The following is a 72,089-nucleotide window of genomic DNA, read 5'->3' as shown; positions in this document are numbered from 1 at the left end:
TAGCCTCATCTCACTTTGTTGGGGAAATTATCATCCTCTTTATTATCACATCTTTCCCCAACTTCTTGCTGCTGGAAAATTCCACCCTCTAGTGTCACTTTTCATGTCTCACAGCTAGGGCTTGGATAGTCATGCCTAGTGGTTGGAGCAATGACAATCAGAGGCCTGGAATAGTAACAAGGATTGGAGCTGGACTCAGGAACCAGGCATCAGAACCAAGGCTCAGGAGTCCAGGAGCAAGCTGAGAGGCAGGTCCATCATCACAACTGGCTGGGGAGTCCACCTTGTTGCCCAGATACTTCCTGGAATGACTCCTGCACTTACATAGGGTGCCTGGACCAATCAGAGGCTATGAAGGAAGCTCTCAGTCCAGCCTCCTGGTGTGATACTTCCTGTGATGTGTTTCTCCACAAGGTCTATGTGACAATGCACACAACCTTCTTACCATTAGTGGCATGGAGGTCTGAGCCGTGCAAAAACAGCCATTCTGCAGACACAGGTTCTAGTCCCCTCAAAAATTCACATCCTGTGGCTGAGTAAGCTCCTTAATACTTTCATCACTGATTGGTTAGTTGATGATGCTACATGAATGCAGTAACATACCATCAGTCCTGAAACCATGAGCATGAGCCTCCTAACCCTTACACATGTCAGAAGTCTGGTGAGTAGTCTCATTGACTTAAAGTCCTTAGTAATATCTTGATACTATTAAGTCAATAGAAGAACTCCCATAGCTTTCACAAGAAAGATGTTTTCACTCCATTACAAGGGTGTTGTCATCAGTGGGCTTACTCATTTTGAAGTCAGAGTGTTACCTTCGTAACACTGAGGTATAAACAAAAAGTTCATAGTAATGTGGAAAAAATTTCTAACAATTTCATAATGACTTTAATCAAGTGATAGTCATTCAAAACTGAATTAAAGATAAAAATGTAGTTACTGATATATTAGCATAATAAACACCAGATCAAATCAAATTCCTACTGATAAGTGTGGTTAACCTCAGATAATACTAAACAACGGAATCAGGAAATAATAAACTTTCTGAACTAAATGTCTTTATGTTTTTACTAGATTTGTTTGTTTGTTCTAATCAACTTACAATAATTAACTTAATATACTTCCTCTGTAGGCTACAAACCTGTAATGCACTTTACATTTAGCATTTTGTCCCCAAATAATTCTTTTAAAAGGCTTCTGTTTAAAAAACCTCAACAGTTGTATGAAATGTATTCTATGTTGGTACATGGAAAATATATCCTTTTTATAAATCAACTACTTTAAGAGCAGTCTTTATTGTATTTTACATTTTGGTGCAGTGGTGGTTTATTCCTTTTACTAGATACTAATTTAGCTGTAATCCACTTTACTTTAGTGCATAACAAAAACATGCACATTAATAGAAGCATGTAAGGGGCCATGTACATATTTCCCTTAACGTTAACTGTGAGTTTGTAGCAGTTTAAGTTCTTCTTCTGACTTCATCTTGGGTAGTGTTATACAAGAAATGCCTCTGAATGTTTTGTTAGCTTTGTATTTTATTCTATACTGTAGCCCAATTTATATATTGTGTATTAACTGATTACTTAAGAATTCCAAGTTATCACTTTGAGGGTTGACAGGTCTTGTCCCAAGATCAGGCCCAGTATTATTAAAACTCCTATATAGCTGGGAACCTTGACGTGCACAGCTGCAACAGTCTTGCTATAGGAACTCTTCTATATTTACAATAGTTTATTAATACAATTAGCACAGTCACAAGCACTCTAACTCAGTAAGGTAGATAGATATAATACAGAATGTGCAGCTGAACATCTATGCTCATACCATCCCTTGTAACCTGAAATGTTAGCCATTATCTTCTTCATCACCATCAGCTTACTCCCCATCACCAGTGGCCAACATTCTGGCACCTCCCAAGGGCTACATCTCTCTCTCCCCTACCACACATAGGCTGGGATACAGGTTTTATAATATATTATGCTGATGCCAGCATGTCTAATGATTTCAGTAGGGGTTTCTCCCTTCTTCCTTATTTGTATTTCCTCACCCTGCCAATGTTGGGGTGTCCTTCTCCTATCTCAATTTATTATTATATACATCAATTCGTTGCCATGGCATTCTTGTGGCTGGATATTCTTTCCAAAAAATTGATGTTAATTCATGGTTCTGTGGTTGGCTGATGTCATTATGGACAAAATTGCCCTTACACTCTCTTTCCAGTTCTCCAAAACGTAGGGGTTACTATTGGGCCATTTATCTATGCCAATGTTCATAGGCCTCAAGCCTTATGCTAACTGCTGAAGCTAATTCTTACAGGATGCAGGCCTGTAGGTTCCTTTCATTACTACTGAATATAATAAATGCAGACTATAATGAGGGCAAGTCAGTGAATAAAATAAAGGCAAGTTAGCCCTATGGGCTACAGTATGATAGAGTCAGCTGAGGCCAGCTATAATGGTGTGTTAAAAATAAGTGGAATAAATGTCGATAATAATAGCAGACTACAGAATGGAATGATTGTTACAGAAAAATACACTGAGGTAATTGTAGGGATAATACAAATAGTAAGTGTTAGTGTGTGGTTGGGCACAAGATATTGGTTAATACATGTGGCATTGTTTCCATTAATCACTGTGATAATAAAGTTGGTTGCTTGCTATAGGGACACATTATAAAGATGGGTGGCTGATATGCAGTTCATTTTATTTAGGAACAAAAATTCAGTCAAGGATTTCCTGTGTGTAACATTGCAGTCATGAGCTATGCCATTCAACAAGTCATATCCAAGGGTAAGATGGCATGAGTTTGAATTATGTCTGCACCAAGAAAGACAATGGAGAAGTATACTTCAAGTAGGATGAGGAAGCAAGCACAATAAGAAGTCTGAGCTGCCATGGGGCTAAAGTGGAGGCCACTAATAGCAGAAGAGAGAGCCACTCCAATGGTAGTCACAAAAGGAGGAAATAAGAGAAAAAATAGGGAGAGATCAGCTTCCACATCTTTCCCAATATATAATACAGACCCTGGTGTTCAAGAGGTTGAGAGGCTAGGCAGCAAACTTCTTTGGGTGAAACCTTTGCCTCACTGAAGACAGTGGACATTTTGCTATTAACTTTAGTGGGACCAGGATTTTACCCATTCCCTGACTAGCTTGTGGGTCTCAGGTGTTGAGTCTGTGATCTGAGGTGCTTAGAGTAGCCCACACTAAAAATGCCAAGGTTAGGGCAGGCTGCAAAAGAGAGAGAAGATTATCCCAGAATTGGTAGTTAACACTGTAATTAGATTCACCAACCAGTCACAAACTGTGCTCCTGATCCCCCACACTGGCTATAAAGAAGCTAGAAAAAAGAAATAACATAGCCCCCTTTATTGCATTCCAGTCTCTGGTTCCCAATCAGCAAATAGGTCCAGTAAAGTGAGAAGTTACTTAATGTTCTTCTTATCCCTAAAGGACCAGCCACATTACCAGATCAATTTAGTTTGGATCTTACCCAAAATACCACACATTCAGCCAATTCTTTAGTATCTAAAAGTAAAAGTTTTATTATAAACAAAAAGAAAAGAAAGAGAAGAGAGTTGTTCAATGGTCACAGAAATCAGATACATACATATGACTTCAGAGTCCATATATCATTTTCTTAGCAGCACTGGTGAGTTTGCTAGTTTGTGAAGTCCCTCTGGAATACACCCAGAGCTTGGATGGGTCTATCATTCCTTTGTTCAAAGCTTCAGTTTGCAGAGAAGTTACCCCAGAGGTGAGAAGCAGGACTGAGGACAAAATGGAGAATATGCAGCTGCCTTTTTATATTCTTTGTCATGTGGCTTGTACATCCTCTGTTCCAAACACAAGCTCACAGCATATGGGCATGTAAAAGCATCTGGAGTCCCCTGTCCACAGACATATCCCTACAGATCCTGGTGACTCACAGGCGTAGCCCCTGGCTTCTCTCAGTGGGTTCATTATACAGATGATTTCTCTTGATGGGTCATTAAGCAGACTGCAAAGTGCTGATTCCAGTCTGTCTGTGGGGTGTCACTCAGAAACACAGCACAAGTTTGAGATACAAATATATCACACATATTTATAGCTCACAATACAAAGATGATTCCTACATACAAACAGGGTTATCAGACTGAGCAAATCACAACTTTTCTACAAATACCTTGCATGGCATATCTTGTAAGATTCATTGCAATTTTAGAACATAAGACCATAAGAATGGCTGTACAGGGTCAGACCAAAGGTCCATCTAGCCCCGTATCTGTCTACCGACAGTGGCCAATGCCAGGTGCCCCAGAGGAGTGAAGCTAACAGGCAATGATCAAGTGATCTCTCTCCTGCCATCCTTCTCCATCCTCTGATGAACAGAGGCTAGGAACCATTCTTTACCTTCCTGGTAATAGCCATTTATGGACTTTAGCCACTATGAATTTGTCCAATTCGCTTTTAACACACTGTTATAGTCCCACCTTCACAACTCCTCAGGTAAGGGTTCCACAAGTTGACTGTGTGCTGTGTGAAGAATTTTCCTTTTTATTTGTTTTAAACCTGCTGCCTATTAATTTCGTTTCGTGTCCCCTAGTTCTTGTATTAGGGAATAAGTAAATAACTTTCTTCTTATCCACTTTTCTCACATCACTCATGATTTTATATACCTTATCATATCCCCCTTAGTTCTCTTTTCCAAGCTGAAGATGCCTAGCCTCTTATCTTCTTATATGGGACCCTCTCAAACCCCTAATCATTTAGTTGCCCTTTCCTGAACCTTTTCTAGTACTAGAATATCTTTTTTGAGGTGAGGAGACCACATTGTACACGTATTTGAGATGTGGGCATACCATGGATTTATATAAGGGCAATAAGATATTCTCTTTCTTATGCTCTATCCCCTTTTTAATGATTCCTAACTGTTTGCTTTTTTGACCGCCTCTGCGCATGCGTGGACATCTTCAGAGAAAATACAGATGACGCCAAAGATCTTTTTTCCTGACTCGTTTGTAGCTAAATTAGCCCCATCATATTGTATGTATAGTTGGGGTTATTTTTTTGCATGTGCATTTCTTACATCTATCACATTAATTTCATTTGCCATTTTGTTTGCCCAATCACTTAGTTTTTGTGAGATCTTTGAAGTTCTTCACATCTGTTTGATCTTATATTGAAGTAGTTTAGTATCATCTGCAACTTTGCCACCTCACTGTTTACCCTTTCTCCAGATCACTTATTGAATAAATTGAATAGGATTGGTCTAGGACTGTCCCTTGGGGAACATCCTAGTTACCCTCTCCATTCTGAGAATTTACCATTAATTCCTACCCTTTGTTCCTGTTTTTAACAGTTCTCAGTCCATGAAGGCTTCCCTTTTATCCATGACAGCTTAATTTATGTAAGAGCCTTTGGTGAGGGACCTTGTCAAAGGCTTTCTGGAACATTAAGTACAAATTATTTCCACTAGATCCCCTTGTCCAATGTTTGTTGACCCCTTCAAGAACTCTAATAGATTAGTAAGACACAATTTCCTTTACAGAAACCATGTTGACTATTGCTCACAGTTTTATGTTTTTTATGTGGTCTGACAATTTTATTCTTAACTATTGTTTCAACTAATTTGCCCGGTACTGACGTAGACTTACCGGTCTGTAATGCTAGGATCACCTCTAGAGGTTTTAAATATTGCTTTCCATTAGCTAACTTCCAGTCAGTGGGTACTGAAGCAATTTAAAGACAGGTTAAACTTAGTTAATAGTTCCGCAACTTTACATATGAGTTCTTTCAGAATCTTGGGTGAGATGCCATCTGGTCCTGTTGACTGGTTAATGTTGAGTTTATCAATTAATTCCAAAATCTCCTCTCAATGACACTTCAATCTGTGACAGTTATCAGATTTTGTCACCTACAAAGCCAGCTCAGGTTTGGGAATCTCCTACATCCTCAGCCTGAAGATGAAGCAAAGATCCATTTACTTTCTCAGCAATACTTATCGTCTTTAAGCACTCTTGTATTTTGATGTCAAGGGGCCCCACTGGTGTTTAGCAGGCTCTGCTTTGATGTACTTAAAAAACATTTGTTGTTACCTTTGGAGATTTTGGCTTGCCGTTCTTTCAAACTTCTCTTTGGCTTTTCTTATTACACTCTTGCACTTAAGCTGGCAGTATTAGTGCTCTTTCTATTTGCCTCTAGGATTTTGATTCCACTTTTTAAAGAAGTCTTTTTAATCTCTCACTGCTTCTTTTACATGGTTGTTAAGCCACGTGGCTCTTTTTTAGTTTTTTACTGTGTTTCTTAATTTGGGGTATACATTGAAGTGGGCCTCTATTATGGTGTTTTTAAAAGGGTCCATGCAACTGCAGGATTTCACTTAGTCTATGTACCTTTTAACTTTTGTTTAACTACCTTCATTTTGTATAGTTCCCTCTTTTGAAATTAAAATGCCACAGTGCTGGATGTTGAGGTGTTCTTCCCCCAGAGGGTTGTAAATGCTATTGTATTATGGTCACTATTTTCCAAGCGGTTCCTGCTATAGTTACTCTTGGACCAGTTCCTGCACTCCACTCAGGATTTAATTGAGAGTTGCCTCTCCGCTTGTGCGGTTCCCGTGCCAGCTGCTCACAGAAGCAGTCATTTAAAGTATCGAGAAATTTTATCTCTGCATTTTGTCCTGAAGTGAAATGTTCCGAGTCAATATGAGGATAATTGAAATCCCCCACTATATTGGGTACTTAATTTTGATAGCATCTCTAATTTCCCTTAGCATTTCATCATCACTATTACTGTCCTGGTCAGGTGGTCGATAATAGATCCTAATGTAATATTTTTATTATTAGAGCATTGAAATTTCTATCCATCGTGATTCTATGGAAATGTGGATTCCTGTAAATTTTTTACTTCATTTGAATCTACATTTTCTTTACAATAGTGCCACTCCTCCCCTGCATGACCCTGTTCTGTCCTTCCAGATATATTTGTACCCGGAATGATTGTGTCCCATTGATTGCTCTCAGTCGCAGGTTATCTGTGATGCCTATTATATCAATATCCTCCTCTATCACAAGGCACTCTAGTTCACCTATCTTATTATTTAGACTTCTAGCATTTGTGTACAAGCACTTTAAAAACTTGTCCCTGTTTATTTGTCTGCCCTTTTCTGATGTGCCAGATTCTCTTTTATGTGACTGTTTATCATCTGATCCGGCCCTTACCTTATCCTCTTCCATCCTCTGTTCTGTAATATTGATATCCATAAAATTAGAAATGGTCACCAATATTCCATACAGTGTCACTGTGTCCGTGGTACATGGAAATATATTTTATATGTATGATAGTTTGTGCCAAGCAGTTTCACCTGCAGCCTGTAAAAGAGACTAATATGGAATCTGTCTAGAATCTAATACAATCTCAAGTCCTGCAGCAGTAAGTGGCTTTTCCAGATCCTTGGGAAGGATACAGTAATCAGAATCCTTTATTAGGCTAAGAAATGCATTTTACAAATGTATTACAGTGCAGTCACCAAACTCAGTTAATAAAATACAATACTTTAGGAATCCTCCAGCCAGAGAATCCAGCCCTGCCATTTTAATTATTTTCTCTTTAAGAAATATGACATAAACTAAAAAGGTACAAAAATGTCCTGTTTGTGGCTCCCATTATACAACCAGTGCCATGTATAAGCTTAGTATCAAAGATCTATTTTAATGGGTTGTGTTAGGAGGAAGAGGGATGTCTCCAGGGATGGCCACATTCTGTAATGAATGGAACTTACGAGGAACAGTTGTTTTAAATTATGTCATTTCTCCTTATTGATTCAAACTGTAAGGTTGTGCTCCTCAGGGCCACCCAGAGGATTCAGGGGGTCTGGGGTCTTCGGCGGTGGGGGGCCCCCACTTCAGCGGCAAGTTGGCAGCAGGAGGTCCTTCCGCCCCGAAGACCCACGGCAAGGGCCCTCCGCCACCGAATTACCACTGAAGACCGGGAGCGGAAGAAGCTCTGGGGGCCCGGGCCCTGTGAGAGTTTTCCGGGGTCCCTGGAGCAAGTGAAGGACCCCGCTCCAGGGGCCCCGAAATACTCTCGTGGGGGCCCCTGCTGGGCTCAGGCACGGCTGCCTGGGGGGGGCAAGTGGGGCAATTTGCCCCACTTGCCCCCCCCCCCAGGAGGCCCTGGTGCTCCTTATTGTTTGGTATTCTCCTAACTTGAACATTTCTTTTTAATAAGCTTCCTTTTCTTTTCTGTTTTTTCTTGTAAATATAATTTGTTAAATGTAGATCAGAAAATATCAATACAGTGAAAAGTCATCATTATCAGAATTTTATCTGGCATTATGTTATTGATAGTCATTAATCAAAGCTAACATATTACTTTTTTGTTAATTTCCAGTCACAGAGACTTTTTAGGATTATTTGTGCTACCCATTTTTGCATATACATTAAATTAACTAACATTTAATGTACACTCATAATGTACACTCATAATAAAGAAAAACATTTAATGTCACTCATAATAAAGAAAAAAATTAAATTATTCTGGATTTACACCAGGGTAATCAGGAGCAGAACTGGGCCCAGGGACTTTACGTAAATGCTCTTATTCTCAGTGTTTATACATTGATACAAATATAGGGCTCAGTTGTTGGCTTAGCTCTGCAGCCCTGTTAGGAAGAAGGCAAGTGTAAGGAATCCTCCTATTTCCTGATGTCGAGTATGTGCATCACCATCCCCTCCATGGTGGGAGGAGAGTATGCTATTCACCCTTTTGTTTGGGTAGGTGAAGTGTTGGGCAAGTGAGGGAGGCATATGCAGAGTCCTGGCTCTGCCCTTTCCCATGTCCTGCCTGCAGAGCTGAGGCAGTGTAGAGGGGAAATACCCTGTGCCATGAAAAGAGCTAATGTAGTTTGCTTCCCTGCTGAAGCAAGGAGATAACAGGAACCTGTCACTCAGAGTCACAGTCCAATCCATGCTTTGGTCTTGGGGCAGTCCACCTATGCTCTGCCCCTTACTCAGAAACAATTGTAGAATTACAACCTGGACCTAATTTAATGCAGAACATTCTGTGGATTTCCAATGAATGTTCTGTGGCACATTATGTAGTAGGTTTTAAAAAGAGCCAATGCTGCCTTCCTTATTTATAGGTCCAACTTGTCTCTTCAAAGTGGCTTGAATTTGGAACGCTTGCACTTCTGCCTATCTTATTTATGTATAAATTAGGTAATAATTCTGAATAAATGGCCAGCCTATACCATCTCTTGGTTTTAACACCAAAATTTGAAGCTGGAGTCCAGTTGTTTGTGAAAAATCTTAGAGGTGCAAATGACTCCTGCAAAAGGATAGCTGCTCTTTTAAAAATATAAACCTATATAAAAAAATATGAATCTACAGGCATTAAACTATAGCAACAGAAAGAGAGAGTATACGTTTGGGTTGTTATGATATTATAGTCAGTTTTAGACTGAAGGTAATTTAAAAATATAAAACCCAAACATTGTGGCCAGTTTCCATTAATGTTTCACAGTTCAGTTCTCATATTAATAATGTTCATCAAATTATTAGAACTGAAACATAAATTCTGTTTCATGAAGGATATTGAGACTTTGAATTTTGAAATTTGAAATTTGTTATCCTTTTCCTTTCCAATTCGAACGAAACCTGAAAACATTGAAATTCTCCATGAAAGAAAATTCTTCCCCAAATTCATTTTGGATCGATCAAAACCTTTCATTTTTTTTTAAAAAAATTGACTTCAATCTAACATAAAGGGCAGAAAAATTAGTTACAAAATTAAAAATTGAAACATTTTATTCTGTCAGGTTAAAACAAGACATTTCAGCATTGTCAGAACATTTTTTTTTTTGGTTTGGTTTGGTTTTTTCACAAAAAAAAGACTGTGGTAACATCAAAACAATTTCACAAAGCATTTTGCTTTCAACAGAATTCCATTTTTCCAATGGAAATGGTTCTGTTGAAACTTTTCTAAACAGCTCTAAAACTTTTTCTCTCAGGAAATGTCAGCTTGCTGCTTAAACATTCCTGTCTTGTCAAATCTGATCATTAGAGCTTGATGGGGTTTTCCATGTTAGAACTCTTTTTAATAATATAAGCTTTTAATTTAGTAAGCCTTGATATCATTAATCAATTTCTATGTGTAATACTCTTAACTATTCTCCAAAATAATGTTTAGTTGAAGAAAACCTGGTGGTCTCATGGATTGTATGCATAATTTGTTCTTCGTAACAAAGTAGAACAATTAAGTCCAGGTTAAGATTCTATTAAATATCAGAAGGAAGTCAACAAGCTCTATTTTAATTATTTTTTTTTATAAATAGATCATGATATCAAATCATATTATTTAGGAAATATGTTTGTCAAAGGGTTATATCAGATGTTCTAGCTATAATCTAAAGTCTTTGAACCTTTTGTGAGAACAAGGATAAATACTCTATTTCTTATGGAGGAAACAGCTTAGTTATATCATTATGCAGGGCATCCAGACAATGAACATTTCATCTGAAACTTAAAGCAAAACATTGTAAATTATAAAAGCAGATTTTACTTCCCTTGCTAGCTTTCACCACAATCTGAAACAAAGACATGATTCATTTTCATCAGAATGATGTCAGCATTCTAATTCTTGCTGTTTAAGGGCAAAAAACATCCCAGCACTAAATGTTATGCAGAAATATAGTACAATAATGGAAACGCTTTGTAATGCAAAAGCAGCAGAGAATCCTGTGGCACCTTATAGACTAACAGACGTTTTGGAGCATGAGCTTTCGTGGGTGAATACCTACTTCGTCAGATGCACGACATGGCATGCATCTGACGAAGTGGGTATTCACCCACGAAAGCTCACGCTCCAAAACGTCTGTTAGTCTATAAGGTGCCACAGGATTCTCTGCTGCTTTTACAGATCCAGACTAACACGGCTACCCCTCTGATACTTGACACTTTGTAATGTGTGTGCCATCACAGGAAGAAAGAAATAACTTTTATGTTAACAGTGTTTATGCATGTCCACTTTTCATCTGGTCACCAGCTATATGCTTCTCCAAAATGTGGGTTTATGTGATTTACCTTTCCATCTAGTAACCAGGTGTGCGTGTACCCAAAATTCTATCTATTTACTGGCAATTTGAAAACCTTATAGGCCTCTATATTGCTTACCTAAAAAATAATCTTTCTTTTGGGGAAAAAAATATTTTCTCATTCCCACCGTACCTTAATTGATTTCCCAGCTTGTTTTTCACATATACTTTCACTGAGGAGAGAGATTATTGAGATACAACAGGCTGGGTGAAGTCAGCAGCTGTGTTCTTACACTTGAATAGCAAAAAACATACCAATTTAGATATTTTTCCTGACCTTTAGTATGCTGTGGCATTTCTCCCAATATCTGGTGCTGTATATGTTTTTTTCAAGTCTATCATATGCAACTGATGAAAGTTTGAGAGAAATGTGAGACATGAGAAAAAAGTAGAAATGTGTAATGTTTAGAAAAATGGTCTTAAAAATGAAATCTTGATGATTGCCTGTAGTATAGCATTTGAGCAATGGAGCATTTTGATCTGTTAATACATCTTGGAATATATGGAAAAATATTCTGAATGCTACTTTTTTTTTGTCAAATGATCTACACTGCCTACTAAAAGAGAAATGTAAATTAAAAAAAATAGAGTATGAGCAAATTAATAGCTGACAGGGGAACTGGATCAAATGCAATACATTAGAATTTAACTGTTTGTTTGTGTTTTTACTATATTCCCAGGGCCAGCTGGTATAAATCAGCATTGACTGATTTCAGTGAAGATGTGCCATTTTATACTGCTAAGGTCAGGACTTATTGTTCAAGTTGTTCTAAACAAAAGGTTACAACAGAAAGATTATTAGACTAAACATACACAATCTGAAGACTGTATTAAACTAAAGCTAGTGGCTTGATTTAAACCCATCCAAAAAACTAATGCTATTCAAGTTAAAAGCTCAAAGCCCATCCTTTACTCATCTTGTTGTGCCTATCAAAAGGGGGAAAAAAACATATGGAAAGAGAACCCGGGGAGGTCCATGAGGTTCCTCCTTAATATGTTTTCCAGAGACTTTTTCATTAGGGGTGGGATGAGGTGAACATCTCATGCCTAACTTTATAAGACCCAGGTCTGAAAACTTTTCAGTGTTAACAAACTTGAAACCACGAGAAGTCCTATCATGCTAGGGGTTGCGTGAATTACTAGCATGATGTTATCTATTCCTGCTCCAGTGTTTTGTGCTATAACTATGAGTTAAGATGTGAAAAAATTATCTAAGTTAATCTGGTTTGTGCTGAATGAGGACTCAGAGGGGAAAAAAAAATCTTTATTCCCCTGAGGAATCAGGACATCTTCCCATCTAGCACAGCCATGACTTGGGCATGCCACAGGTTCTATTATCTTCTTGTTTAACAGGAAACCTCCATCCATTTTACCTTAAATCTTTCCACAAACATACAGACTTCCTCTGTACCTATGACACATCCCTAAACATTTACTCTCATAAAAGTAAACTACTCCAGTGAGCAGAATACAGCAAATGGAGGGGGAAAGTTGTGCAGTGAATCTTGGGGCCAAATGTGTCTGTAAAGTCAAACAGCAGAGTCCCAGGGGCTCCAGTTTTGGTTGAAATAGTTCTGAAACTCACATACTTTGGGGCCTTCTGGAGGTCCCAACAGTCCAAACAGAAGTGCTGTGCTTCTGTTCCAACTGAGGGACTCCTTTCCCAACCCTCCATCCCTTGTTTCCTCAACTTCCTGCCTATTGGCAAGGCAACTTCAAGGGTGCCAAAATGACAAATATTCACCTATCAGCAAATGCTCTTGGAGCCAGTTTTACAGGGAATTTCCTAATCCAGAGGAGGCTAAAACAAACAAACAAACAAAAAACAAACAACAACAAAAAACACTGTTAATGTAGACTACAGCCATATTTACTGCTGTTGCATAAGGAAACAATGTCGTTTCCCCATCCCCATCCTCACAGCAGGAAGGTAGTGTCCCTCCGAGGACATTTGCTAGTTCTTTTCCTTCTGCCTTCTCCATCTCTCTCTTTTACCTCAGTTGCCTCATTTACCTGCATGCCACTTCCCTTTACTGATCTTTCAACACTATTGCTAACTAACAGTTTTAACTTCTACCAAAGGTATTTATATGCTCCCATTGCTATAGTACTTGAATACTTCACAATCATATATATATTCTCGCAACACTCCTGTGAATCAGGGAGGTACTTGTATTCCTATTTTACCCACAGAAACTAAGTGATTTGTCCAGAGACACACAGGGAGCCTGTGTTGGAGAATTGACTTGAATTTCACCTTTCTTACTCTCTTTTCTGCCACTCTAGTTGAAAGCAATTTTGTTGCTTGTCTCAACTTCCAGGAGCAAAGCTAAAGTATCTTGAAGACAAAATAGCTTCACTTGGACAAGAGGAACAACCATAATCAACCCTCTTTTCACTTATCTCCATCAGTTCAAGCCTCCTATTACCACTGCTTTCTGTACTCCTGCACTCATCCTTCACTGAATTCTTCTTCTCTTCCCTTATATTTGCAGTGTATTCTGAGATTTTTCAAAATAGGGGGAGCATCATAGACTTCAGACTCTCATTACTGTTATATTTTACTTGGTATTTTGTTATAATATCATTTCTTTATAACAGGGCAAGATGTTTCAGCAGTAAAGCAGTTAAAAAGACTCTCTTATGAGCTCATGAAGTAGCGGTCTAGTGATCAATTGGTAAGCTCTTGATTTGCAGCTATTGAAGATTTTAAAAGTCTATCATTTCCCAGAAGTCTGACTGGTCTTCCAGGTCCTTGAAGATAAATACGAATCTCAAATTAATCAAAAGCAATAAATCATTGGCCTTTCTGCTGATTGGGAATCATGTCCTCCAATTTTCAGACTGGTTGTCACCTAATATTCTAATGAAACATCTAATGTCTCTCAAGGGGCTTTCTACACAAAGTGTTGAGCAAAAAGTGGTCTGCAGAAAAGAAAAGAAAAGAAACTGGACTTATAGCAAGACAGCAGTAGGATGCTTTAAATTTGATATCTTTCACTGAAGAGAGTTCAAAAATTCATTTAATTCCTAATGTAAAATAAAATTATGTTGTTTGCTAATGTGAATTAATTTAAGTTGTAGCAATTAATAAAATTGATGGGGAAAGCTAATGAAAATGTAATTTGTATTGCATTAAAATAAATTGCAGAATTTGATATTGACAGATAATATGTAGTCCTGTGGATCCATTGAAGGGAGTGAAAGTCTCAGACATAACAATATGGTAGCATTTAAATATATATGAAAGATAAGGTATAGCTTTCAAAGATTTCCTGGTAGATATTTAACTTCCAGACAATGTCTGGCTGCTGAGTTTTCCACATTCTATCAGCATATCATGTTAGTGAGAAGAAAACACATAAGTGAATATAAATAACTAAGTATTGAACCACTAAATAGGCCAAACTATGGGTGTTAATGCATTGTGCATAGAAATGAGATGAGACATAACTTTTTCCATTAATGAATAATTAACCATTAAAACATGTATTTTAAATGCATACTATTTGTATTCTATAAAATAGCAACAGAGAAGCTTTGGAAACTAAAGCTAATCCATTAATACTTCAGATATGCATTAAAATAATTAAAATGAAAGAATACATTAATCAATCAATTATTTCAACATATACAAAAGAGAAAATGAGGATTCATTTTATTTGTTTACTTCTGTATTGCTCAGGTACTGCAGTACTTTGAGTCCACACTATGTCTGATCCCCAATTAGAAGTGAAAGAGGCATGACTGATTTGAGAAATCTAAGGTCTTGCCTACACTTACTGGGGGATTGACGAGTGGAGATCGATGAAGTGAAGACCCGCTAAATTGACCGCAGATTGCTCTCCTGTCAACTCTTGTACTCCATCAGATCGAAAAGAGTAGGAAGAGTCAATGGGAGAGTGTCTCCCAGTGACATTGCATAGGGTGGACCCCACAGTAAGTTGATCTAAGCTAGTCTATTTGAGTTATGCTATTTGGGTAACTCAAATTGCGTAGCTTAGATTGAATTTCCCCTGTAGGGTAGACAAGGCCTAAGGCATTTTTAATACAAAGAAATCTGGGCATAATTATGTTTAAATTTTAAAATTCTGATTGAACTTAGGGGGAAAAATCAGTGCAGTATATTTTAAATATTTTATATACCTATTATTCAACTAAAATCTCAGAATAATATATGCAGGTGGATGGCTGCCATAACATTCTTGACTTGGCATTTTTTTCTTGGAATATTTTAGCTTACTTTACATGGGGGAAAATCCATAACAATAAAAATGATATAAAAGCTAATTGTTGAATAAATATATTATAAAGACAATATCTCACAAAGATACAGGTGAAATTGAAGTGTCCCAGGAAAGAAAATAATAAAATCTATTTTAAATTACCCTCAATTTTTCTTTCCTCTAGTGGGAAAGTCTGCAAGATCCATTGCAATGGGTCTTACTCCTTGCAGCTACCTGGAGACAGATACCAGATTCTTAAGATGTTTGTCAGTTCAAGGTACTTCCAAAGCTGTTTCACAGTGCTAACTACTCTAAACTTGATTTCATAGTTAATGAGGTAGAACAAGAAATGTCTATAAAAAATTCCTACTACGAAGCAACTTCAAATTTCATACTAGCTACCAGGACATTATGTATACATGCATACGTACAGAGAGAGAGAGATCATGCCTGAGAAGAACATGGAGGAGTGTTTACGTTTAAGTCTTCCTATCATGGGATAGGTATACCCCATCACGGAGTGTTAGGTCACTTGTGGTCAAAAGAAAGAGCAGACACCATACCGCACCCAGTTAGGTCCTATGCTGATGGCCCCTTACTGTAAAATGTGGTATTATTGCCTAGTGACGGGAATTAATAAAGTCATCCTTCCCCACAGGGCAGTGTGGCCTAATGGCCAGAGTCAATAAAGCAATCCTCCTGGTCAGGGCAGAATGGCCTACCAGCCAAAGTCAATAAAGATGGTCCTTCAACTCAGGGCAGAGTGGCCTAAAGGCTGAAGTCCATGAAGGTGCCCACTTCTGGGGTGGTGTGTGGCCTATTGGCTCGTTCGGGAGGTAGGGTGCCACCTAGGGGTGTGTGGGTTCTAGGGTAGGGGAACTCGGGCCCTCCCTGCCCAAGTCCCAGTCCAGTTCCCTGGCAGCAGTGGGGGTGCCCACCACTGAGTCAGCAGGGATCCTCCCAAAACACACTGACTGGTTCCCCAGTTCACACACCGAGAAAAGTCTAAGTCCCCTGCGCTGCTTCCTATCCTTTCTTCTTTGGCGATGCTCCATGGTTATCCCTGGGTCTCTAGGGTCCTCAAATGGTGTGGTCTCTTTTCCGGGCTCATCAGGCAGCCTGGAGTGGGTCTGGAATTCTGTGTGCCATGGCTCTGTAGGTGGGGCCAGGACCAGCTCCCTGGAGAGAGCCTGCAGTCTGCATCTTCCCCCTCCAGCAACCTGCCCAGACTGAGCTGGGCTGCTTCCTTTTATACTCTGCCTCCAGGCTGAGCATGCCCAGCAGAGTCAGAGAGGCAGGGCTTCCTCAGCCTGCAAAGCACAATTAACCCTTTTGGAGCTGGTGTAGGGTAGGTCACACTTCCTCAGAACTATAATCCTTGGATCGAATTTGCAGACTTTCCTGCTAGAAGTAAAGAAATTTTAGGATAAGTTAAGATATATTTGCCTTCTCTTCTTCATAGGGAAATTCCACAGATCCATTACAAAGAGATGTCCAATAGCAGTGTGTCATCAGCAGGGAAAACAAATGATGAAAAAAGAAAGAGCTTTGTATATCTCTATATCTATAGATATTTATAGATGATATACAGAGATAGCTTTATATATGTATGTATATACATACACACACATGCATGGACATACATATATATGCATATTTACATATCTATGTATAGATATATAAACACATTTTCCAGTAGTTTTCTGAGCTAGAAGTCATATTGACCCTCAAATGTTTGTTCTAATTTATTCAGAGCCATGGAGGCCTGCTGACCTGAAGGATCCTGCGCGACAAACAAAGAGAGAGGTTAGGTGGCCACCTGGCCACTACTTTTTACAATTTAAACATGCAGGTCTCATTAGTCCTTGCCATTGGAGTGACATTTCTGTGTACTATCCCCCAGCTAGTATGAAGAACCCTCTCTCCAATGGCAAGGGCTGATGAAGTCTGCACATTTAAATTGTAAAATGTAGTGAAGGTGTGAAAACATTAGCAGGTGGTTACCCTATATTTCTTTTTTCAATGTTGCATAGGAGGCTAGGAGGCTTCCATGGCTCTGAATAAATTAGCACAAACATCAGATGTCAGTGTGGTTTCTACCTTGGAAAACTACTGAAATGGACCAATTTGGACATCTAATATCTGAATGCTTAGCATATTTTTTTAAATTATTATTATTAATGATGGGTGTTGTAGATCAACAAAATCAGAGATTTTCTGAAGTAGACTCTGCATTCCATGTTGATTTTTAAAGCTCTTCTGTAATAGGGGGTATTCCACTTGGAGTGTTTTATTATTGTTTTAATTGTTTTACATATGCGCAAAATATGTGAAAAAAATAATTTCTGGCAAGCAGGAGAAAGAATCATGAATCTGCAGATTTTCCCTGGGAAGATGAATGAAAATAGTGATATAGCAGCACTTACATACATGGAAAAACTGAAAATCTAGCTTTTAGTCAACACGTGAAAAAGAAAAGTAAATGGGAATTTGACTGAAATGTTTAAAACTCTTTCTGTTACCCCAAGAACTGAATCAGGAATCCCAAAGTAACCCTCCTATTGCTTAATTCTGGGTTCCCAATATGTTAACTTATTAATCTATTCCTACAAGATGAAAGGAGGGGGCCACCATATAAGAATTGCCAGGGGTTATCAAGAATCTCATTATGCACTTCAGAAAACTCCCCAGAATTACCCCAGGAGGACACAGATACAGCCCTCCACTAACAGGCTTGACACACAGGCAGTACTTTTCCAGAATAAAGTATTTTCTTTATTTAGCGTAACCAACCTTTCCTAATACAATTAATGTAAACCTAAATTAAAAAATAAACATAAATTCCCTAGCACAAGTATACAAATTAAAGTACCCAAGATCTTAATTGCATAAAGTTGGAATGGCTTAAGTGATTATGAGGAGGACATTGACAACAATCTTAATAAACCCTAAACCTTATACACATAGAACAATGTAACATTCATAACACAAACACACATCTTTGTTATCCCAAGCGTACACATTCATTAACCCTATTGCTGTTCTATATCCTGCACTATGGCTGAAATGCTTCCTCTTCATAGTTTTCTTTCCCTGTGCTTTGTCTTAAGGATCCTTCTGCTCTGTCTCAGGATCCCTTTTTTGCTCCATCTTAGCAGCTTACTGCTGCTGTCACCCTGTGATTGCTTCTTCCTTGCTGTTTGTTGCTCTTTTAGGTTTCTCAGAACTTCTCCTTCTTCTCCTGCTCCTACCCTGACTGATCTTTTGTCTGCCTTATATATAGTTTTTGGCCTGTTGTGGTTGGCTTATTTTTCAATCATAATATTAGCATACCTATCCTCCAATCACCTTCACACGCTCTCTGATTGGTCCATACTTATAGACCAATCATAATGGCTAAATCTGGCTGTCAATCAAAGCTATTACACAACAAGTTTTAAGTATTTTGGGGATGTTACTATAATGAGATGGTGACCCTTACCTAGTTTTTGAGGAAGCATGCCTGACTGTCCCCTTTCTGCCATTTTGAAGTGACCTTTACTTGACCAAACACTGCCTACCAACACATTAATCATAGGCTGAAATGCTTGGAACTGCCAAGTCACTGTCCCTGGCTCTGTGCAATGTTATACACACTTAAAATCATAAGCTTTTAAACTATAAACAATTATCTTATTTCTCTAATATATGCTTATTTGTTAACTTATGCATCTTAATGTTTTGGTCTACCTCTGCCACCCCATTTCTTATCACTTTAATTAATTTTATTTCAGTTTTCTCTCTCTTTTCAGTTAATGGGAACAGAGCAATGTTTTCCAGTTCTGTGCTTGGAAGCAAAATTGAGGAGCTCCAAATCCTTTCATATAACTTCCTCTGAGTCAAAATACAAGCAAAAGGGGACCCTTGGTGAAATTATAGGGCAGAACATTTAAAAAAAAAATACTCCTTTAAACAGTATAACTCAACCTTTGGACTTAATTAATATAGGAATCTATCAAGACAAATAGCACAGCTCAATTTATCAAATTTCTGAATAACATTATGAAATATTATCAACATTTGTAATGATGCAAGGCAGAGACAATATCATAATCCTAGTGATATTGATAGGAACATAAGAACATAAGAATGGCCATACTGGGTCAGATCTAAGGTCCATCTAGCCCAACATTCTGTCTTCTGACAGTGACCAGTGCTAGGTGCCCCAGAGGGATTGAACAGAACAGATAATCATCAAGTGATCCATCCCCTGTCACCCATTCCCAGCTTCTGGCAAACAGAGGCTAGTGACACTATCCCTGGCCATCTGGCTAATAGCCATTGATGGACATATTCTCCATGAACTTACCTATTTCTTTTTTGAAACCTGTTATAGTCTTGACCTTCACAACATCCTCTGGTAAGGAGTTCAATAGGTTCACTGTGCATTGTGTGAAAAAAAAAACTTCCTTTTGTTTGTTTTAAACCTGCTTCCTATTAATTTCATTTGGTGACCCCTAGTTCTTGTGTTATGAGAAAGAGTAAATAACAGTTCTTTATTTACTTTCTTCACACCAGTCATGATTTTATAGACCTCTGTCATATCTCGCCTTAGTTGACTCTATTCCAAGCTGAAAAGTCCTTGTTTTATTAATCTCTCCTCATATAGAAGCCTTTCCATACCCCTAAACATTTTTGTAGCCCTTTTCTGAACCTGTTCCAATTCCAATATATCTTTTTTGGGATGGGACAACCACATCTGCATACAGTATTCAAGATGTGGGCGTGCCATGGATTTATATGGAGGAAATATGATATTTTCTGTTTTATTATCTATCCCTTTATTAATGATTCCCCACATTCTGTTTGCTTTTTGAACCGCCACTGCACATTGAGTGGATGTTTTTAGAGAACTATTCAAAATGACTCCAAGAACTTTTTCCTGAGTTGTAACAGATAATTTAGACACTCATCATTTTAAATATATAGTTGGGATTATGTTTTCCAATGTGCATTACTTTGCATTTATCAACATTGAATTTCATATGCAATTTTGTTGCCCAATTTTGCGAGATCTTTCTGTGGCACTTTGCAGTCTACCTGGGACTTAAATATCTTAAATAGTTTTATATCATTTGTAAATTTTGTCACCTCATTGTTTACCCATTTTCCCAGATCATTTATGAATATGTTCAATAGGACTGCTCCCAGTACAGACCCCTGGCAGACACCACTATTTTCCTCTCTCCATTCTGAAAACCCACCATTTATTCCTACCCTTTGTTTCTTATCTTTTAATCAGTTACTAATCCATGAGAGGACCTTCCCTCTTTTCCCATGACAGATTACTCTGCTTAAGAGCCTTTGGTGAGTGACCTTGTCAAAGGCTTTCTGAAAATCTAAGTGCACTATATCCACTGGATCCCCCTTGTCCACATGTTTGTTGACCCCCTCAAAGAATTCTGGTAGGTTGGCGACACATTATTTCCCTTTCAAAAACCATGTTGACTCTTCCCAAATAAATTATATTCACCTATGTGTCTGACAATTTTTTTCTTTACTATCAACCGGTTTGCCCATTACTGAAGTCAGGCTTACTGGCCTGCAATTGCCCGGATCACCTCTGAGTCCTTTTTTAAAAATCAGTGTCATATTAGTTATCCTCCAATCATTTGGTACAGAAGCTGATTTAAATGATAGGTTACGAACTACAGTTCCTTTCACAATTTCACATTCGAGTTCCTTTAGAACTCTTGGGTGAATACCATTTGGTCCTGGCGACTTATTACTGTTTAATTTATTTGTTCCAAACCTCCTCTAAGGACACCTCAATCTGGGACACTTCCTCAGATTTGTCACCTAAAAAGAATGGCTCAGGTTTGGAGATCTCCCTCACATCCTTAGCCATGAAGACCAAAGCAAAGAATTCATTTAGTTTTTCTGCAATGGCCTTCTCGTCCTTGAGTGCTCCTTTAGCATCTCGATTATCCAGTGGCCCTTCTGGTTGTTTAGCAGGCTTCCTGCTTCTGATGTACTTAAAACAAATTTTGCTATTACATTTTAAGTCTTTTGCTAGCTGTTCTTCGTGCTCTTTTTTGGCCTCCCTAATTATATTTTTACACTTCATTTGCCAGAGTTTATGCTCCTGTCTATTTTCGTCACTAGGATTTAACTTCCATCTCTTAAAGGATGCCTTTTTGTCTCTCACTGATTCTTTTATTTTGTTGTTTAGTCATGGTAACACCTTTCTGGTTCTCTTACAATGTTTTTAATTTGGGATATACATTTAAGCTGAATCTCTATCATGGTGTCTTTAAAAAGTTTTCATGCATCTTGCAGGGATTTCACTTTTGGCCCTTTTCACCTTTTAATTTCTGTTTAACTAACATCCTAATTTTTGAGTAGTCCCCCTTTCTGAAGTACACTTTTGGGCTGATGTCGTGTTTTCCCTGCCATAGAAATGTTAAATTTAATTATATTATGGTCACTATTACCTAGTGGTCCAGCTATATTCACCTTTTGAACCAGATCCTGTTCTCCACTTAGGATTAAATCAAGAATTGACTCTCCTCTTGTGAGTTTCAGGAGTAGGTGCTCCAAAAAGCAGTTATTTAAGGTGTCATCCTCTGGAATGTCAGATGAATAGATATGGGAGTTGGGAAGGAATTTTCCTTCTCATCCTATAGTTGTATGATTTGATCAAGTATTACAGGGTTCATCTTCTTTTTAAGCTTCAGATATTCACCACTTTCAGAGAGACAATATTGAATTCACGTACTTACTCTTTGATCCAGTGATACAACACTAATTTCTGATTTATAGTCCCTACTTCTCCCAGACATGGTAAATAAAAAGTTTATATACTTAAAAAAACAATCTTCTGTCACCTTAGATTGTTACCCCAAGTCACCCTATTAATTTCTGTCATTTTAAAACCAAGGTTGGGAAGTAAATTGTTTTCAAGAGGGAAAAATCATATTTATTTTGTCTGTGTGTATATATATTTTTAAAGAAATTCTGTCTTATACAAACCCATCATTCAGTTGTAGAGAACATCCTCTTACAAAGGTTTTATATAATCAGGAGTAAACCTCAGAATCTTTCCTCTTTAGAAAAAAATAACACACTTTCACTCTACTTCTATGTAGCTGTCTGGGAGACAGAAAGTCTAAAGTACTGATCTCCTGCTGAGGCAGAAAGAATTTCAAATGTCAGTATGGCATAGTACAAGCTGATGAACTATTTTTTATGAAATGCCCCTGATGCTCAAATGTTCTAATAAAAGTAGCAAATGTTTTCAAATTAACCCATTTTTATTATAGCTGGGAACACTGGGGAAAAGCTGTCTGGAAGCAATCAATCAATTTTCTTTCTTAAATTTACCAGACATGCCCTCTGTCTTCAGTCAGCTACAATTCCACATAGAGTTTGGGTTAAGGACAGTTATGCAGGGCTGCCCAGAGAGGGGGGCAAGTGGGGCAATTTGCCCGAGGCCCTGGGTCCTGCAGGGGCCCCCACGAGAATATGGTATTCTACAATATTGCAACTTTTTCTTGTAGAAGGGGCCCCCAAAATTGCTTTGCCCCAGGCTCCCTGAATCCTCTGGGTGGCCCTGCAGTTACACTCTTTAACTATTTCTTCTGTCCAAAATAGCAGTACATGTAATAGAGAAAACTGAAAATATAAGGCCCAGTCCTGCTCACACTGAAGTTATTGGCAATATTTCTAAAGTCACATGTATACTGATATTTCTGATAAATTTAGATTAACTGGATTGGTCAACTTAAGTAAGAATTCAAACTTCTGAATGCTTACAAAACCAAACTTTTCTGGCATAGAAGTAGAAGTAAAGAGAGGGACAGTCCAATCGTCTGAGCGTAGAAGGTGAAATCTAATCCTGTGCACAGAGTCAGTATGTTGTTTATTCAGGACATCATGAAAATAGGGCAAATGTGGAACGTAGGTTTTCAGAGGCTCTGCTCATATGTGAATTTCACCCAGAACAAGGAGCCAGGCCTTCCCAAATGCTGATCTTCTCTTTTGATATTAACATATTCTGTACCTTTGGACAATTTACCTAACCCTCCTGTGCCTCATTTATAATGACTTCCTTAGAGAACCTTATAAGGATGTTGAGGAGTAACTACTTGATATATGCAGAGTACTTTAAACATGATAAGTGTTAAATGCAAAAACATCACCTCTTTTAATATTTCCAGTTAGATATCTAGACCAAAGTACTTCATACAAACTTAGACTAAGCATCTTAACTTTTGTAAGCTTATCCAAAACCTCAAAGCTTTTTGAGCTTCATTCCTCATTAATTACTGTATGAAGATTCTACTTCATCTGCTATTGGCAGTTTCAGTAGAAATCTTCATTTCAGTAATATAGTAAAATACAAGGAAGTGCAGCAGTTCTTTTATATCAGAAACTATTTTTTAAGCAATCAGGCAAAGCAAGATGAACAAAAACTGAAAATCATTTAGATCACTGAGTCTTCTCACTTTGGAATGGTCTTCAGTCTTGTCTCCTGAGCTGAATCCTGTATTTCTAAAGGACGAACATTAGGTGCTTTGCAAGGGCTTTGCACAGTCACTCGAGGGCACTTGAGAAATGGGGAATTGTCAAAGAATACCTTTCTTTAGGCACCCAATTATCTGGTTTCTCAGGCCTTGATGCCATTGTTTTTTTTCCAAACCTTACTCCTTTATGGTGCTGTCTCTATCCAGCTCAGTTTGGTTCTTCTACATCTAATTTTTATAATGTCTCTTTCTTCAAAACTACTAGGCCACATTAGTACTTAAACTGTATATATTTAAAAAAAACATAAAAAGAGTAGGAAATATTATAGTTGGTTTTGAAAGTCTTTGCTAGAATGTTGAAAATGTGAAATGTGAAGCTATGAAGAAGCATTTCCTCTTCAGTATGATCCCCCAAAGAACACATACTGAAAGACACTTCCCTCTCCATGCATGTCATGACTTATCCTTTGCCATCTACATATCTGAGACTTTCACTGCAGCATGCCAGGACCATTAGGGTTAGTGATGTGCATTTTATACTTTATGGGTCTTGGTAAGAATATCGAAAGAGGAACTTGCCTAAAAATAACATATATCCTGAGTGCTTCATTCTTTTGTGCTAGGCAGAGAGTTAGGAAACCTAACAAACATTAGACACACTGGAACACACAAATACAGGATGGAATGAAAATGACCTAGTAAAGATAGTATGGCAGGGGATGGTGATAGGAAAAATACCCTAAAGAAAGGCAAGGAAGTGATGGATGGATTGCATCAAAGAAGATAACGTTAGTGCTGCCTCAGACAGATAAAGCTGGTGGATCCTTGTATGACAACCTGCCTCCAGAGGATGGAATAAGGGGAAGAAGATGATCCCAACACAAACATACTGAATGTTTCAATGGCCACTTGTACTTCATATGGGAAGTTTCACCTGTTAAGTTTGTCCTGGAGCTGTTCAAGATTGTTTGGCACAGCCAACATGATCCAATGTAAAGCCATAGCAGTGGGAGGGTTCATATGGCTTTACCAGATAAGCTGCTTGATTTTATGTAGTTTGGGGTATGGAAAGATTTGCCTATCTCAGCAAACAGTTAAACGTAAAATCAAGAATGAACCAACATTTGAGAACCTGAACTCTATTCTTCCTCCAGTGCCAATATGCTCCTGCCTTCTCTTGAAATAGGAAGCTGCCAAAGAACGCTGACTTGCCTGATACGAAGCAGGCACCAGTACAGAAAATGCAGTATTTTGCGTTCTGAAAAAACTATCTATTCTTTATTTCATTTAGTTATTCAGCTGGAAAAAGCCTGACTGACCACAATGGGGGAAAGGGACAAAGAAGGGTGTGCTTATGTGGAGTGAATCTCATAGTGCTATACAAAGTATCCAAAATGGAACTGCAGAGTGAATACTATATTCTCATTCAACATATTCCCTAAATAATTTTCAAAAGTACGAGAATGAGACACGCCTCCTCTACTGACCCTCTCCAGCATGAACAACCACAGTACCTGCAAGAGATTCTGCCTCTGTTATCCTGTCTTTGAGATGGGGTATACAAACCCCACACTGGGCAACCAACAGTTAAGGAACTGCTCTGGTATCAGGTAGCCGCACCCCGCCACATCTGTAGGAAATGCTCCAACTGATGGAGTTAAAAGGCAGAGGGGAGCTCATTTGGGAGCAGACCAAGGAAGAGAGCAGACCTACAACCTGCAGTTCCAGCAAATGAGAGCCGAGGGTAAGGCAGAATCTTTCCCCACAAAAACTTCCAAAAGATTCCCCTTCCTCTCCTCCCCCCTCCCCCTGCTGCCCCCCCAAAGGAAGGGAGGATCTGCTACAGAAACAGCCTGAGACGGAAGCAGTCCCCTCTTCCTCTTATATGGATTCTGAGTTTTGTTAATTCCGCTTTACTTTGTTTGGACTATCCCAGCAGGGGAAAGCCCTAGGATTGATCTGGCCCAAGAGGGTGGACCATACCACTGAAGGATGCAGTTGCCTCCCGAGAGAAGAAAAGAGCTACTATGCTATACACAGCCATTAGAAGGTGCTTTGTGATGAGCAGACACCCTTGACGCTGCCTAAATCCAGATGGTTACTTTGGGACAATTGCAGGAGGAAGGGTGATAGGAAGGGTGATAGGGAGGGCAGTCTTAAGCAGCCCCTGTCTGTCAGATCATTGATAGCCCTCAAAGGACCCTGGGTCAGAGCCTGGTGGAATTGGATGATTCCAGTTCCCCTATCAACAATCTTCCTGCAAGTCACAGGCCTGCGCCCTGACCTTTAAGTAATGCTGCCCTAAAAACTAACCCTTGAACCAGTACCATCACAGTCTTGCAACCTGATTAACAAGAGATATAAAAAAAACCCGGATTCTCCTAATAATTTTATTTTCTGATTCACACAGACACAGTAAAAGATTTTGTATATTTCCCAAAACACTAACATTAAAGGATCAATGATTGCAAAAAGACCAGCCTTTGCTGAAATACCAAATAGCAGAGAAAGCATACTGTGCATCTAGGAATCATGCTCTGATTTAAACTGTGATTTGTTATGGCTAAATACAAAGCTGGTCTTTTTTCCAGGAGATAAGAACCAGTAGCAACAGAATCAGATGTACTGGCAAAGCCCAAATCCAAGAATGCCTAAGGAACATTGCTAAAACCTAAGAAAAACTATAGCCTAAGGTTAAATAGGGTTTTGTAAAGTTTTGTACACCTTAAGTCTATAACTAAGGAAGGCAAATAAAAAACCAAAGAAAAAGCATAGGTACAAGAACACAAACAAACAATCCCAAACACATCCTTCTTTTGAGCCAGACATGCCTCTTTAGTTAAAAAGGGTGTTCATATCAGGGCTGTCAATAAACTCTCTCTTCCCACCAACATTTTCAAAGAAAGCTTCAGGGACCGCTTTGAATTCTATTTAAAAAAAAGTTAAGCCAAATTTTCAAAAAACTCTTGTGATGTTGGGTTACTGTTAAGGATGAGGTTTGAGACACTGGGGGTATAATTTTTAGAGGCACGGGCACCCTCTGCAAGGGTTAGTTGAAAAATGTCCATCAAAACTTCAGTTATTTAATGGAAACCTGTTGAGTTTGTTTTACTAAATGTAAATTTTTCTCAGAAAGTATCTGCTTTCCTTTGGAAAACTGAAAATTCAAACTGAAAGTTCAGCCAAAAAACTATTTCCCTCCCAGTTTTCAGATTTCAATTTTTTTTTATTTGGGGGCTTTTTGGACGATGGGGATTCCTTTTTTTTGCTTTTGTCAGATTTGGGCCCAAATTTTTTGGATTTTGGCTTTTTGAAAAAGTAAACGTTTTCTACTGAAAATGTAAACAAAACATTTGTTTTCATTTTTGCTGAAATTTTCTGTTAATTTTTTTTTTGACCAGCTGTACCCTCAGCTCCCATTGTTTTCCTTTGGCATGGTGCTTGCTCAGCACTTCTGAGACTAAGGCCCCCAAAGCCCCCAAGACCATCAGTCACTTATAAAAATATTAGCCTTCATGTCAAAATTAAAGTTAGTTTCCAAGTGGAAATGAGTAAGACAAAGTTTGTTATCAGATCATAATTCTATCTATGGTCTGATTCTACATGAAGTATTGAAGTCCTCAAAATCTATGTATTTGTCTATCAAAAATAATAAAAAATAATATATGTAGATGTATAAATAAAATAGCAATAGTTTTAGATATACTATTACTTGTACAACAGGAGCTGGGACTTGATGACAGAGATCACTCAGAATTGCTCTGTCCTGTTTATTCCCTCTTAAGCATCTGGCATTGGTCGCTGTCAAAAGACAGGACACTGAACTAAATGGACCATTGGTATCACACAGTGTGGCCGTGCTTATTTTTTATGTAAATAATTAAATTAATACTAAAAGTAACCAATCATTATGAATTCTAAAGAGGACTCTAAGGAGGCGACTGTCCATTTGGTTATAAATATCATTTAAGAATTTTACCAAAGTCAGTCAAACCTTTAACTTAAAGCCGCTTAAATATTTTAATACTAATTTAAAATGAATTATTATCTAATGACTAAACCACAATCCCAGTGTGAAATATAAAGCTTCCTCTTTATATTTCAATTTATATGTGGTGGCTAACCCTTTTCCACCACCCCCTCTTCATCTTTTCCCCCCACCAAAAAAAAAAATCTTATAATACAGACTTTGACAGAACTCCCTCGATAAATATAAAATTAGATAGTTCTTATTTACCAGAAGTTACAGGTGACAAATCTCAAGTCTCTCAGGAGTTCTAAACATAGAACACAGGATCACAAGCTACTGAATAATTTTATGAGAGAATTTTTAGGACTGTTTATCTGAGGAACTTTTCTTTCAGGTGTCTTCCTTATATGGACTTTATTTGTTCACACACACATATATGCAGACAGCCATATTTTTACTTCCACACTCTAAAAATAAAAAAGGCTAAACTGGCTGGTATGGCTTAATAATTATAATAATAATAAATAATTAATAATAGTACAGATATTTAAAATAACAGGGAGTTTACAAACTCTTCAGCTCTCAGTGTCTTCTGGACTCTCAGAGCAGGAGCTGAAGCTTCAGTGAAGGAGCCAGTCGATGATGTTCTTCTGGCACATCACTTCTCATGAAGGGAGATGGATGCAGTGGCCTGGTTCTTGATTTTGTGATTTCCTCTCTCCAAATTGATGAGTCTTAGGGAGTCTGGAAATCAGTCTTCCCAAAGGTGGCTTGTGGATGAGAATGATGAGCCTTCTCAGCCTTAACTTGATTCTTATGGTATGTGAACTTTACTTACTCTGCTTTGCAGCTCCAACCTCCACAGTCTTCAGAAAATCAGGTGCAAGGCCCAACATGGAGACATGAAGCCAGAAACTTGGTCCAATCACATTAAGATTAGGTCATCAGAAGTCAGGAATTAAGAAAAAAATGTCCGTTTTACACATTAGAGTCTGTAAATCTCCCCAAAAATATAAAAAATCTGCACACATAAGACTACTTTTGAGTTAAGTTGTCATGGTCTTATCCTGGTGAAAATGTCTTCAGATGACATTTTGTCACCAAATTACAAATTTGACACAAAAATCCTTCAATAACAGCTAACTATTATGGTTCATTTTTAATAGCTCACTACTCCATCATCAAAACTGAAAATTAATTGGGAGAACTTATGTCTAATGGCATCATTCTTCTCGCAAACAAGATAATTTCCAGTAATATTTCTGTTTTGAAACTGGACTATATATCTCACATTTTATCTTCGTCTTGATACAGAAGTTATTCTAAAACCTATGAAGATGAAACCCACTTAAAAATGTATATATTTAAAAGTTTTATATAAGGTCTGTATTCCCATGAACTCTTGTCCTCACAAGTGCACAGAATTTTTCCCAAATGCCTCTTATTTACAGTACTGTATCATTCCACACCTTCACAATGGTCAATATTAAAACTAATGTAACCCTTTTGCCAGGTATTGCTAGCAGCAACAAAGGCCAAATTCAATATCTAGAAATCTCTCTTAAAATTAACAACCACCATCAGGTTGAATCTCCACCCAAAAACCTGGGAAAAAACTAAAGACTTTCCCTGGTGCCCTTACCAAGTAATACTTCCCTTTTGCAAGCACTGAGTCTGTGCATAAAATAAATAAATCTTTATTAAGTGGAAAACGAACAGAGCATCAATCAAATGAACAAGGCAGCTAACACTCTTAGTTAAAATATGTTTAGTAACTTATTTAAAATACAAGTCTTGGCTAGGAAAATAACAGGATCTTCATGACTTACAAGCAGTAAATAATACTCCCACAGTGTCTTGGGAAGTAGTCTTTTGCCTCAGTTTTACCACACCCTGTTCTGAATACCCAGTGTACTGATATACCTCACACCTCACTCATAGTTTGTTGTGAGTTGTTAGTGAAGTCTCAGAGCCTCGGAAGTGTACTCATGCAGGTCTGTCTTCAGCTCTTTGTGGGAAGTGCTGCCTATCTTACATAAAGAAACTCTCTTTCACTGCCTCTGCATTGTCTGTCACTGTGCAATGGAATCTCTATGCTAGATTTTCTCTCCATGCCACCTCCTCTAGTCACAATACCATCTCTGCACTGATCCATTTCAATCCTAAGCCACCACCACCCAACCTAGCAATTTCAGCTTTGTGGATGCTGGGTAAAGGGGTCCTTTGCCTGAGTTCCCTCAGTTCTGTTGCTTACCTTTGCAGATTCAGTGAAGAGTCATTACCATCATTATCTCTTCCCATGATTCCAGGTACTTTCATGAGGCTCCCCCAGCTATAATGATTTCAGCTTTTTGGGTTGTGGAGTTCAGTCCTCCCTGTTGTGAAGCTTCAGTGGAGAGCTACTATCATCTCTTGCTATGATACTAGATCCAGGATTTCATCTCTTTCATTACACTGTACAGGGGGTTAAAGTGCTATATGCAACATTGGACCAGATACTGCGGCACTAGGGCTTCACTTCTTCCTACAAGGTAGGAGCCCTTCTCTCCCTCCCTCTCTAAGTATGTGTCCAACTCTACAGCTCAACCATTTTTCAAATAAAATCTTTCCTAAATTTTTTTTTACCACCTTTACTGTTACTTTTGTTATTAACACCTTGTATGGTGGAACTTCCTCCTAATATCACCTGCTTGTTTCCTGTGTTGAACACTTGGTTACTGATAACATTGTTGAAGAGATCTGTGTGTTGATTGTTAATCTAGTCTGCATACATTTTTGCCTACTCAGTGGGCTCAGAAAGGAACTGAGTGGCTTGAGCTTGCTAGGGAGATGAATAAGGGTCAACCTAGCTATCTTGGAAGCTTCCACCACTGAAGTATTTCAGCTTATGCATCTCCAAAAGTTTTGGGGAAATCTAATAGAAATATTTTGTTGACCCTTCCAAGGAATACTAAAGGCACCCCTGAATTCAAACCTCAACTGAAAAGTTCAGGTAAATATAAATAGGCTGTTTATAAATACAAATTGTCAGAGCCTTTGTGTGCTTATCCAAAACAGAGTTCACCTCCAGGCCTTTTAAGTTTTGTCCATGACTAGTTTTTTCTGGCCCTGAGATCACTTGGATGGTCCAATGTTGATGCAGTAATTTCAGGGTTTATTTTTGTTTGTTTGTTTAATGATCTTCTAAATAGCAGCTAATGTGCTGATCAAGGCTTCCTAGCATTCTAATCTGTGTCCATACATGATGTGGTCTCTTTCCTCCTTTATTTTCACTGTCTTTCATTTGAACCATGAAAGCATGGTAAACCAAGAGGAAAATAATCCCTAAAATAGTAGTATTACTCTTCTCCCACATGACAACCTCAAGATGAGGCTTCTTCATGTCACCTGTATACCTCTTTGCCAATCTAAACAACGAAAAATTATGGTGTGTGAGCAGCCTCAAATCATACTTAATATTTGTAAGTTTATGGTGGCTTACCCTGTTGGTGAGGTGAGTATATTTTATCCTTTTAAAAGTGGCATCATCTCTCACAATTATCAACATTTTGTATGCCTCTTATCAGTGTTCCCGTCTCAAACTTTTGGTTATTCAAACATATGTCTGTAGGCATTTTAAAGTATCCCCCAAAACCTGGGTATATACTGCATTTCATTACGCAGGAGGACAAGGTCAATCTTAATGAAAGAATATGTTCATTTTATGGTGATATACCTCTACCCCTATATAACACTGTCCTCAGGAGCCAAAAAATCTTACCGCATTATAGCTGAAACCGTGTTATATCGAACTTGCTTTGATCCACCGGAGTGCGCAGCCCTACCCCCCCTGGAGCACTGCTTTACTGCGTTATATTCAAATTCGTGTTATATCGGGTCGCATTATATCAGGGTAAAGGTGTACTAGATCGAAAACACATTTGTTTCAGTTTCAGACAGGTTAATCATCAGATTTATATTGTGTCATTTTTGCTGTAACACCTCAAAGCCAGCAATAAGAATAAAAGTTTGATTTTATCATCAAAAAAGTAGACTTTAACAAACTAAGAGAACTGGTCCCAGGGGAAGAATATCTAAGAAAAACATGAGTTCAGGAGAACTGGTGTAACCTTTGAGTGGGCTAGAGTTTACTTTGCCACCCCTCTTCTAGTGCACCAACACAATTCCTACAGAAAAGCACATGGGGACTGAGAATTCAGTCATCTGATGATTTTCACCAAGGATTGCACAGGGCCTACCTTCTCACCATCAAGGCCGAAAAGAACAAGAGAAATAAACTTAATTCTTAAGTACCAACTTTATAACAATAATGAAACATAGTAGTTTAATGTCTACTAAATAATAAGACTACTTCATAATCCACACACTTTACTTTCAGTTATACATACATATAAACAAAAGAAATAAATTAAATCCAAACTGATTAGTCCCCACAAACACAGTGAGAGGTAACTCAGAGTTCCAGAAGCCTATGCTGAGTTTACTTGAATCTCAGTTAGAGTCTTTGTTCATCAGCTCTATACTATCTGCTGAGTCAAAAGCATTGCAATAATATCTTCCTTCTTTTTGCTTACAGAAATCTGCAGTTGGAATCCACAAATACTCTTTTGCCTCCTCTGCTGAACTGCTGGAATCACTCAATTAGCTGGTCAACTAATTAACCAATCAGTACTAAGTATAAAAATTAATAACCCTGTTACAAGAAAAATACAAAACTGAAAATAGCAAAATACAAGTGACTCTTTCCATATCATTGCATTTTAAAAAGTCAGTGAACCACACTGGTTAAGACAATTTGGCTAAAACAATTTAGCTGAAAGCAAATAACAGTCAAAGTATTCAATTAAAATGAAAAGGAATTAATTTACCTTCTCAATCTCCCCTTTCTATAACTGACAGGGCTGGGACTTCCCTTTAGGAAAATTAACAATAGCACTACTCTGCTACAAAATGCTTCAGAGTTAGAGGAAAACAGCCTGCTCCTTTTACTGCACTTCTCCCATCCAAAACTACAAGTCATGTGTCCTTTTTTCAAGCAGCTGCCAAGACTAATTGCCCTCAGTGGAGCCTATTAGTTCAGCTACAGAGAACCTGCTGAGCATGCCCAAAGCTACCACACCCAATTTCAGAAATTTCTGGGGGTGGAATGCTAATTATGCATCTGTCTATCAACAATGACCCAGACACAACTCATTCCTCCCCTCTTTCTCCTTTCTAGATCTCTTAAAGTGATACCTTTCTCTTAGGTATGTAGGTCACTCTGGCAGTTTCTCAAGGAAACAATATTAAAGACACAACTGCAAACTCTCCCAATGTGAAGGAAAGATAAGAAGAATAAGAAGACGCCAATATGCCTCTATCAGGAGCACTTTAATAAACTGCAAATCTAAAAGGAATTCTACAACAAGTGATAATGTGGACAAATTGCTAAGTAGGAGTGCAAAAGAATTGCACAAGCATATAGGAACAAAATCAGTAAGGCTAAGACACAAAATGAGTTATACCTCACAAGGCACCTAAAAGGCAAAGAGATGAGGTTCTTTAAGTACATAAGGAGCAAGAGAAAGGCAAAGGAAAGTGTAGATCCTCTCCTTAGCAGGGAAGGATTGATAATCACTGTTGACATTAAGAAAGCTATGGTTTCTATTGCCTATTTTGTTCATTCTTCACGAAAGAGGTTAATGGTGACCGGATACTCAATGCAATTAATATTAACAAGGAAGAAGGAATGCTAGCAAAAATAGGGAAAGATCTGGTGAAAGAAAATTTAAGTAAATTAGGTATATACAACTTGACGCAACCCGAAGAAATTCATACCAGGGTACTTAAGGAACTAGCTGAAGCAATCTGAGAACCATTAGCAATTATTTTGAGAATTCCTGAAGGACATGTGAGGGCATATAAAACTGGAGAACAGCAAACATAGTATATATGTTTAAAAGGGGAAACAAAGAGGACTCGGGAAATTATAGACCAGTCAGCCTAACTCTGATACCTGGAAAGATAAATTATTAAACAGTCAGGATAATAAGGTTAAAACAGCATGGACTTATCAAAAAGAAATCATGCCAAACCCACCTGGTTTCCATCTTTTACAGGGATCCTGGCCTAGTAGATTGGGATGCAAGCTGTAGATGTGAAATATCTTGATTTTAGTAAGGCTTTTGACACAGTGCCACATGACATTCTTATAAGCAAACTAGAGAAATGTGATCTAGAGAAAAACACTATAAGGTAGTTGTGGAGTTGGTTGAAAGACTGTACTCAAAGAGTAGCCATCAATGATTCACCGTCAAAGTGGAAATGCATATCTAGTGGGTTCCTGCAGGGGTCAGTCCTAGATCTAGTACTAGTGAATATTTTCATACATGACTTGGCTAATGGAGTGAAAAGTATGCTTATTAAATTCGCAGATAACATCAATCTGGGAAGGACTGCAAACACTTTGGAGGACAGGTATCGAATTCAAAACAACCTTGAAAAAATGTCGAATTAATTCAACAAGATGAAATTCAGTATAGATAAGTGGAAAGTACTTCAGTTGGAAGTAGGAAGGAAAATATCAAATACAAAAATACAAAATGAGGAATAACTGGCTGAGTGGTAATGCTTAAAAGGAAGTGGTTATTTTAGCGGATCACAAATTGAACACAAGTCAACAATATGATACAGTTGCAAAACATGCAAATATAATTCTGAGGTATATGAACAGGAAAGTTGTATATTAGACAGGGGAGATAATTGTCCCACTCTACCCAGTACTGGTGAGGCCTCAGGTGGAGCAATGTATCCAGTTGTGGCCACCACACTTTAGGAAAGATGTGGACAAATTAGAGTCCAGAGGTGAGCAACAAAAATGATAAAAAGTTTAGAGAAATCTGATTTATGAGGAAAGGTTTAAAAAGAAATGGGCCTAGTTAGTCTTAAAAAGAGAAGAATAAGGAGGTGGGAGGGGACCTGATAATCTTCAGGTATTCTAAGGACAGTTTTAAGGAATGGTGGCCAATTGTTTTCATGTTCACTGAATCTAGCATAATAAATAATGGGCTTAATCTGAAACAAGGGAGATTTGGGTTAGACATTAGGATAAGTTTTCTAACTCTACCTATAGTTAATCTCTGGAATAGAGCTTCAAGGGAGAATGTGGAATTCCCATCATTGGAGATTTTTAAGAATAGGTTGGACAAACATTAGGGATGATCTAGGTTTACTTGATCCTGCCTCAGCAGAGAGAGTCCCTTCCAGCACAGTTGCTAACATTCATGTGGTAAATAAGCACCCCGACTTTCACAATAAACCAAAAATCAAGCTATTCTCATTTCAAAACAAGGCCAAATCAAGCCAATCCCTAAGAACCCCAACACTCTATGTGACTAGATCCCACTGTGCACCCCTGACTCTCTTCCCCCTTGCCTCTGCTTATCCCTTACCCCTGCTTGCCCCCCCCTTACTCCTTCTTGCCATGAGCCGATCAAAAAAAGAGGCAACAAGCTACATGCAAAAAACTAGCCAACAAGCAACTAACAAGCCAGTTAAGCCAAAACCAAGCCCAATGTGTGCTTTTTTTTCTCAGGTTTGGCATGTCTACCTTCCAGCCCTTTCCTCTCTATGATTCTAAGAGGTTTCGCACTGAAACTTATTTCTTTATTATAGATCAGAACCAGTGTACTAGGTGATGTATAAAACACAAAGGAAGATGTATTTGATTCATAGCCATAAATTATCACAAGTTCACTTCAAAGGTTTGTCACCCTCAGGTAATATTTTGGCAAACTTGGATTGTATATTGCATCTGTAACAACTCTCTCACCGCAGTCTTCATGCTTCTATGCTGAGTTGGCCTTAGCATTTTTTGGCAAACCTGTTAAACACTGAAACATACAATCACTCCCCTGATCACTGTGGTCACATTGCTGTACACAAGACCACTCTGAAATTTTGGGGAGAGTTCTCAAGACATTTCTTTAGGCTACACTTTAAACTAAATTGACTACTTTACATAAAAAGTATATGCAAGGTATATGCAAAAGGAGAGATCTTTAATACCTTCCTCAGCTCCGTAAATATTCTTACTGCCCCACAGTTTGGATGCTGTCTCATTAGCAGTGTGCACCAAAGTGCTGTGCTGTAACTCCCCTGTGTGGATGCTGTGGGTGTGAACTAAAAGGTTCCTACTGTGTAGTAATAATGTAATGTTTCTATTGACCTGCACCTCTTTGTGGTCAGTGAGTACACTCTCTGTTTATCAGAAGCTGCTGCAGTCAACTGGCTAGGTGGGAGCATAAAATTATCTTAGTGTCATCTGGGACAAGCTTTCAATCTCAGTGATTTGTTTATTTTTATTACTAAATAATAAAATCTCAGATCTCATTTAAAAGACAGACAGATAGATAGATAGCACTTGTCTTTGATAAGTGCCTCGATATAACACCACCCGATATAACATGACTTTGGATATAATATGGTAAAGCAGTGCTCCGGGGCTGCGCACTCCCGTGGATCAAAGCAAGTTCAATATAACATGATTTCACCTATAACACGGTAAGATTTTTTGGTTCCCAAGGACAGTGTTATATCAAGATAGAGGTGTATTGGTTTATATTTTCAAGGCTTCCTTATCAAAGACAAGTGCTATCTATCTATCTGTCTGTCTTTTAAATGAGATCTGAGATTTTATATAATGAGCCAAATTCACCCTATGGAGTGCCTTCACTGAAGTCAATCAAGTTAACTGTGATGATGAATTTGGTTGTGCTTTGCAAAAGGAATTTAAATTTCTTTACAAAGGCTATATTCTTCTGAGGTAGGCATTTGTATTATATAACATAAAAGAAGCAATGCCTAAACTATGATTGGCTGACCATGAAAACTATCAGGTGATGAATCTAAGTTTCTATTGTTTATCTCCTCCTAATTCAAGAGGATTTTGGTCTGGAGGAAGGTCAACCAATCCATTCATATGTACATGTAAGCACAATAGTGAACCTCTCATTGCCTGATTCTCCTTTCAATTACAATATTTTTAAACTAGTGGTATTCCCATTATCTACAGTGGAGTTGCTCCTCATTTACCCCAGTGTGTGAGCAGAATCAAGCTGCCTGTCTTTCTCCCTGGGTCCCTCCAACCCCTTCTTTGCTCCTAGATTGGAGGTTACTGGACACATCTGAGCTAATCTCAGAGTGTTCCAGCAAATATTTCTTCATCTCTATGCAGGGTTCAGGTGCCTGACATCATGGTGACTCTGCATTCAGGATCCTGGAATTTGTTACTTTGTTATGATGCAAATTAGTTCATCATGATTGGCCTCAGACTGGTTCAGCAAAAATTACTATTTAGTATTACAAGCTAAGTAACTGCGTTTTTTTGAGATCTAATACCATCTCCCCTTTAGAATGCTATTTTTAAAAGAAGAAAAAAAAGAACAGTATCACTTAATAGAAATTCAAGTTCATGATGGAAAACATTGCATATAGTTCTGATGCAGACATTCAGTATGTATGTAGCAATACATGTGGTATTTACTTCCAGTTGTGGTGAATATAGCCTCAGTCAGTAGCTACCTTTTTACTCAATAAATAGTAATGCTGTCCTCCAAAGAAATAAAGATCTGCTTATTTTATAATTTGATAAACCAAGGTGTTCAGAGGATAAGTGGCATGATAGGGACACACGAGTCCTCGGTGGCAGATCTAGCAACAGAACTCATAAGTCCTGGGTGTTATGTCAATGATATATCACAGTAGGATCATACATTTCCACAATGACATTGCTTATGGCATCTTACAAAGGTTGCAAAGTCTGAGAACTATTTTATATCCTTGCTTTGCTCAGAAGTTGGTTCAGCACCAGTGCTTTCATCTGTGTTTGTGCCCTAAGGTACTGTGTGTGTGTGAATTGATGCTGCTTGGCTAGCCTTTTCACCATATGACACAATGAGCTCTATCCCATCATGGCTGCCTGTTTTAATTTGTACATGAGTAGATACTTTCTCATACACTTCTCTAAAATGTATCAGTTTTTACTGGATGAATAAAATAGATGCGGAATGTGCAAGCCTTTTGCCAGAAGATGATTGATATTTCTGTTATTCATGTGTACAGAAGATTCACACAGTGTCATAAACATTGGACATGTGTGATTTGGCCATCTTGCACTTCATTCACAACATCAGCGCTGTGGTCAGTATAAAACAAAACCAGGGCAGAGACCTTGTATACATGTATTAGTTTTTAAACCTGTGATATGTTGACTGTTGAGCAACCTTTATTAAATACAGATTTTCCCTTTATTTTATTTCAAGTTGCTGCTAGGTAATGAGATGATTTTAGAATAACAGTGAATATTACCTTATAATTCAGATTCAATGGCATTTATCTTAGGGAAAGAAGAGATTTGGGGTCAAAGTCATGGCCTAGGAGTGTGAAGCTGTGGGTTCTCCTCCTGATTTTATCACAGACTTCCTCTGTGAATTTATGTAAATCAGTTTTAGTTTCCTGCTTGTAAAAATGGATATAATAGAGTATGTGAGGTGCTGGGATACTAATGTGACCTGCAACATAACAAGTGTGTATATATAATTGTAGTGTGTGCCTCCCCATCAAAATAAATCTTAACGTGTGTGGGATGTCTTTGACTTATTTTTTCCCTTCATTTCTTGCCTCCCTCATTCTTGTAATAAAGAGTGATTCAGTTGGGCAAATGAGAATGAGCACATGAACTGTGCAGAACTCATTACTCAGCAGGGCAAAATATTAGAACTATGGGTTTTGTTTTGTCTTTTCATAGGATCTACAGATCCTGTATTCACTGCAAGACACAAAACTTTACAGCAGAACTAAAGCAAGTAAAGCAAATACGCATTCATTACAGCCTAGTTTCACACAGTGGTTAGAAGTTATCCCAGTTAAACCCATCAAAACACAGTACCAGTGAAGTCTCTCTTTAAGGGCCGTTCCTTAAAACTGCAGGCCTATCAGATTCTTTTATACCATATGGTAAGTCAATATTGCATCTCAAGGGGAAGTAGTTCTCTGTTAGCTTCAATTTCCCACCTCATTCACCTTATTTCAACTTTAACTCAGATTTCAACAACTGTTCTGGTAGGTTCATTCAGATTGTGCTAGGTGGAAGTTTCAAGTCCTCTATGAGAAGTCTTCTTAAAAAAAAAAAGTAACAGGGCTGCATGAAATCAACCTGTATTTATTGTTTCTGAAAGTCTACATCTAGGTTCATTTTAATCCTTTGCAAGTGGAGTTTTCTTTTTGGTATCTGCTATTCTTACATTACAAAATGAAGTTGCCTGAAGTTGCAAGAAATACATACAAAGAAAGCAAAGCCCTTTTGGTAGCACCCCACATAATAAATAAATGCACTATAAATTATTTTAGGTTATTTTGTTTGTTTGTTTGTTTGTTGAAGTCATACAGAAATTTTCAAGAGAAACTGTATATGAAAGATAGGGTAATTTACTGCAATGTCCTTGAAAAACCTTACTGAATTAGGTTTAAGTATCTCCGGATACTTTAAGTATCTTTGGATGTGTCTTCTCTAGGGGGAGATGTGACCAGTATAAACATTGGGAAGTGTTATGAGCTTTAACAGAATATTTTAAACAATTTGCCAGACAAGAGGGAACTTTTTTGAGTTGAACAAAATTAAGTGGGTTCCCTAGGAAATACCTGGGGGAAGGTGACTGCAAACTCCCACCTTGGGACCCAAGCTTTTGACCCTATCCTGAGGAGAGAATCATTGTCTGCTGATTATTCATTCCCAGAATCTGCAGACCAAAAACCTAAGATGTATAAGGAGAGATTACTTTATTCATGGGGGCGTGGTGTGTTCTGAGCTAAAGCGGTTAAGAGCCTGTAAAGACAGAAAAACGTCTGTATGGACTTTGAAATACTAATCACCCACCAGAGGCTTAGTTGAAAATGAGGGTGATCTCTGGTAACCTTATTAACATGCATGTAGGTCCTTTTATTATTTTTAGTATGTTTTCTATGTAATGCTTTCACATTAAGAATGGATGTGCTTTTTTAGAAATGGATGGGTGATAGCTTTTAACTGTAGGCAAGTATGCTGTGTATGGTCTCTAGAGAGAAAAAATTGTGCAGACATTGGTCATTCAAGCTATTTTGTTTACTGGGGATATCACAGTAGTGGCAAGGAACTGTGCAGCCTGGGAAAAAACATGGTCAGGAAGGAGAGATACCTAGGTCTTACCCCTAAAGAGGTGACAACTGGGGAGCTAGAAACCTAAAAATGGGTGCCTTGCTGGATCATGGAGGGGCAATAGAGGTGCCATTGCCCTGAACTGTTGGAGTCTGGTTTTCTGAATGTTCATAGAGTAAATCAGGTTGACTGAATTTTATACACTATTGTAGTTGCAGTGTGACTGGGTAGTCTTCCCCTAAGGGTAGTGCTACCTACTGATAAGTCCAGCCTGCTACCTGGCATGGCTCTTCATGAATTGAAAGGCTGATTATAGATAACAAGGACCTGGGAGATATTAGCAGAGAGGAAGCATTCTCAGGTGTAAGTAGGGTTTGTGAGGAAACCCTGTTACTGTTTAAGGGCCTAGGGCCAGGAGCCTTGCAGACAGGGCAGAGTAAGTTGCCCCTCTCTCCTAACCAATTGGGGATGAGCTGAGAGAAATACTGCCTCCTCTCATAATAGGCAGATGCTGAAGGGAGTAAGAAGGTTCCATCGGGGTCCTGAGTTAACAGGGAGCAGACACAAGCATTAAGAGGCTGCCAAACTGTGTCAGCCAGGGAGCTAAGTGGGGCCAACTGCAGGAGATAAATTGCATCCCAGTTCCAGGAAGACAGCTGGAGACTCCGGCCCTAAGGAGAAGACACACAGGTTGAGAGGTATTTCTAAAACAACAATTGCTTGACTTTTCCAGCTCGGGGGAGAGCTAGGACTCCTGGTTAGGAGAGGAACCATATTTGCTTGAACTGGTCAAGCTCCAGGAGAAGGGCTTGGGCTCCTGCCATAAGGAGAGAAATAATGAGTGAGAAAACAACTCTGAGGAGACTAAACAGAGTTTAGAGGGCAGGCTTCAGAGGAAGCCTGAACACCAGAATTATCTTTTATTTTTTGGTACTTGTTTTATGACCCCCTTTCAGAGGAGGTTTTTTAACAAACAAGCCCTGAGGAGGGTATTATTGAGTCAGGCACCAACGGTGCCTGAAGTGAAGTGATTAGCTTCTTGAGAAGGCATAATAAGTCAGGGCGATGTCACATTTACTTAGCAGGGGGTACTCCAAGGCTGGCACACCCTAGGACATGTTGTAATTTGCTTCCTTTCTCAGGGCATGGCTACACTTGCAGATGTAGAGCACTTTGAGTTAAACCAGCCTTTGTAGAGTGCAGTAAGGAAAGCATTGTAGTCTGTCCACACTGACAGCTCCCAGTGCACAGGCATGGCCACATTAGCTGCTCTTGCAACGGCCACAGAGAGCAGTACATTGTGGTAGCTATCGCAGCATGCAAATAGCTGCAACGTGCTTTTCAAATATGGGGATGTGGTGGAGTGTGACAGGGAGTGTGTTGTGTGTATGTGGGGGGAGAGAGAGTGGGTTTTTGGGGGGACGAGAGCATGGCAGCATGCTGTCTTGTAAGTTTAGACTGCAGCAGACCTCCCTTTCCACCCACCCCCCACAGCATTCCATAGTTATAGTAGCTTTGTCCCAGAGCAGATAAGCAGCCGGCTGTCAAAAGGAGTTTTCAAAGGGCATCCAAAACAATGACAAGAGTGGCTACTTGACTTAAGGGGATTATGGGACATTTTGCATAGTCTGATCCGAGCACAGTAATGCTGGGATGCTCCAGCGGGGGCGCATCAAACTTTATTCTACTCGCCGAGGTGGAGTATCAGGAGCGCAGTAGCCGTGGAGTCAGAGCACTCTACGTACCTTGCCAACGTGAATGGGTAGTGAGCTAGTGCGCCTCGGGCTCCTTTAATGTGCAGTAACTCACAAGTGTAGTCAAGCCCTGAGCTAACCCAACTTTTTTCTACTTAGGTAAATTATTTATTAACAACAACCATGGTACTTTAATGAAAGCTCTGTAATGATGATTTTTATCATAGGAATGTTCTTGTAATAAGTATTTATACAAATTATCTTGATTCCATAAAAGAGATCAGAAAAACACCTTCCTATTTCAGTAAATATATCTTGCAGTTTAAAATACTGCAACTCCTCCCAGTTAACAATGAACTTGGCATCTGCAAAGCTAGCTGTTCTTATTACTTGGATAGCACAATAATGAGTATACAACGGTTTAAAGTCTCTGTCTCTAACTTCTTGCAGCCTAATTTAAATGGACAACATACTAAAGTAAAACAAAAATGTGTGTACAGCACGGGGAAATTTGGGGGATAAGGGGAGAGGAGAAGGTAAATGGAGGAAAAATGTTTGGGAATCACATATTTATAATTAATATGTATTTATAGTGCGGAGTTTGAGGTTTTGTTTGCATATATTCTGGGTTGCACTCATTAGAGTTTTTAGTTTTCAGTCCCCGGGGTTCAGCAACTTGCATTTCAAGCAGGGAGTGTGATTGGGTGGGAAGGTTTAGCTGCCCTGGAAACATAGCCATCCAAGACCCTAACCATGCACTCAGGGGATCTGGCCCATCCCACCACTTGCACTGCAACAGCTGCATTCTATTTTTAGCATGTTAGCTTTCGTCAAGCTAGCACAAATGTGTCTTCTTGACCTGAGACACACACTCCCAGCTTGAAGAGTAGATGTGCTTGATCATCACACTAACTGGTGGGGATTTTTAAATGTAAGCTTTATTTATGTTGTTGCAGGGCTATTTGATGCAGAGGCAATAGCTGTGTCTTTGTTTATTAGCACATTTTTAAAAGGTTGTCAAAGGCTTCTAGAGCTCTTATACTGTAGAGCAGTAAAAACGTAAATAAATGAATAATGGTATGATTTTTAATATCACCGTAGGTAGTTAGGCACCCAACTCCCATCAAGATTTAACTCCCTTAGGCACTTTTGAAAGGCTCACTCAAAATAATAAATCAATAAATATCTAGACAGTGATATTTTGATATATATAAGCTAATGTGTTCAAAAGCATCAAAGCCTTGTTTGTTGTATCCCTTTGCCAAAGCCTTTTTGAAATGTGCATGCCAAAAAGGTTGGCTTTTTCTTTCTTCGCAAAGAAGGGAAAGCCAAAGTTCACCAATTTTAACTTTCTATGTGAAATTTTGCACAAGAATTCCACTCTCTCATGTGTCTTTCAAAGTACAGCATGGTGGTACTTCACGTGCCATCACATTTTGATGAATTGAGGGATAAAGGAAGGTTTGTTTTTATCTGCTTGTGAAGAACTGCTGCAGTTTGCTACACTATCTGGATGTCTGAAGCATTACTTTCTTCAACAGTAAAAATCTCCTCCCTTCAGCTGGCACAAAACATGCCACGTTTCAAAATACATTTATAGAATGGGCTTAAACATATGTAGTGTAATAGTTATTTACCATCAATAACTTGTCAAATATGTGCATGCTATTTTGCCATATGAACGTCTATTATAAACACACCCATATTATCCAGTTCATAGGGGGAGGGATTGTCATAAATAGATAGCTAAGGGTTAATGTTTCTTTTACCTGTAAAGGGTTAACAAAGGGAACCACACACCTGACCAGAGGACCAATCAGGAAACTGGATTTTTCAAAGTCAGGGAGGGAATTTTTGGACTCTGAGTCTTTTGTTTGTCTCTCAGCTATGAGAGGTTTTCTTTCCTATCTTCAAGCTCCTAATCTTCAGTTTCCAAGTTGTAAGTACAGAGGTAGAAAAATAATAAGCTGTTATTGGTTTTTTTGTATTACATGTGTGTAGTTGCTGGAATGGTTAAATTGTATCTCTTTTGAATAAGTCTGTTATTCATATTTTTCTTTTAAGTAATAGCCCTGTGGTATTGTCAACTTAATGCAGAGATCATATGTTCACGTGTTTTTTTTCTTTCTTTTTATATAAAGTTTTCTTTAAGACTTGTTTGAGTTTTCTCTCTGGGTAGACTAAGGAACGAAGGGAAGGGGAATTCTCTTTGTGTTAGATCTATAGAGGGTAAGCTCTGCAGCACCAGGGAATTTGTGGAGGGGGAAGAGAGATAGAATCATTTCTGTTTCCTTGTATTTGGTGTTTGTCTCTTTGTGAATAGAGGAGACATGCTTCTTGGTATTGTGATGTAAAGAGATTGCATCAGTACTCTCAGGTTAGCCCAGAGAGGAAAGTCTGGGTGGGAGAGAGAGGGGGAAGGGAAGTGGGTTATTTTCCTTTGTTGTGAGACTCAAGAGTCTCTGAGTCGTGGGGTCCCTCCAGGGAAGATTTTGGGGAGATCAGAGGGAGCCAAAACCCTGGAATTTTTGGATGGTGGCAGCGAGATAAAATCTAAGCTGGTAATTAAGCTTAGAGGGGTTCATGCTAGCTTCTCCGGTTATGAATGCTAAGGTTCAAATCAGAGTAGCAAAGCTATGACAGGGATAGCTCAGTGGTTTGAGCATTAGCCTGCTAAATTCAGGGTTGTAAAGTCAATCCCGGAAGGAGCCACTTAGGGATCTGTGGCAAAATCAGTACTTGGTCCTGCTAGTGAAGGTGGGGGCTGGACTTGATAACCTTTCAAGGTCCCTTCCAGTTCTGTAAGCTAGGTACCTGAACAGCTCAGGTATCCTCTGCATATACCTAGGTAAATTATTTCCATTGTACTAAAGTAAACATAAGAGAAATACTCTTATGTTTACTCCATGACCTAGACAAATTTGTTCTATCAAATCTACAAATTCTCCCATGACACTTTGGTTTATGTTTCTCTGTAAATGAAAAGGTAAAGCATGAGGAAGGCAGTTGCAAAGGTAACTATTATTTTTCTGTGAACCTTAAATATTGATAATTTTCATCAATGCAATTTTCAAATTTTCAAATGTAAGATTTTGTTGCCCAGGGACTAGTAATTTATACTGATGTATTGTCTGCCCTATTCACCCAGGTTTCCTTATCTCATGAATAAACCTTTCATATGTAAGGAGCTGGGGTGCCCCTATACTTATTACCATTGTGGTACCTTCATGAAGCCTGGCCAGCTATATGATAGGAAAAACTATCTCTTGAAATTTTGGAATATCTACTGAAATAGATGATACAGAAAACTAATTATATATGCTGTAGTGCTGAAGACTTTTTTTTTTCCACATGCATGTAATGAGAAATTGTTGTAATATATTCTTTCAGGAATAAGACCACTAATAGATGTCAAACAATGCTAAAACCTTGTCTTTTGTTTGGTTTTTTGTGTGTTTACTTCACTACAACTGCTTATTATTATAATGTGGAGTTAGTAATCAACAGTTAATGGCTTCTTGTCTATTGTCTACCAAGTACAACTTGAAATTCTCCCTTGCTGTTTGAAGTTAATGTGTTTTTCATATAAACAAATAGTTTATTTTTTAGATTATTTTTGATATTCTCTCCATAAACTGGAAAAAGTATTAATAAAACTGAATGGTTAAGCCTGCTGATTGCTTCACTATATTAAAACTAGCTTGTTGGCATTAATCAGAAAGCACTGTATAATCCATTAGCTGTGAAAAGCTTTAAATAATTGATTTGCAGCATGGGGGATTAACATGGAATCTCATTAACTAAGAAAGTTTGCTATAGTTTTCATTTAAGTAGAACTTATGCTTTGGAATTTGCTTGATGGGGAAAAAACCTCAAGCTGTCTCAACAGAAACTCATTACTGGAGGTATTACAGAACTGCCATAATATTATAAATCCATAATATTTTTTTTTAAATTAAACATGAGTCGGACATGATAACAAGCCCGTGCTATATCCTAGCTCTATTTCATCCAAAAAAATTAAATAAATAAAAAAGAGAGATTTGACTGATATTTGCAATATTTTTTCTATAAATTATCCAAGTTTTATCCATGTCTTATTGCAGACATATACCGTGTTTCTTAATAATCTTTTGACATGAGTAGTAAGGTCTTTTTATATTTGACCATGAACAAATTGGATAGAAAAAATGAATACTTGTGGTCCTACTCCTTTTAATTTGATTGCTGTGGGTTCCAATCCATTTAACCTCTCCTGGGATACTCAGTATGTTGTGCTCACCTTGGGAAATGTTGCTGTCCCTAATGACACCAGTCTCACCTTTCTGCCAAGCAGTAGCAGGTTTCTAGGGCCTTTCAAGGTGGCTTCCCAGTGGAAAACAGTGTGAAAGTCTTGATATATTTTAATGTGTAAACTATTCTATTTACATATATACACCAGTTCTGGAACAGAATTAGTGAAACAACATATAGAGCAGTCATTCCTCCTTACAATAATTTTCTCAGTTGCCACCAATGCCTAGTTCCTGGAAAGCAACTCTGCATCAAGAATTGACTCAAATCAAAAACCAAATCAGAGAGCAAAGTGTCCTGCTGTCCACACAAGCTCTGCTCCGGGAAACACTGCCTCTACATAAAACCTTGCATAACAAAAGCAACAACACAGCATGTCTACCCAAAACTAAAAGTTTGCTTGGAGATTAAGGAAAAACATGGACTATTACGTGTAACAGCACTACCTACTGATGATTGCCATTAGGGTGACCAGACACCAAGTGTGAAAAATCGGGACAGGGGAAACGGGCGGGGAATAGCAGCCTATATAAGACAAAGCCCTAAATATCAGGACTGTCCTTATAAAATGGGGACATCTGGTCACCCTAATTGCCATGACTATACTATTATGCATGTCACAAACCCACTCTAATACAAAGGGGGAGATGGCAACCTATATAAAGGTCTTTATTTTCAAGAAGTATCTTTTTTTCCCTTATAACTTGGGAAATTATCAAACCATGTATTCAATGTTATTAATATCTTCAATAGGAAGTTTATATGATAGGTCAGAAGAAAAACCAGGCCAATGGTCCATCTGGACTTGGGTCTTGTCTCTGAAATTTTTCAAAATCAGGTGCTTCATAAAAAAAGGTACAAAAAATCCTATAATGGATAATTATAAAATAATATGCCGTGGAGGAAGTTTCTTCCTAACTACAAGCATTTAGTGTTTGGTTTATGCCCTGAAGCATGAGCATTTATATCCTTCAAGTTTATTTTTTTACCCTGCATAATATAATTGTGGATTTTTCTTATCGATGTACTTCTAATCCTTTTTTACTTATTGTTATTACTTTATTAGATATAATTGCCTGTTTGCTCTCCATGAAAGCATTATCTTCCTATCCTTTTCTGGGTAAGGAGGCGAGTAATATTATATAATATTGGATTTATACCCATGCAGATTCAACTGTATGACCTTCTCTACTCAGAAGTTTTACCTCATGAAATATATACCAGGACTCCCAACATCTATATTTTAATCTTTTCTTTGTGTACAATTTAAACTGAGGTAATGTAGTATCCCATTGTTTTGTAAATTCAGCTACCTTTCAGAAAAGATTATTACATGATCCCGTTTTATATAGTTAATCTATTTTTGCTTTTTTGCCTTAGATCAGTGGTTCCCAAACTTCTTCCACCACTTGTGCAGGGAAAGCCCCTGGTGGGACGGGCTGGTTTTTGTACCTGCCACATCCACAGGTTTGGCCGATCACAGCTCCCAGCTTCTAGCACCTCCCATTGACCTGGAGCAGCGAACTGCAGCCACTGGGAGCCGTGATCGGCCAAACCTGAGAATGCGGCAGGTACACAAACCGGCCCGGTCTGCCAGGAACTTTCCCTGCACAAATGGCAGAACAAGTTTGGGAACCACTGCCTTAGATATTGGTAGTTTGGAGTGGTGGTTGTTGTGGTTTTGTTTTTGTTTTTTTTAATTCCTAAATCTGACATCTCGTTGTTTTTCTGGAACATACCTCTGGACCTTAACCTGTCTCTTTTCTACATCAGCTTTCATTTCTGTCCTACCCCTCACACCAGTTTCAGATATTTTTGAATTGCTGGCATCCCTAGCCAATGTCTTAATCTGACCCAAGTTTTCTTCAGTGTGTGTTGGCTTTTTCCAGCTCCTTGCTTAAATAATCCCCCCAAACTTTGCCTGCTTGGTGTGAGACTCTCTCCCCCTCTAGTGGTGGTTAGGCCAGCTAGAGATTCATAAGCCTGCTACTACTTTGGCTAACAGACATGTCTTTTCGCTCACGCAGTAGAGGCTCATGCATTAAGATGAATAAGTCCCAGGTGTGTTGACCCCTGACTTTATGACCTATGATCCTGTATCATGTCTTACATGTCTTTTATGCTTGCTAGAGGTAAAATGACGTTATCAGCCTATACAACTGAAACGTGTGTATTGATTATTAGCTTGGAAAATGCACAAAGGCAAGTAGATGATGGGTTATTAAACTTGCTACAGTTAAGATCCTATTATATTAGACTGTGTGGGAATAGTTAAGCCTAAAGAGATAAGCATAAGTCAGATATTTTGAACTCTCATTTTGAGATACAAATGAGTTACCACAAATGGGCATGGTACACTCCAGGATTACCATATGTACTTAGTATATTTTGTGGATAGTTAGATTTAACTGCTCTGGGCTTAATCCAAAGCCCACTGAAGTTAAAGGAAAAAATACTATTGTCTTCAATGAACCACATCATCACATAGCATTACAACAGCATTTCTATTAAAAGTCTGTGCAGTAGCATCTAAGTTTTGTCAGTTTCATTGGACTATAATAAAAAATACACAATATGTACATCCTCGGTTAGGTTCAGTTTATGCTTTGTTACAAATCATTCTTTTGAGTTTATTACCATTGACGTTATAACATGGTTTGTATGCTCCATTTCTGTGGAGAGACAAGGTGGCTGAGGTAATATCTTTTTATTGGACCAACTTCTGTTGGTGAGAGAGCCAAGTTTTCATGCTTACGCAGAGCTCTTCTTTGGGTCTAAGAAATGGACTCAGAGGGTATATCTACACTGCAATTAGACATATGTGGCTGCTCATGCCAACTGACACAGGCTCATGGGGCTTGAGCTAAGCATCTGTTTAATTGCAGTGTTGATGTTCAGGCTTGAGCTGCAGCCCAAGCTCAGAAACCCTCCCACCTTGCAAGGTCTTAGAGCCAGAGCTTCATCCCAAACATCTACCATACAGTTAAACAGCCCCTTAGCCTGAGACCCATGAGCCTGAGTCAGGTGCCATGGGCCAGCTGCATGTTTTTAATTGCAGTGTTGACATACCCAGAGTAAATAAAGGGTGGAACAGATTGTTCAGCATAGTTAACACATTTCAAGGGACCACTGAAGGTGAAGTGGCCTATTAACATCTATCCAGTCATTGGGGAAATGGAGATAGTGGATTATAGATTGTTGCAATAAACCATAAATCCAGTGTCTAGCAAAATTATGAATGTAAGCTCCCAGGCCTGTCTTTTGATGGTGTTGTGCAGGTTTCCTTTAAGGATGAGGACTGAGCAGTCAACTACAGAATGATCACTTTGTAAAAGCGTTCACCCAGAGGTGATATGTTTTTGTCTTTTTATCTTTTTTTTTTGGTGTGAGTTCATTCAAGAACATAGTGATTGTCTTGTTTCACCCACATCATTGTTATTGGGGCATTTAATGCACTGGATGAGGCACACCAAATGTTGTGATGAGCATGTAGAGCAGTGGTCTCCAAACTTTTTTGATCATGTACCCCATCAGTAAAAATATTTTGAGCATGCACCCACAATATAGTATATTCATTTATGTATAAATTATATACATGCACTACTATCCTAATATAGTATGTACATTATAAAACATACAAAAACTGAAATTAAAAAAGGATGAGATAAAGATGAAATAAACAATATTTTAAAAACATTTTTTATTTTATTTTATTTATTAACAGTACAAAAAACCTTTTTGCTCTCACAAAAAAAATATTTTTCGTGAGAGCGATGTGATTGAATATGCTTCATTATTTCTGAAAAACTTGGTTTAGCACTTTGTGATACAACAATTCGAAGGTCTGGATTAGGGTTAGGGTGTGGGAGGGGGTTCAGGGTAGGATGCAGGGTATGGAAAGGAGTTGGGGTGCGGGAGGGCACTCAGGGTAGGGGTGCAGGAGGAGGCTCAGGGCTGGAGCAGGCACTTACCTGGGTCAGCTCCTGTTTGGTGCAGGGGGTGTGCAGGTGGCTCTGTGCAGTGCGGCACCGCCCCCATGGCTAAGGGGGCTAAGGGGCCCTGGCCTGCAACTCTAAAGCCCCTTTCAGAAAGCGGCCCTGCAAGCATGGGCCGGAGGACTCAGGAGGAGAAGGGGCAGCTGCATAGCCAGCAGTGGGAGAGAAGTGGCTGCTTCTCTCCAGTCGACTTTGAAGGGGAAAGTGCTGCTTCTTTCCAGCTGCTTCTCCACGGGCCGGAGGACTCAGGGCCGCATTCCAAAAAGGGCTTAAGAGCTGCAGGCCGGGGCCTCCTTAGCCCAGGGCCTTGCAGCCCCGAAATCCCCTGCGTTCCAGGTGGCCCTGCCTGCGAGGGGCACAGCTTCCCCTACTCACTTGTTCCCTCCCTCTTCCGGCCGCTCATTTTTTTCCCCCTCCGGCGGCGCTCCTCCTGCTGCACCCCCCCAGTGGATCGTCTTGTGCACCCCACTTTGGAGACCACTGATGTAGAGGACTCACGGATCTTGAAAGGTGTGTTGTGGGCGGCGTTGAGCATCATAGCAGTGGAGATATGTTTACAGATTTTGCATCTCTTGCTCTGGGAAGGGTCTGGTGCCATTCTGAGTTGGCGTATCCTGGTCTGTGTGGAGCTTGCTTCTGATGATGAATTTGGAGACCACATCCTGAAAGAAATCTATCCTGAATCCCCTCTTCTGGCCTTCAGACAACACCCCCCCACAAACTCTTCAAGCTCATCACCAGACCAAAGCTGGCGAACTTTTGCTGTATAGGTTTACTTTGAAACTGGAAGTACTAGTCCATTCACTCACACCGATTATGTTAACAGTGTAATAGGGTTGGAAAACTCTTGACTAATGTTCTTCTTAATTTGTAAGCATGTTAACAATGAAAACGTGGTTTCTATGTTTGCTTATTTATGTTTAATTTCCTCAGATTTTAATATATCATCTGATTAGATTTACATTGAGAGCACTAGAATATTTTGCATTTAAAAGGATGAGAAATACACATTTCAGTTATGAAATGTATCTTGCTTTTGATCCGTCTTTAATGTAATGATAATCTCAGGGTATATATTTCATTTGAAAACAAAAGATGCTTAGTTCATTTTAGTGGCTCATTAATGGGACTGTAAAGTTCAATTTTTTTTAGTGAGCAGGTAATTTGGGTGTAAATACCTAAGGGGAAAAATTTCCTAAAATGTGTTCATATTTAATTTCTTTTTGATTACGAAAAAAGTGCTTTTATCTATAGACACCAGTTACAGTAGACCAAATCACATACAGATTACAAACTGTGCCAAACTTCAAGCTGATTTCATAAGAAGATATTAATCTCTCCTCCCCAAATTTGGGTTTCAAATGGAAAACAAACACACCTCTAACTTTATCAGCAATATCAGTAATAACAACACTATCCCACTCTGATCTCTGTTCCCTCTGTGTTAACTCTGCTCTTTTTTGCAGACACTAAGAGGTATACCGTACCTTTACAACTATTTATCTGTTATGGAATGTTTGTATTTTCTTTAAAAAAAATTCCAAGAGCAAGAAACAGAAGAGGTAGATACTGAAGAATTTGGGAAGAAAGATATATAGATTAAAAGACAGAAAAAATGGACAAATCCTCAGAAAGTGCCAAACTGTGGTAATCTTTGCATTCCCAGAAACATGAGGACATCAGCTATATAAGGAAGCTAGCAGTACCTCTTTGATACATTTTATTAAACTATCCAAAGAGCATGACCGTAGAAAGGATTTTTCATAAGGCAAAAAGCAGTTCCTTCTGCCCTAGGATGACAGAATCTGACAATATAATCCTGTAACCTCACTCTCCTAGTTTAAACCATTCCCCAAATCCGCCCATAACAAAATAACAATTTTTAAGCAAGGGATCGGAGAGGAGAAATGACAAGATGAATACAACAAGTCCCAGCTAACCCCTCCACCTTACATCACCTCCTCTTTCATCAGGACATGTTTATCTTAGATTGGAAATACGTTAGGAAAGTGTTATGTTTTCATAGAGTCATAGAATATCAGGGTTGGAAGGGACCTCAGGAGGTCATCTAGTCCAACCACCTGCTCAAAAAAGGACCAATTCCCAACTAAATCATCCCAGCCAGGGCTTTGTCAAGCCTAACCTTAAACACCTCTAAGGATGGAGATTCCACTACCTCCCTAGGTCACCCATTTCAGTGCTTCACCACCCTCCTAGTGAAAAATTTTTTCCTAATATCCAACCTAAACCTACCCCACTGCAACTTGAGACCGTTACTCCTTGTTCTGCATCTGGTACCACTGAGAACAGTCTAGATTCATCCTCTTTGATGCCCCCTTTCAGGTAGTTGAAAGTAGCTATCCAATCCCCTGTCATTCTTCTCTTCTGAAGACTAAACAATCCCAGTTCCCTAAGCCTCTCCTCAAAAGTCATGTGCTCCAGCTCCCTAGTCATTTTTGTTGCCCTTTGCTGGACTCTTTCCAATTTCTCCACATCCTTCTTGTAGTGTGGAGCCCAAAACTGGACACAGTACTCGAGATGAGGCCTCTCCAATGTTGAATAGAGGGAAATGATCACGTCCCTCGATCTGCTGGCAATGTCCCTACTTATATAGCCCAAAATGCTATTAGCCTTCTTGGCAAGAAGGGCCACTGTTGACTCATATCCATATATGTTTATATAGCACTTAGTACAGAAGGACCTTCTGGGACTTCTAGACACTACAGTAATATAAACAGTAAATAATAATAATAACCTAATTTAAATTACAGATATGTAGGCCTGGAAGGGACCTCAAGAGGTCATTTAGTCCATCCCTCATGCTGAGGCAGGACCAAGTATATCTAGAGCGCTGCTGATGGATGTTAGTCTAATCTGTTCTTTAAAACATCCAAGGATGGGGATTCCATAACCTTTCTTGGCAACCTATACTGTGCTTAACTGTTCTTAGAAGGGGTTTTTTCCCCCCATCTGTCTAAACTGAACCTCCATTGCTGCAAACTAAGCTTATTATATCTCCTCAGATCCTTGGTGGACACAGAGGACAAATGAACATAGTCCCCTTTATTACAACCTCTTACAAATTTGAAGACTGTTATATCCCCCTTCCGTGTTCTCTTCACTAGATTAAACATGACCAGTTTTTTCAACTTTGCCTAGCAGGTCATGTTTTCTAAACCACTTATAATTTGTCTTGATCTCCTCTAGACTTCCTCCAATTTGTGTGCATCTTAAAGCATGGTACCTAAAACTGGACACAGCACTGCAGCTCAGGCCTCATTACAGCCAGTAAGAGCAGAACAATTACACCTATGTCTTATGTACAACACTCCTGTTAATACACCCTAGAAAGATATTTACGTCGGGGGTTTTTGTTGTTGTTTTTTGCCGCAGCATTACATTGTTTGATCCACTATAAACTTAAGGTCATTTTCTGCAGTAACATCACTTAGTGATTTCTCCTCAACACCTGACCCATGATACTGGCAGTGATATCCATTACACTCATGTAGATCAGGAGTAAATTCACTGAAATCAGCAAAACTACAACAATATAGATCTATTGTAAGCAGGAGCAAAGTTTCAGCACTATCAAGTTTTGGAGGTTAATTTATAATGTTCAAAGTCCACAGTTCAAACCCTAAAACTCACCTCAGGAGGACAGATTAAATGTACACCACATCACAGTAAATATTCAGAAGGAGTAATAAAAGATGTGATGGAGAGAAATTTAAGGGAAAATAAAAGGGGGAATTATATGCATAATGAAAACATTGTTAAACCTGATTATGAATCTAATAATATAAAAGTTTTAATAATATAAAATGTTCTATTTTGTGCTTAAAAGTAGGAACGTACATTATTTCAAGCTGAGTATTTTTTTCCTTTTCACTTAACTTTTTCCAGAATTAAATAATGCCCTTTTAAACAAGGAGTTTATTCATTTCTGTTATGGCCTTAATGATGGTTAATCATGGTAATGAAAGTTGCTGATGTAAGAGCTCAGGATGAGTATATTTTTGGTTATGTTTGTGTATTTAAAGTGTGAGATATATTTCTCTCTGTTTCTCAACTGTTTTCCTGTGTCTTTTACCCAGTAAATATACTGTGAAGTTCACTGCAAAATTGTTTTATATCAACCAGAGTGCTGAGGACCAGAGTTTCAGTTAGGCAAAGCTATTCAAGTTTCAGCATTTGTGTCTAACAAGTTTCTCGTATGTGCTTCTTATTAGTAATAATTAGCCAAATTTGACATGTTACTCAACTGGTTCACCAGTAAATTCCAGATGGTGATACAAAGAAAACACATTTTTCTACAGTTCCCTAAATGTACGCCAAATGGCTGAGACTAGATGAACGCCAACTCGTTTTGGCCCTCTTCTCTGCTTCTGAATTCCTAGATATCACTATGAAGATGAAAGCCCATCTGCTTTCATACTGGCCCTTAAACACTGTAAAGGGCAGAATTTTTGGATGACAACTTCTGTACAAGAAAAACAGGTGCATATTTTATAAAAACTACATCTGTGAACATTTGGAAAATGTTTTGGAAACCTACCTGTTTTTCCATACTTACATAAAAAATACTTCATTATATCCCTATAACTTGTTTATTTCTAACCCAAATGTTCTGACATAATTAACTGCATATGAAGTCCATGACTTACTTGAATAAAAAATAAAATAAAATAAAATAAAATAAAATAAAGGACTGATTATTGAATACTTCTCCAACAGTAAACAAGGCTACATTCAACCACTTTTTTATTTCAAATCGTTTTGACACCCTCCCCAAAGGGGAAGGGGAGAAATCTGTTAACTTCAAATGATAGAGAACTTTTAAATATATTTTGAATAGTTCAAAAAATCATTTCTTATTTAAAAAATGCAAAGATTTTTTTTTCATTTAACCCTAGCAGGAACATCTATAATCATAGAATCATAGAACTGGAAGGGACCTCAAGAGGATATCTAATCCGGTCCCCTACACTCATGGCAGGACTAAGTATTATCTAGAACATCTCTGAGAGGTGTTTGTCCAACCTGCTCTTAAAAATCTCCAGCAATGGAGGTTCCACAACATCCATAGGCAATTTATTCCAGTGCTTAACCACTCTGACAGTTAGGAAGTTTTTCCTAATGTCCAACCTAAACCTCCATTGTGGCAATTTAAACCCATTGCTTCTTGTCTTATCCTAAGAGATTAGGAAGAACAATTCTTCTCCCTCCTCTTTGTAACAACCTTTTATGTGTTTGAAAAATTTTATCATGGCCCCTCTCAATTTTCTCTTTTCTAGACTAAACAACCCCAATTTTTTCAATCTTCCCTCATAGGTCATGCTTTCTAGACCTTTAATCATTTTTGTTGCTCTTCTCTGGACTGTCTCCAGTTTGTCCACATCTTCTCTGAAATGTGGCACCTAAAACTGGACACAATACTCCAGTTGAGGCCTACACAGTGCTGAGTAGAGCGGAAGAATTACTTCTCATATCTTGCTTATAACATTCCTATTTATAGATCGCAGAATGCTGTTCACTTTTCCCTGAGTTTGCTAAACTCTGCCTTCTTAAAACCCATTGTCTTTATTTTGCTGTTCTCCTGCCTACCATTCCTTAGAATCATGAACTCTATCATTTCATGATCACTTTCACCCAAACTGCCTTCCACTTTCAAATTCTCAACGGTTTCTCCCTATTTGACAAAATCAAATCTAGAACAGCTTCTTCCCTGGCAGCTTTCTTCACCTTCTGAAATAAAAAAAAAAAGTCTCCAATATATTCCAAATGCTTGTTGGATTATCTGTGCCCTGCTGTATCATATTCCTAACAGATGTCTGACTAGTCGAAGTGCCCCATCACCACCAAGTCCTGTGCTTTGGATGATTTTGTTACTTGTTTAAAAAAAGCCTCATCCACCTCTTCTTCCTGGTTAGGTGGTCTGTAGTAGATCCTTACCATAACATCATCCTGTTTTTTTTAAACCTCTTTAATCCTGATCCAGAGACTTTCAGGAAGTCTGTCGCCTATTTCCATCTCAATCTCAGTCCAGATGTATGCATTTTTAATATATAAGGCAGCAACTCTTTCCTTTTTTCCCTGCCTGTCCTTCCTGAGCAAGCTGTATCATTTTATACAGATATTCTAGTCATGCATATTATCCCATCAAGTCTCCGTGATGCAATTCTGTCATAGTTGTGCTTATTTACTAGCATTTTGAGTTCTTCTTGCTTATTCCCCATACTTTTCATGTTAGTATAAAGACATCTAAGATACTGATTTGATTCCTCCTCCCCCAGTTCTGTCTTTTCTATCCTTTATTCCTGCTATAACAGCCCATGGTCCCCCCAAATTCTGACCTTTCTTCCATATCTCCATGTTTTTGACTTACCTGTGGGATTTGGTCACCTTCCCCCTTCGAACCTAGTTTAAATACCTCCTCACTAGGTTAGCCAGTCTGTATCCAAATATAGTCTTCACCTTCCTCGATAGGTGGACCCCATCTCTGTTTAGCAGTCTTTCTTCCTGGAACAACATCCGGTGGTCAAGGAAGCTGAAGCCATCCTGGCAACACCATCTTCGTAGCCAGACACTAAACTCCAGGATGTATCCATCTCTGCCTGGGCCCCTACCCTTGGCCAGAAGTATTGAAGAGAACACCACCTGTGCTCCCAACTCCTTCACCCTGACTCCCAGAGCCCTGTTGTCACTTCTCATCTGCTGAGGGTCATACCTTGCAGTATCATTAGTGACCATATGGATTAGTAGGATGAGGTAGTAGTAAGAGGGCCAGATGAGCCTCAACAATCCCTCTGTAACATCCCTGAGCCCCTGGTAGGCAGTATACCTCCTGGGATGCCATGTCAGAGTGACAGATGGGTGCCTCCATCCCCCTGAGAAGAGACATACCAACTACCTCTACTTTATGTTTCCTCCTGGGAGTGGTAGCTGAGATCCTCTCAGCCTTGGGGGTACATGGCATCTCCTCCTCTACCTTTGGGGGTGATTTCACATTGCTCGTTGCCAGGGTAGCCTATTGATTTTTCATCACAATGGTGGTTGGGTTGCAAGTAGGGGTGGAGCACTGGCTGCTGCCAGAAGTAACCATCAGCCAGCATCTTCTCTGTGACAGAACCCCATCCGCATCCCCCTGTGGTATGACAGCAATCCTCTCGAGTTGGATATCTTCCTCAGCCTTGAGTGTCTGCATATGAATACTGTCAATGAATTTCTCCTCAGCTTGTTCACATCTTCCTGTAGCTCTCCCACCTGCTTCCTGAGAGATTCCACTAGCAGGCACCTTTCACACTGGATGGTCGTCCACCCCAGCTTTCTGTGAGTGGGAAATGCAGGCCATAGTCTTTGAAAATCCATACTAGGATCTGGGTAGAGACATCCATGGTTAGGCTGTCTGTCTGGATGCAGGCGCAGGAGGAGACAGGAGCAGCATTGGCACTGGCGATGCGGTCCTTCCTAATCTTAGCAATTATATTATGTCTCCCTCTTACAAACTCCCTCTCAAACTCCCCTGTTTGCGGTCCCCTATTCGCTAACTCATGCATGTTAAAGTTACAAATTTAAATACAAACAAATCAGGAAATTTACCATTATTCAAAGGTGCCAAAGGATGTGAAATAATGTATATTTTATTGGTTATGGACAAATGTTTTATGTTATCTGTTTGTTTTCATGATGTTCTAGAATGAGTCAGTCAAAGATTCAGGCTCTTGGTGGGAGACCCACCCCTAAAATTATTGCATAATACTAAAACAATATAACAAATGCACTAAAATAAAATAAAAATAGGTCATTCTGGACTCAAACGCAGACCAGACTGTCTCATCCATAGGCAGTCTAGCAGATATGTTGCATCTTCTGATGTATCCATGCCTTCAGGCTTTTATATGTGGATCTGGCCTTTATCCTGCTCTTCTCATTTCAGCCATACACTGTATAGTATACACATGATCGCATACGTAATCATCAGGTCTTACTGGGTTTCTGATCCAAACTGAGGGCTCGTCTAGGCTACATATTTGGTTGGCCAGCTATCAAAAAACATTAGCATCACCTTGTGGTGCTTGTCAACTGTTAACACTGTACAGCACAATAGTTAGAAATCAAGAGCTGAAAGACAAAACCGGAAATATCTTTGGCTGATAATGCTATGGATCACTTATATTTCTTCAGAGACCAGAGAAATTAAACAGCTGCAGCTCTTAGAAAATAATATTGTCATAAAAATGACTCCTACTGCAAGTAATTACACATGCAAGGGAAACTTGTGTAGTGAAGTTTAGAAATCTAGTTCTAATGTCTTTATATCTATAGATATAAATCTGCTCTGCAGAACAATCCAGCTGTTACAGTTGAAAGGTAATCTTTTTTTTTGGCTAAACTAGATCAAAATGGGGGTTATTTCTTCACAATGAATCAAGGGAGGATATCTACACTCATTTTAGTGAGGCAGTCAATTTGCAAAACAAAGAGCATTGGCATTATTTTTCATTTAGGAATATGCTCAAGTCACTGGTTAACTGAACTGGATGAAAGATCCTGGTTGAACCATTCCTATTTACATTTAAATTTCACAGCAGATCCCAAAATCTCAGTGTCCAATACTTGTAAGTATTAAAATTTTCAATATTTGCTGAAATATGATTTCATGTGTTGTACATATTCCAAGATATGTGCTATATATACACTTGAGTGAGGTTATTTTTATGTATTTGGTATATAGATGGCAAGAGAACAGCTCATTATTGGTAGGGTATTGATTATTTATCACATGTTAAATAATTTATATCTAGTTTGTATAATCCCATTAGATATTGGTTTAAAACAGTACAAAAAAAAAAGTAGTGAGGTTAGGCCTCTCAGTTATAATACAGTGTGCGTTGTGATGCATGAGATAAAATACAATGTTCTTTTATTATTTGGAGTGTCATAGAGAATTATTTTTTTTTGCATTCCACTAGAGCAAATTACTTTATCATATAGAAACTGTCAGGCTCCATTTAAAAAATAATGGAAACATATTGAATTGAAATATATTATAAAATATTTCAAGTTGAGTGATAGTGAAGACTTCGTCAGCAGAGTGAGGTCCACAATGGGTCTTTGGCTTGCTCAAAGGTTCTGGGGAAAAACTCACACACATTGGTGACTGCCTTAAAGATACAACCTTCTGTCTCCACAGCTACAGAGCTCATCTTTTCAAAGCTTTAGGAAGCTATGGCTAGCTCTTCTCCTCCATTTCCCAATGTTTTTCCAGGCAGCTTCTGTAAATGAGGATAAGCTACCATGTGATTTGTCTGTTCTCCACAGGCCATAAATAGATAGTTGTTGGTCTTGGTGCACCATCCATCAGTTGCCCCTTCAAACAAGTACAGTGTCACCAACTCTTATGAATTTATTGCAAGTCTCACAATACTTGATGTTTTAATTAGAGGCCCAGGTTCTAGAATCCTGTGTTTATGTGAAAATCTCAGCATTTATTTAAAAAAAAAAAAAAAAAAAAAGCTTCTAGCCTTCATGGTTGCAGAGGAAAACTTGAAAACTTGACCCAAGTGCACCCTAAAAGCTCAAAAGGCAAATGAAAAGAATCCAACATTTATTATCCTTGGAGCCCGACTTGTGATTTTTGAATGCTTGAGGTTGGCAACACTGTTTGAATTGTTAAGTCTAGATTATGCCTTAATTACATCAGCCTGAGCTGGAATAGGCTGCATAGAAGACACTGCAATGAAAGTCACAGGAGAAATGTTTGCTGATTCAGTCAGAATTCCTCCAGTGAGGGCGGTAGGTATCATACGCTGAAGGGGCACCCTTTAACTGGATTAAGTGTGCACTTTGTTTGTTTCAGGCCAGTCCAGAGAGACGATGGAACAATGATTTATACTCACTCTACTCCTTCTTAGAGAGGCTAGGGTTGCATACAATGCTAGCCTGAAGCAGTGACTTTGCTTTCCGGTGTCTGGGACCTGCACTAAGGCTAAAGTGTGTGAATGGGGGAGTCAGGGGAAACACCGTGTATCCTCCTCTTTCCTTTGAATGGCTTTGGTACAACTTTAAACTGCAATCATTTGTTTCAAGATACTTTATCATTCACATAAAACATAACTATTTGTTCATTGTAACCTTTCAGGTGAACATCTGAAGCATGATACTTTCAATTCTGAGCTTTTTTGTAAACTAAGAAACTCGGGATGCACATAAGAATGTATTTTATTTTTAAAGACTTAGATGATTTCTTCAATTACTATTATTATTTTGAAGATAGGATCACTCAGGGCCTGTACTTAAAAGATTGAACTGCAATCCTCTCAGCTGTGATAATTGTATGTACCTTTTTCTTGTATCAACACTTTCCCCTCCAGTGTCTGTCTGAGCACTTACTGAATAATAAAAAATGGAAGAACAAAGCACTAGACAAGCTCTCATTCAACAAACCATGTAGAAGTGTGCATTGTCCTGTGTAAACTTTGGTAGCACCAATTACACTTAAAAATATATCTGTTCAAATTGCTGTTTCTACTGATGTCAACATTTCATTCTAAGCTACCTTCAGATGTGTTTTAATTGGAAACTGAATTTTAACCTCAAGATTTATTTATTTTCTCACATAGGAGGTCTAGTGCCTTTGAATTGATAGTCTTATATCACTTCTGTATCTCAGTACAATCTACTGTACAATAGGAAACTCAGATACTATATTAACCAATCAATAATGTGAGACTGCTTGACTCCTAAGGATAATGTCTTAATTAGAAGGAAGGACATTTTAATATATATTAATAACATTTATCTTCTGCAAAGTGCAACTGGTTATGTATAGCTTTATTGAAGTGTTGCTCCTTTTAAAATACTTTCATTTCATTTTTTGGTTACTAGAAGAGTATACTCTATAGTGAAAACTCTCATGATGTGAATTGTGGAAATATGTGATGGAAAGAAAGTGAGAATGATTATGTTTGATCACTGTTATACTTCTTTTTTATTCTAGCATCTTGTCTTAAAAAATGTAATTAATTAGTTACATATAAAATTGCTATGAATAATTTGCATACATTTTTCATGTCTTTGTCCCTGCCAGCAAGTATATAGGATCTTGGGGAGCAATTACCACACAGGTGGGGTGCCAATTAATTTCTTTATTAAAGGAAAAAGGAAGTGGTGGGAATTTAACAATAAAATACGAAGGAATGGGGTGTATAGGGTGTTTACAATAGACAATGATGGGGGGGTTTCTTATTGAACAGTGTAGGGAGTTCTAACAATGGGGTACAGCAAGTGGGGTTCAGCACAATGGGACACAGTACAGTTAATAAGCAACTCAACTTTATATAGGAACAATTCTAGATACAGTGTGGAATGCAAAACATACCAAAAAGAAATGGCAAAATAAAAATGCTAGCTTCTATATAAAATGGAACAATGTGAAGATAGAATGTAGTTAAGTGGTTGGTGGCCATTATATACAATGTAAAACACAATGGTATTAATCGTAAATACAAAAGTATATCTCAGCAATATGGTGAGATAAGTGGAAATAATGCAACGTAAAAATACTGACTTAATTTGTGGCTGTGATAGCAAGAGTGTACCTAAAAGCTGGGAGGAACAGAGGGGGGGGAGTGAATGATTAGTTGCTAACTGATGAGAGAGAGTGCGGCTGAAGCACTTGAGAGGCTTTGAAGCCCTGCAAGGTAAGGACAACGGGCTAGAGAGAGGTTTTAAGCACAAGCAGGGGGAGATATGAGTGGGGGAAAAACAGACAAAGTTTAGGTGACAGGGGGAGAAACAGCAAGGGGTTGGGAAGTAGAACGTGGCAGCAAGGAGTTGTCAACACAGAGAGACACGGAGAGCACACGGGGGGGGGATTGGAGCTGGGGAAAACACAGACAACTGTTATACCAGAGGCGAAGAAGACAGCAAAAGCAAACCTTATCTATCTTAACCAACAACTAGAGCAAAACAAACAAATATCACAATCTAGTCAGCAAAACTATAACAAGCAACTATACGCGGAGCAACAGAACAGCAAACTATAACAAGGCAGTGAAACTTACAAGCTTTACAATCTATATGGAGCAAACAAAGAAACAGGCAGGTGAAACGTTACAAGCTCTATAATCTTAACAAACTATAACTTATTAAAACTAAAAAAACAAACCTATGGTGCACCTCATGCTATGGGGAAGTTACAGAGGGCAGAGTGGTATGTGCCCAGGGACGGTGGCTGCAGCAGTGGATACAGCTGCAAGCAGAGAGCCCGAGGCAGAGCCCACAGGAGCAGAGCTTAGCAGCGGCACAAACTTTTTTTAGCAGCAAAGTGCTGCGGAGTTTAGGAGAGGTTTAAGACACAGACCAAGGTTTAGCTTGAGTCTGTGTGCTGGGGAGACAGAGCCAGCAGCTAAAATAAAATAAAAAAAAGTATAGAGAGTTTCACAGAGGGATTCTTACCAGCCCAAAGGAAGCAGCAGAGGTAAAAGCAGCAAGACATCAGAAGGCTAGGTAGGGTCTCAATAATCAGGAGATCTCTCAGGCAGCAATTCGTTCTTCGTGGGGGTTTTTTTCACAAAAAAATGGGGGTACGCTCAAAATAAAAACGAGAGCGGAGAAAGGACCCCCAGAACCCTGGCTGATCAGACCAGGCAGCAATGCAGGAACCTTTCTGATCTTAGTTTTTAAAAATGTCTGTTTTTAAAGGCAAACTCAGGCAGTGTTCCTGCCAGTAACTCTTTTGATTGGCTCTCTTGATACAGGGAGGAGAGGAGGCAGGGAAAAACTGTAGGTGAGCACAGAGACATGTCTGGGCAGAGTCCTGTGCAGTAGGTGACTCAAAAGCACATGAGGCTAACTCATGCCCAAGATCTTAAAAACACAATAGGTCTTGCAGCTCTGGACATTGCCTACCCTACACCGAGCCCAGGTTTAACAAGGTGATAACAAGACTAACCCTTTGAACAGGGCAGTGGTCCCACTTAGCACCAGTGGCCATCCCTTTGAGAAGGGCAATGGCTCTTGGTGAAAAACTTTAAGGGGCTCTCCCTTTGAGAAGGGCAGTGGCCCTGGTAAACAACTTAACATCCAGGGAGGGGAGGCCACAGGAGAACAAAAACAAAATGGAGTTTGGGGACAGCTGTAAGAAACAAAATGGAATAGGGGGATAGCTGTAACAGACAATCTTAAACTGTCTACTAATGTATATATATAATTCTGTACAACTGTGTATAGTAAATACAGAGGGCTTGCTCTTGTCATGACTGGGAGGAGGGCAGTCAGAACTAGTGGTCAGAACAGGAGTAGGGAGTCAGGCTGAATCAGGTACTTGGCAGTCGGAATCTGAGACAGGCCAAAGGGTAAACTGAAAGTCAAGTGTGGGGAGGCAGGAGTCAGGCACCAGGTTAAAGATAGCAATTAAACAGCAAAATCAAGGTCAAACCATGGTCAGAAACCGAAATCTAAGGTCTGTCACAAGCAGCGTCTGTGTTGTTCCTCTGACAGCTGTTCTTCATGGCTTCCTGGTTTAAGTATTGGTACTGGCCAATCAGGGGTCTGTGATGGGCCACCACTAGGGTCCTGCTGGGTAGTAATTCCTGTTGAGTCTAGCCTCACAAGGTCATTTCATGGGAGCTCAAGCCTTTCATGGCAATATGGAGGCATCAGTGGCCCAGAAATCCCCAGGTTGCAGCCCTGTAGCTTCTAAGAGCTCCTGTCCATCTAGAATTCAAAAGAGATTATGTTGTGTGACCCTTATTCATGCCAGTGAGCATTAGCATGAGTAGTCCCATTGACATCAATTAAACTACTCATGTGAGTAAGTGTTCACCAGTCAGTGTTGCATAAATAAGCATGAGTTTTGCCACCAACTTCAATGAGATGAGGACTGAACCTGATGTATCTAAGTAAGTAATAACAATAATTAATCATTGTTGTCCTCATAATTTGGATGATAGTGTTTTGATTTGCTTCACTTAATTTGTCATAGATAAGCCACGACTGGACTCATTTGCTCAAAACAACTTCTCCAAGATGGGGATAGGATAAAAATAGGATCAAGATCTGAATTACCCCAAATTTTGGATTTGTATTTGCCAAAACAAAACCTAATTTTTGTCTCTCTCTAATCAGTTTTAATCCTATTATAATTTCTATCCAGATATCAAAGAGACTGAACATTAAAAATACATATCAGGAAAATCATGACAGAGAGGGAATGCTTTAAGGATAGAGCCATGTGCAGGGTTATCATTTTAGGATTAGGGAACTTGTATGGTGCTTTATGGTGCTGAGGGCAGCTCAAGATATAAGATACTATGGGTACCGCTACACTGGAATAAAATGTGCCAATGAGTCTCAGGGTCAACTGATTCAGGCTTGCAGGACTCATGCCATAGCACTAAAAATAGCAGTGTAGATGTTCCTGCTCAGGCTGGAGCCCAGGCTCAATCCTGGCAACTGTGGGTGGGTCTCAGAGCCCTGGCTCCAGCCCAAGTAGGAACATATGCATTATTATTTTGAGCCCTACAGCACGAGCCCTGTGAGCCCAAGTCAGTTGACCCAAGCTCTGGGACTCGCTGCCGCAGGGTTTTTTCTTGCAGTGTAGACACATTCTTAAACTAAAACAGAAAAAAAACATTAATCATCTTGGATGTTAGCTCTCATAGGTAGATGAAAAGACAGTTACTGCCAGGGATTAATAAAAAAGACATGACTGTACAACATCCTTTGAAATTCATGCAGGGTGTCCCTACCTGCTGTGCTTAATTTCAGAATTGAGTACTTATCATTAAAGGGGGAAAAAAAAGACAGATTCTTTGCTCTTTCATCTGTAAACTACATTATATAAATTTCCATTAAAAATAAACAGCTTCTGTAAGGGACATATGTCCTACCAAGGCCTCCAAAGTTCTGATCTCTGCCTCATGCTGTAAATTGGTCTTGTGCACATTTGTCTGATATGTAAACTGTGCAAGATCACTTTGATTGTTTTTTTTAAAGACGTGATCACTCATACCCATCAAAACCCAGCTGCTGTTCTTAATCAAATGTACAACATGGCCTTTCTTCTCTAGATCACAAGATGAAAGCCCAGTGATTACAATGCGGATGACTGTTTGCTAGCCTATATGGAATGAGTGTAGGAATCTCAGTCCCCTGCCCAGTAGTACAAAAACATTGCCATACACTCATTAATTGGCAACTTTATCGTCCTCAGCAGAAAAGCCATTGACTTCAAAGGTTGTTGATTCAGATGCATGATATGCTTGTTATTTAGGGTTTTTGGAACTTAAAGCAATAGTAACTTAACCATTTTTTTGTTTGTTTGTTTTTAGGCTATGTCAGGAATAAATTAATAGAGACATAGTTCCTTCGTCTGATAAATGATTGGTACAAACAAGAGTGTGTTTACCTAAAACTACTTTTTATTGGGTCTTAAGAACACACACACACATATATGCTGCAGCAGTAAGTTCAGAGCATCCCAAACATTTATATTTATCCAAAGTCTGAGATTGTTTCAAGTAATCACCAACTAGGCTTCCAGCAGCCCTCCTTCCATCCAGATGCTGGGGATTTTAAGTGTCAGCTCTTTGCCCAAAGAAAAGCTTCCTGAGACTGCTCCAAAGCACACTTTCTAACTAAACTCTTTATAGATTTTCTCGAAACAGAGCACATGACTCATAATAGTCCCTAGCAGGCTAACAATTTCCCTAGCAACAGTCAATAACAATTCATTATATTTTTTAATTAGCAAAGCAGCTTCAGCAAAAAAAAAACTTACAAAAACAGACAACCAGAATCAAGGTCAGTTTTTGACACACACCCCCATTCCCCCTGACTTTCTTATGAATTTGCCCTTTCACTTTATTTATTTTAGTCAGTGCAGCTTGCAGCTGTTTTTCTCTACCTTAACAAGGCCAGATTTTTCTCCTGACTCTGTGATGGTCTTGCTTTCAGTTTAGAGGGGAGGAGTTAAATGCACAAGATGGCTGTGGATTATATCAAATCCAGTTCTCTCACAACATGCTGAGAATCTTTCGGCCACTTTCTGTGAAAAGTTACAATTGAAGTATATGTTCCAAATTTTAAGCATTCTGAATGTGGAATAAAAGTGATTTATATGTAAGGTTTATCACATTTCCAGGTGTAACTCCATTCTCCTCATGCTGCAGCTACTAAGGGAACTCTTGTCATGTGCAGCATCTTGAGAGGACTAGATCATAAAAACAGGTGATCATTAATGGTTTGCAGCCTGTTGTAGGAAGTGTTATTAATACCACCTAAAAAGGCCCATCATGGAAACAGACAGTTTCTTTTCAAATGAATAGAGATGATAAGCATGCTAAGGGGGCTTCGCAACTTTAAAGATAAGCTTCCACAGCTCTTTTTACATGGCCTTAAAGTGTATGAAATATAATCATAACAAAAGGCAAAACTACTCACTGTTTGTTTGTGGTTTTGTTGTATTATTATGGACTCAAAAATTGGCCCATTTCACCAAAAACAAATAACCCAAAACAAAACAAAAAATGTGCAGATATCTCCAGATGTTATACATTGTTACCATTTTAGCACAGCACCTGACTTCCTACTTTAATATTTTATATATAATGAATAAGTCAAACACATGTTTGATAGCAACAATGATCCTTTGAAAAAAGAACAGGTGTACTTGTGGCACCTTAGAGACTAACAAATTTATTTCAGCATAAGCTTTCGTGAGCTACAGCTCACTTCTTCGGATGCATAGGATGGATCCTTTGATAACTTCATGCTGTAACATGGCACAATATGCATATCATTCTCAAAGGAGGAATTCTAATTTTTACACTCAGTTGAGTCTTTCCTAGGCAGTGCTGTGTTGTTATGAAAACAAATTTTATTTTGATTAGTGGGGTTGGATTCCCCTCTTCCCCCCAACTTTCTGCAATTGGCCTCCATATATTGAAGTTATAAAAACCTAATATTTAGAGCTAATTAATGAAAAATGTAGTTTGACTTTACTTTTGAATTGACACTAGAACTTTCTAAGCTTGTTGTAATTTTATTGTTATATATATTAAGTCCCATATTTTGGCTTTAAATCTATGCTGGTGTTCCCACTGAAATCAACAGGATGTGCACACACAAAATATTGTTATCAAAATTTGACTTAAAGATACTTGTTTTTAAACATCAAATGTAAAAATTTCATATTTTGATTTTTTTTTCTGTTCTGATGAAGTGGTTGCTTAATATACAATGTCTTAAGATCTTCATAATTGGCTTAAAATTCAGTTAAACTGATAAACATTAAACACAAGGTGGGTGAAGTAATATCTTTTATTGGATCAGCTTCTGTTGGTGAAAGGGACAAGCTTTTGAGCTTACACAGAGCTCTTCCTTAGCCTTTCTCATACCTGAAGAAGAGCTCTGTGTAAACTCAAAAGCTTGCCACTTTCACCAACAGCAGCTGGTTCAATAAGCTGTGCTGAGATACTATGTTGTTACATGGCTGTAAGTTTCCTATGTTCTAAAATTATTTGGTTTTCTCCTCATACAGAGGTACAGGTTATGTTATGGAACCAAGCAAAAGTTCTGTTGAAACTAAGACTTTAGTATGGTTCTATAAGATTTTAACAAGTCAAGTTTCTCTTTCTCTCTCTTTCTCTCTCTTTCTCTCATAATAAAAGCATAATTGTGCTAGCTCTAATTTACCTGGAAGCTAGAAATTTGAAGTACACCTCTACCCCGTTATAACGTGACCTGATATAACATGAATTCAGATATAATGCGGTAGAGCAGTGCTCCAGGGAGGCGGGGCTGCACACTCCGGTGGATCAAAGCAAGTTTGATATAACACAGTTTCACCTATAACATGGTAAAAAATTTTGGCTCCCGAGGACAGTGTTATATCGAGGTAGAGGTGTAATTAATATGAAAGTGCACTGTTTGTTAGAATGTGATACATACCTGTTGTCATTTCTGGTTTGTAGTTCCTGAGGCCAAAATAGATGTTAGGTATAATTATGTTTTTTTTTCCTTTTTCCTGCAATGTTCTGAAGATCAAATTCAATCAACATATCTTACATTATTTTATTGCTGATTGTTTGCATCCATTTTAACTCTAACATTTTCTTAGTAGAGTTCAAAATATCTCTAACCCCAAGTAATTATTATATATTGTCTGTATTACAGTTGCACAAAGATATCCCAGATAAGATCAAGGTCCTCTTAGGCGAGGGGCAGAAAGAGACAATTCTTGCCATACTGAATTTACAATATGCATAGATAAGATTGACAAAAGTTGGGAGCATAACTGAAGTACACATAGATTAAGTGACTTGCCCAAGGACATACAGCAGATCAGTGGCAGCAGTGGAAATAGAACTCAGGCCTCCTAGGTTGATTCATTTGAGTTTTAAGGTTTCTGTAGCAAGTATAGGTCTGGTCTCATTCTGTGAACTTCAGTGGAAGAAGGTTTGGGTTCAGCACTGTAGTTTTGGGGTCTTCATCATCATGCCACTGTATATGCCATTATCTTTTAGTCATTAAATTGTCAATTTGTTTAGGGGACACAAAGCAAGTTCTCAGGGCAAACTGTAAAGTAAATAAATTTCCAGAGGAGTACTAAATTGCTTGAGCATTCATGCAAGTCTAAAATAAGTGTAGTAAAACCAACAAAAATGTGCAAACAGTCATGTCCAGAGTCATATGCAAGTAGCACATGAGAGAAAAAGAAATAATTTGATTTCCTATACTAAAAGAGTATCTCCTGATACTCTTGTAAGTCAGATGATTATATTCCCCATGGGTCACGCACCAAGAGGAACAACTTACCATCTTATCATGTGAGCAAGAGAAGTAACTAAAGAACCTCCTAGTAAGTCAGCATTTTGCACAACCAGTGTGAGCAGAACATGAGTCTCCAATATTCTGACAAATTCTATAACAAAAAAATGACTTACATATGCATCACTAAAATATTTTTTTATCGGATCACAGAAGTTTGAAAAAGAACCACTTTCAGTACAGCACAAAATCATTTTTTGTTCAAAATGGGAGCATCCCATCACAGATGGAAAAAACCCCAAGTTTATGCCTGAGTTGTACCCTGTTCTGTTCATAGAATATCAGGGTTAGAAGGGACCTCAGAAGGTCATCTAGTCTAACCCCCTGCTTGAAGCAGGACCAATCCCCAACTAGCCCCCTCAAGGATTGAACTCAAAACCCTGGGTTTATCAGGCCAATGCTCATATCTCTCTATTTATTTATTTTTAATCTTGTTTTCTTCAAGGAAGAGACACAGATCCTACAATTTTCATACCAAAGAGCCTACCTGATGATTATTTAGTACATATTCAGTGGTTAATACAAATTAATAACAACTAAGTAAATAATCAGGGTTTGATCATGTCTAAGGCCTCCAATTTTTGCATATATTAATGGGGACCTGGATGATTGATACTGCAGACCATTATTAACCCATACATTGCCAGACTTAGTTTATAATGAGCGTGGATAACAAATTTTGTGGTTACACTTGTTTAATGTATGATATTTCATAATCCACAAGAAAAGTTAATTTAAATGTGTCCAATTTGTGTGGGAGTCCTAGGACAAGATTAAAATGGGAGTACATCCGTGTGCAGGCTACTATCTCAGTTTCAGGCCACACTGGCTGTGAAGTTGCCAAAGTTTGTGTTCTTGGTGCTTGTGCTGCGCATGTCCATAATGACTAAAAACAAACACTGGCTTATAAACATTTTGGGTTAATTGTCTGTGAAAGCAATGTTCTTATCAGAAGGATGCTGAGTAGGAAGACTGGCTGGCAGAGTGGGGTTATTTTTGAAAGTTTCAGATATTTAAACATTTAGGAGTTTTCTGTGGAGAAGGAGAACAGTATAGGATAGATGAGCAATATCTCAAATGTAACAGATCAAACAGATTTGATGTTAATATAGAACATTTTGCAACACTGACAATAATAAAATATCTTCAGGAGACTTTTGCAATAAGTGCAGTGAATTAATTTCTGTGAAATACCACAGGTGAGAGTCATAATAGTCCTTTATAAATGAAAATATTTCCACATGTAATTGCCATAACCAAATATTTCTAAAGGCGGTTAAAAAAAAACATTTTTAATCATCTTCAATAGATAAAATATTTTCAAAAATACCTCAAAATTGCAAGCAGAGGTATGGAGGGAGATGGAATCAGCAGGAAAAGAGCCAGTTATAGGATGTATGAAAACAAACTAAAGGGAGTTGTAAATTCCTTCTTCTTTTTTTTTTAAAAGCAGCTATTTGAAGATTTTATACATCAAAAATCCATTAATGGGCAGATATGCATATGAGCAGTGCAAGGTGAAAAAACAAACATTTCCCCCCCCCCACAGAGCTGAATTTACTCCATGCTTATCCTCTTGTGACATAGAAATATATATGGTGTACTCTCTTGCTCTGTACATGGTTTTTATGTCCAAAAAAACATTTTTGCCATAAATGTGCTGCCGCTTCAGATACTTGGCACCAAAGCTTCTTTAGTTTATATGAGTCATGTGACCATCTTGGCACATAGCCAAGCACCATCTGTAATGATGACAGCAAGCTTACATTGTTTACAGCATAAGGATTACATTCCTCACACTGTAAGGAAAACCATTATTTATTTTACAATTTCTGTTATTTGTCATTCACTTGACAATCCTGATTTTACTTAGAAGGGAATTCTGGGGCATCATTCTCTTATTATAGTGTGTAGTAGAGATTTTTCCAGGTGAAAGGCTGACTGTGGCACATCTAAAGTTGGTTGAAAATGATAGAAATGTGTACTCATATCCTCAGGTTATGTAATTTTCCCCAGTGGTTCAAAAACCACAATTTAAGTGTATTGATAATCATGAAAATACAGTTACATTATGAACATTATATATTAATGATATACATATGATTGTGAAGAAATGTTAATTAAGAAAAGATTTTTTTTTTATTTAAAAATCTTTAGTAGTCTAATCACAGCACTTTGAAAGTGGACAATTACTGATTCTACATGAAAAAATTGGGGAGAAAAAAGTTTTTAATATGCTTGTAAGTTACATGGCAGAGCTTTCCTATTTTAAAACTATTAATCATGTTGAACAACAAAACTGAATTGGCACCCAAAATGATATGTGCCTAAAAACCTTGTGTTGGTGTTTAAATGCCACCTCACAGCTATTGTGTTTCATCTCATTATTCAAATAGGTAACCTCCACCAAAGTTCAATACAATTTAAACTTCTCCTTCCCCCCTCCAACACCAACAACAAATGCACATTTCTGAATATTGGATGAAGCTATAAACAAATTGAAAATATAGATATAAATGACAGCCCACAAAACCTATATCAAACCAGTAATAAAAAATTTCAAATACCTTCTTCTTATACAGCCAAGCCCCTAAGGTCCTGATCTTGCAAATAATTATGGATATTTATAACGTTATATATTGTGAGCAATCCATTGACAGGACTAGGGCCCAACTTTGCCATAAATATTTTATTTTCTCATTCAGAGTTCTTTCAGTGATTCATGTACTGTTTACAAGTAACTAAGTTCCTAAAGCTAGAACAGACCTAGATGACAGAAAAATTGCCTTAAATACATATTGTGGTCTTGGATGAACTTCATAACTTGTCTATAAAATACTTTGCTTTTGGGAAGAAAAATAATAACAAAAGGAAAAGTTAAAGAAAAATAAACTCAGTCTTACCCTTTTCCCAACTACTGTAGCTGCTACAAAGTTTTTTGGGGTTATATTCTCCATCCCTGTGAAAATAAACATATGTCTGTTCTTATTCAGTGTTATTCATGGATTGGTGAATGTTGGAAACTGAAATATGTCTTGCCATTAATTCTGACTGAAGTTGTCAGTCTTATTTTTTCTCCTAATGGGTTATATACTATACATTTCTTGATACTTTGTCATAAAGTTGCCCAGAAATAGCGAGTTTGGTCATTGCTCATTTTAAATCTGACCTTTCATAACAGGTAGTATTTGATGTTTCTTTTTAGTAAGGATGGGGAGAAAAAAAACACACAATATAAATATAGACTTCTGGGATAACTGTCCTTTTTTTCTGCAGCAGCCATGTGGCAAGCTGACAATCAATGGCTCTTCCTATTCTTCTAA

Source organism: Chelonoidis abingdonii, chromosome 5 (genome assembly GCF_003597395.2).
Source record: "Chelonoidis abingdonii isolate Lonesome George chromosome 5, CheloAbing_2.0, whole genome shotgun sequence".
In the NCBI taxonomy this organism is placed as follows: Eukaryota; Metazoa; Chordata; order Testudines; family Testudinidae; genus Chelonoidis; species Chelonoidis abingdonii.
Note: the sequence above shows the minus strand (reverse complement) of the source record.